This window comes from Nannobrachium achirus, assembly GCF_963921795.1.
Source record: "Nannobrachium achirus genome assembly, chromosome: 10".
NCBI classification, from domain to species: Eukaryota; Metazoa; Chordata; class Actinopteri; order Myctophiformes; family Myctophidae; genus Nannobrachium; species Nannobrachium achirus.
The window spans coordinates 3,947,698-4,019,786 of record NC_137819.1 but is presented as its reverse complement, the minus strand read 5'-3'; the positions used below and the strand labels follow the sequence as shown (position 1 = coordinate 4,019,786).

Here is a 72,089-nt window from a genome sequence, read left to right as displayed (position 1 = left end):
AAGACAAGTTTGTGTCAGAATAGATGCTGCTCAACCAGAATAACATGCTGCTACCGTATTGTTTAATAAAAAGCATTTTTATCCGATCATTGTCTGTTTCCCCCATGTATTTCCGTACCGGTTTTTGCGAGGCCACACCCACATCTCAGTGTCCATTGATAGATGGGGTTTGTGTGTGTGGGGAAAACCAGGAAATAAAATAAAACACAACAAAATGCTTTGTATTAACAATACGGTAGCGGCATGTAATTCTGGTCGAACGGCATCTAATCTGACACATAATAGCCTTGGTTAAGCTCTTTATCTTTGAAATCTGAACGTTTGTTTAGCCTGCCAGCCTCTTTATTTACCTCGCTAGAAGCATGGTTGAGGTGGAAACATGACGGTCATATGGCCGTCATGTTGTGCCACTTGGCAGAGCCAGCAAGCCACATTCCCTTTCTCTTCAAGATGAGCGCTATGCGAAGTTGAGCCCGTTTGGCAGGACTGTTGTGTCTTGGCTTTAGCAGCTACTAACTATGGACATAAACAATATTATCTACTGGACTGGTCCGTACACACGCTTCAAACCGTAGACTATCTCTATAGAAACATTAAAAGACGTCAGCACAGATCATCTCAACTTGAAAGAGCAGAATGAAAGTGGGAAGAGACTCGTGTTGTTGTCAGTTAGATGACTTCTCTTTTTGTTTTGAACTGGGCTGTGAATATGTTTAACACAGCTTTAACGTGGTTGTTCTAACACCATAACTTGCCGTTTTATAATCATATAGGCTATAGGCTATATACAATCAATTAAGCTGTTTAACCTACTTTGTTTCCAGCGCAGTGTGTGCATGGAGCAGCATACATGTATTCTAGAGATGGGACGTTCGTGAACGAATCGAGTCTTTTGAACGGCTGTTTGAAATGAACGATGGGATTCGGTTCGCAGTAGGGAGCCGTTCCTTTTGTAAATGAACAGTGGTGGACCGTGGGAAAAGTCCTCAAATTCTTTACTTCAGTAAAAGTATCAATACTGCAATGTAGAAATACTCTGCCGCAAGTAAAAGTTCGGCATTAAAAGTACAAAAGTATTGGTATCAAAATGTACTTTAAGTACCAAGTAGAAAGTATTCATTATGCAGAATGTCGCATTTCACAGGTTTTCGGATTTTATTCATTGGAAAACCGTTTTCCAATGAATAAAATGTAAAAAAAAATCATTTGAAAATAGCAGAAATGTATATAGGGTTGAAGTGATTTGTAATTATAATCAAAATCTAGACTAAAGCTGCATTCACACTACAGATATATAGTTGAACGTTTTGCTTGGTAATTCAATCAATCTCAATGGAAACCAGCTTTAAAGGCTGGGCGTGTCGGCTGTCCTTGGAATCCAGCCTTTAAAGCTGGTTTCCATTGAGATTACATTGAATTACCAAGCAAAACGTTCAACTATATATCTGTAGTGTGAATGAGGCATTAGAGAGTAACTAATAACTAAAATGAAGCCAGTCTTTTGAACGGCTCTTTGAAAGGAACGGATCTCAGAGATCCGGCTCACTTCAAAGAGCCATAAATCCCATCTCTGTCACGGTGTTTAGCCTACTTGTTGACTCAGGTGCAGGTTAGACATTAACCTTACTGACTGACTGCAGGTGTGTTCAAGATCACCAGTCCAGACCTTCACCAGTAGGTAGGTAGGTAGGTAGTAGAGGTGGGAAATACTCGAGTAAAAGTACTCAATCAAGTATTTACTCAAGAGTAGTTTTTTTAAGGATCTGTATTTTTTAAGTAATTTTTAAATGCTCTACTCTTACTTTACTTTTGAGTAATTTAAAAAGTAAATACTTGTACTCGTTACTTTTCATTTGGACAATGAGTAAGAGTAGTTTAAATTCAGTATAGGCTAAGTAAAGTAAATTCTGTTTTTTGACATACTGTGAAAGCAATATGGAGGGTGGCAGTAGTGCACTTTTAAATAATAGATGCCAAAATTGTGAAAATAGCAGATAGGCCTATACATGCTCACAACGCCTCTGTGGCATTGTGAGCATCTGCTATTTTCACAATGGAACAGATGTAGTCAAACTAATGTAATGCCAACTCCTACAATGTCAAGTGCTTGTCAGGGTGGGGGTCTGCAGACACCAGGGCAGGAATTTCATAGAGACCATGAAGGCCATGGCCGCCGTTGCCCCTCAGTTTGGCCTTGTGCCCCTCAAAACAATGGCATGACCTGAGGCCACAGTGGCCTTAATGCCCCAGCTGACAGTCTGTACCACTTTCTCCTCTGTCTCTTTCTTGTCAGACACCGGTCTCTCTTTCTTGTCATGTACAAGGTGTCTTTTGTTGAAATTCTGAAATCTTAACTCCCCCGAATCACCATTTTTAAACCAATGCTGTGACTTTGATTGGTGCAGGGCCTAGCATGGATTCATCAGATTGTAAATACCATCATTTATCTATTTCACTGCAGATTAGGTTATCATCCCTAAGCACCCTTAGATTCAACAAATTATTTCAATGGACTAAAATCTTGTTTTATTTTATGGCCTTCCTGCCCTGGCATTTGGCCTTTGTGCCCTCAAAAAATGGACAACACAAAAGGCCAAGTGGCCTTGCCCCTAAAAGGACAAAACTCCAGGCCTGGCAGTCACTATTATTTTGGGGGTCGCAGCCTAAAAAGGTTGAGAACCACTGACCTAAGATATGTCATTTGTTTCCAACATTCCAACATTTGTTGCACTTGATTTGTGTGTATTGTTTACATACAGTTTACATATTTATATTTTCTTAAAAATGTTAATACAGTGTTTTTCTCTTCCTGGTTAATTACATCACATTGGGACAGCTTACAGTAGGTAACCGGTAACGTGTAACATGTAATTAATGTAAAAAAAAAAGAGAAGTACTTTTACTTTTACTCTTACTCTTACTAAAAAAGTAACAGTACTCTTACTTTGAGTAGGATCTTTCAGTACTCTTTCCACCTCTAGTAGGTAGGCTACTTCAAGTGTAGGCTCTAGTCTAAAGTGCAACTTTTCAGTTACTAATATCCTAACCCAGTTTGCATTTTTGTTCAATAAAGAATGTAAACAACCAGGCCAAATGTGAATGTCATGGAGAGAAAAATATATTATGATTGAGCCAGTTTGAATGATTTAAAACTCATTCAAGTGATTGTTTTGCTCAGTAAACCAGAGGTCTCCCTGTCTCCCCAACAGAAGAAGATACATTTTCAGGGAGGTTGCCAATTTCATCCAATAATTTCTACATCTTCAGTTTTAGTTTATATTGTTCCAGTTACTTTTAGCTGGAACAATATTATATATAGTTCGATACTTTAAATGTCACTTGTTGTATCATGTAGGTCATAGATGAAATTGGCATCCCGACCTGAAAATGTATGGTATGTAGGCCTATGTATAAGGACAGTCACAGTGATGCCTGCATCAATAAACCTAGACCCTTCTATTGTAAAGTAGGCGTGGGCGATATGGAAAAATACAATATCACAATATTTTCCCAAGCTGTATCACGATACACGATTTTATCACGATTCTTTTTCACGTTGGTTTTGATGGTTATTTTTCAAGTTACTTGACAAAAACTAGACTCTCTGGGTTCCTTTTGGGAGGTCTAAATTGAACTTTACAAGTATGTAACTCTGACAGTATACAAATGAAACCAAATGGACCCTTACAGGTCCATTTGTATACTGTTGTTAGATTGTTAGATATACATGATAATCATATGTTTAGTGTATTGTCAGCTGACAGGGCTCGGTGCCTCAAGGGGCTACGTTTATTTTTGAACTTTGAGCTCCTATACTCCTACACCTGATGGTGATTAAACTTATTATTGTACTTTATATGAATATAGAATAAACTTTTAAACTTTGAAATGTGTTATGAAAATAAAATGGCTTTGCCTTTCATAGGGTCCGTAGCGGGGGGTCGACTCCCGAGGAGGCGTTGACTCCCCAACCCCAGGGCTACTAGGGCGAGGCAGGGTAGAAGATGGGACTTCATCTGGCGACGCAGGGTAGGTGGACGGGGGATCTGGGACCGGAACAGAGGGTCTAGGAGGGGGTGGTGGGGGCGATTCAGGAACAAAAACAGTGACTAGATGGCGGAAGCTCAGCTCCCCTGAACACCTTGGCTGCGGACCCTCCAGTCGAGCAAGGACCCGTGGAGGTTGTGGCGATGGCCCCCGTGGACTACATGACCCCTGGCAGGGACATGGTGTCTCAGGTCTCTGTGGCTCCCACTCCTGCTCATCACCAGGTCCTCTCCAACCCTCGGTACGCTGGCCGCTTTGATGGCACCAACCAGGTCCTCGTGGAACCTGCATGAAGGCTCCCGGCCCCGGCCCTCTCTGAGTCGTCGCCATAGGCCGGTAGTCAGGAGGACCCACAGCAGGATGGTAGCCCCACACCCCGAACCCTGGAAACCGGACAGTAGGGACTCCAGGGGCTGTAGGTGAAGCCCTGATACCTGACCATGTCCCTCATCGAGGTCCCCCTCGTCCAGCTGGACTGTGAGGAAGCTGCTCCATGTCTCTTGTGCTTTTCCATACACAAAACAACAGAAATGATGAGAGAAAAAAAGAAAATCCCAAGAAAATAAAAGAAAGTTCCCCCCTGCATGCAAGAACCCCAAAATTAACAAAGCACTGGCTCGTGACACAAGCAGTTATCATTCAAAACATTACACTAACTCATTCGTGTGCACTGTGCATGTATTTGTACACCCAGCTAATTTTCATCCCCATCATTTATAAACGTAATTGTATACGCATATACATTTTATCCATAAATCCTTTATTTCTCTACGTGCGTGTGTGCGTGCATGTGTGTGAGAGTGTGTCTGCTTACAACAAAAAACTAAAAATTCCAAGGCTGACAAAACACAAGGCAGTACTTGGGCGCCACTGTGTGGCTGAACAATGCAATCACAGTAAGAGCACATGCGCTTGCCATGCAGGATTCTGAGGTGAAAATGTATTGCATTTATTGTTGTATGGTCAGGGGCGTCACACCAAATTCTGGGCCCTGGGTACAAGGATTCACTGCGGGCCCCCCATGAATGTTAACTATTGAAAAATAGCAGATATACAAGCTCACAGCGCGGCACCGAGTGCCGCGCTGCGAGCTTGTAGATCTGCTATTTTTGAAAAATCGTGAAAATGTGTGCCAAGAAACCTATGTTTCCATGTCAGTGATGCTCAAACTTTTTCATGTGAAGGATCCCCCCATCTCAAAATATTTAGTTCCAGCTAGGGACCCCCCAGAATCTAAATTTGAGTTACAAATGTTCACTTAGAAAATACATATATTCAAAGATTTGCGCACATTCTCACGACTTTTCAAAAATAGCAGATCTACAAGCTCGCAGCGCGGCACTCGGTGCCGCGCTGTGAGCTTGTATATCTGCTATTTTTCAATAGCTAAAGTTACTAGGGCCCCTCCACCTTGGGCCCTGGTAACTCAGTCTCACTTTCCTACCCCTGGTGACGCCCCTGTGTATGGTTATACCCCTTTTGTACACTCTAATCTACACCTGATATGTCTCAAATAATGCAAGTTGTATGTTCTATGAAAGCAGTTATGATGTTTGCAGTTTTTGATTTTGGAGGCCTACAGGCAGGCCTGGAATGTTGTCATTTTAGGGGCAAGGCCACTTGGCCTTTGGTGTTGTCCATTTTTGAGGCAACAAAGGCCAAATGCCAGGGCAGGAAGGCTGTCAAATAAAACAGTCCATTGACAGAATGTGTTGAATTTAAGGGTTAGGGATGATAACCTCATCTGCAGTGAAATAGTTACATGATGGTATTTACAATCTGATCCATGCTCAGCCCTACACCAAACTTAAAGTCACTGGATTGGTTTAAAGATGGGGACTCGGGAGTTAAGATTTCAGAATCTCAACAAAAGACACTGGTATCTACATGACAAGGAAGAGACACCGGTGTCTACTGTCTACATAGTGACAAGAAAGAGAGGAGAACATAGTACAATCAGCAGGGGCATTAAGGCCACTGTGGCCTCAGAGCATGCCATTTCTTTGAGGGGCACAAGGCCAAACTGAGGGGCAACGGCGGCCATGGTCTCTGTGAAATTCCTACCCTGCCTATATAGCCTATGTCTAATTCACAGTGCATCGTAGGCCGATACATCGACGCAAAGTTCTACATTTACCAACAATAAACACATCAGTGGTCTCAATCATCAACTATAAATCTACAATGGCGGGCTTAACAACCTCATTATTCCATGGCTGCGTTACTTGTGTACATGCTTGCAGTGCACTTGGCACACAACAGACAGAAGCAAGGTTAAGTGAGAAACATCTAACACAATGAATCCATACGTGCAGCTGTGGCTGTAAGCAGGGGCGTCACAAGGGGGGGGGGGGAGAGGTTACCAGGGCCTGAGTTACCAGGGCCCAAAGGTGGAGGAGCCTTCATTATTTTATAATTTAGCTATTGAAAAATAGCAGATATACAAGCTCACAGTGTGGATCTGGTATTTTTGAAAAGTTGTGAAAATGTGTGCAAATCTGCACTATAGGTGGTCAAGAGCAAATACTCAGGGTAGTCCACGGGCTAGACAAGATGTCGGTACCATCAAAAGGGACAAAACATATGTGGTATTATTTTGTTCGTATGACATCCAGGAGTGAGAAAATGTATGATAGCAGTTTCAGAAGGCCAGCTGAATACCATTTTAGGAGCTATAATCGGAATGTATCCCATCGACATTCTATACAGGAGGAACATACCCAGAAAAAAATCTGCTTTAAGTAGGATGTGAGGGATCTAACTAAGGGTTTGTCATGATTCTGAATCCATTGCAAAATGCAAGCATTTGTTTTGCACAAGAAACTTTGGCTGGCTGCTCCTTTCATGTCCAACTTGTTGTTTACACGCTTCATAATGTGGTCTCATTTGTAAATATATGTAATAATGTATTCATTCATTCATTTTCATATTCATTAAAACTATACTTTTGTGTGACTAACAGTGTTTGTTATTTTATATGTAAGCCATTTACCATGAGTGGGTTGTTGGCTGATTTTCACGACCTTCGAATGGTAAATTGCTTTTCTACCACTTCTACCATATAAATGAAAGAAAACACAGTTGTAACTTGAAATGTTACAACTGCAACACAACAGTGGGCAGGGTCCATGAGCCAACTCAAGGTTGTTGACTGATTTACCACTGTTTTAAGCCAGGGACATGCTGGCCATTGGGAAAAGCGGGACAACTCCCGAACGGCCGGTTCATTCCCAGGCCGGTCCAGGCCGGCCATTAGGAAAAAATGTAAAATAAAATGTCGGCATTCGTTCCATTTTGGGGACTGTGCGGCCAACAAAGTAAATCGTCACTGTCGGGCAGAAACCTTGTATCTCCAAGTTTCAAATGTATACATTTTTTCACAAAGCAAAGCCCTGCTTTATCATACAAGGCCATTGCACAAGTTTAAATCATTTATAAAATGATAAATACAAAACAAACGGTTTTGGACATACAAGGTTTCCACCCGACAACGACGAAATATAACTCATGTACAGTAATTGGCCCATTGGCTTGTCACTTGTCATGATCTGAAATGGCAAATCTTTGAGTAGAGAGATCTCTCTCTATAGTGCGCAATGAGGACCTCTCCAACTCTTTTTGGAGAGGGCTGAATCAGGGGCCCAGCACGTCCCTGCCTGTGACCACAAAAAGTGTTAGAATCAGCCTTATAGTTTCTGTGGAATAAGAGCTGTAGCAGGTCTGACACTACTAAATGGCATGACTTATTTTTAAGGGTATTGAAACTTAAAAGCACCTCCTGTAGTCTTGTTTGGCGCTCTGCATTTGTACTGGCCGGGATTAGCCTGTTGTATTAGTTCTTAGCAGGTATACATTTAAAAGAAGTCTCTGTAAACTGGCAGTAGCCTATAGCAGTGTTTCTCAACCTTTTTTCTGCATGGGCAGACTTTTCATGCCCCAAGAATCCATGGGCACAACAACATAATACGGGGGTGTAAATATCATCACTGTTGGGAAGAAACCTTGTATCTCCAAGTTTCAAATGTGTACGTTTCTTCTCAAAGTTAAGCCCTGCTTCATCATACAAGGCTGTTGCACAACAGTAGTGAAAACAGCAGATCTACAAGCACACAACGCTTCGCACCGCGAGGCGTTGTGTGCTTGTAGATCTGCTGTTTTCACTAGTTTAAATCATTTTTAAATGATAAATACAATACTGGCTTTCAAGCAGTTTCAAGGGGCACACTTGATCCTTCTCAGGGGCACACCAAAGGTCCCCAGGCACAGTGGTTGAGAAACACTGGCCTATAGTAACAGTGGTATTAACATTTATGAATATAAGTAGGCCTATAGTAAAAGTGGAAGAAAAACAGAACAAGGCTATTGGCCTAAATAAACAATCTATCCCCAGCAATGCCGGTTAATATTATGAAAGGTCATTCCACAGTGAAATTCACTATAGCTATTACCCAGTATGTGTTAAGATAGATAGGCAGGCAGACAGATAGCAAGCACTTTATTAGTGCTGTGAGAAAAGTGAGTGAGTGAGTGATAAATATTTTGGGAATGATCTATTTCAAAGAGATTCAAGTTTGTGCATACATCATCAGCCTAATGTTACTAGCTGACATCATTGGAGGGATCATTGTATGGCACTGCAGTAGCTTTATTTTGCCAGGCGATGGTGCAGTTTACCATCAAACCAGGGTGCATACTTACTTTTGTGTTCCATTCACCTATTTCTGGCCCTCTCTATAGCTGTGTCTCAAGTCCTTAAATCAATCATATTTTCTATTTCCTTGCTTGTATGTTAGTCCCTCCCATTGAGGAAATAGAGAAGAGGAGACGTCCCATTGGCCATTTCTGATGACAACATCACAGGTGATAGGCCAACTCCCAGTGGGCGGAACTAACAGACAAGGAAATAGGAAACAAGTGAAGGAAATAGGAATAATTAAACTTGAGACGCGGCTATAAGGCTGCCATTGCCTTTTACAGAGAGCGCTGGAGAGTTTTTCTCTGTGTGCTGCTTCAAAAACATCTTTTCACTTCCTCCCAAGTAAGGAAGTGACAGGGAATTGTCTGTTGCCAGATTTTGAAAAGGAAATAAGCCCAACAGAAGCAACTAGGCTCAGTTTTACTACTTTACATTTACATTAATAGCAGATCAGCAAGCTCACAATGTGTTACATTGCGACACATTGTGAGCTTGTATATTTGCTATTTAAAACATGTTGGGGGATTATATTTTTTTTAAATATTTTTGAAACATTTTAACAACATAAATCTGTGTGGAGGTCCCTGGCACCACATATTTTCAGGTGGGGGTCTGCGACTGTGGACAAATATGTTAATCTGGGGTCCTTGAAATGTTTTGGGAACCACTGGTTTAGAAAATATTAGAAGGTAAGCTAGCCCAATAAGCAACTAGGCCTACACTATTTTTTTAAGACATTGCTTATTATAAGCAGACATGGCAACACAGGTTAATTCAGAGCCCAGAATGCCAACTACCTGTCCTGTTGTCCTAATGCAAGGACAACAGGACAGGGTTGCATCAGTTTGAGGAAGGATGCATCAGGCCCTCAGAGTCTGAGGGATGTCTGAGGCCCAGACATTGCTAAAGCACAGATAATTGCGACCGTAGGTCGCATTTACTACCAAAACCTCCACAGGCTGTCTGTGAGTGAGTCAGTCAGTCAGTCAGTCAGTCACACTTTTGCCCTGCTCATATCTCCACAACCGTTGCCCCCATCCATGCCAAATTTTGCACACACACTCCTTGACTGCCAAACTACAACCTCCAAGGACCCCCGGAGCCCCAGGGACCCCCAGGTCCCTGGGGGACCCCCAGATGTAAAAAACGACCAAATGTGCTCACACGTCACTCGTCACACTTTTTCCCTGCTTATATCTCCGCACCCGTTGACCCCATCCATGCCAGATTTTACACACACACTCCTTGTCTGCCAAACTACAACCTCCAAGGACCCCCGGAGCCCCAGGGACCCCCAGGTCCCCCCCGGATGCAAAAGTGGTGGCGCCCCCAGTGGAGGACCCCCTGCCACTGCAGCGCACATAAAATGCCGTAACTCGGGCTAGGAGCATCCGGGAGAGCCGGGGCCGGTACCTATTCGTCCGCCAAGGCAACGCGGAGACCCCACCCCTCATTTCTCACATGGCCCTATTCTAGCGCCACCTTCAGGCCGATTTTTAAAACACATTTTTGGACACTGCTCCTACAGTTTTTGCCCTAAAATCACGAATATCACTACACAGCATGTCTACACTCATGTCATCAACATGGATCAGGAAGATTTTGGAAAAACAAATTTTAGCCCTATTTGTGGAGATAAGCCACCTACGGTCGCTTATCTCCCGATTAGGGAGTCTTACTGGTGGGTAAAGCCACTCGAGATGAGGTTAAAGGACATAAGCATTATGTTTGAAGAATTTAATTCAGATAATAATTCATCAGTAGCCTATACAGTATCTTAGTTATACAGTATATTTAGTTTTGACAAGAAAAGGTTTGAGGGGGTCTGGAAGCCCAGGGAGCCCTGGGCTGTCCTATATCTCCCCTCCACTACAGATTTCATCTTGAGATCTCAAGTAGGCCATATATGGCTGTGAGTGCACAAGGCACAAATTGGCACCTCGACAGAGTGCAGTCTAGTTTACATCAATGATTCTATTTGCAAAAACATTCCTTGGGCTATAAATGGACAAAACGATGGTTTTGTGGGCGTTTTCTGGGGCCATTTATAGCCCAAGGAATGTTTTATGTGCAAAAAAAATGCTTGCAATGGATTCAGCATCATGACAAACCTCTAGTTAGACCCCTCACATCCTACTTAAAGCAGATCTTTTTCTGGGTATTTTCCTCCTGTATAGAAAGTCGATGGGAACCCAACTTCGTTTGGCCGCTGTGGCGACCCCGAAGGTCGGCGTCTCGGGCGCCCTAGCTAAATCATTAGAGCATGCCCTGGGCTACATCTGTGCAAAATCGCTTTTAGACTGATTAACGCGAAATATCCCTAACGCCCCCAACTACAAGACATGTTTAATAAACTCATACTCCCTTATGAGTTGTATAAATGGGCAAGTAGTGGGTAGAGTGGCCGTTCGATCCAGAGTTGGTGTCAAAGTGTCCTTGAACAAAACGCTAAACCTTAATTGTTCCCGATGTGCAGGTGCATGGTTCCCTCTGCCATCGGTGTATGAATGTGTGTGTGAATGAAAGGGTGAATGTAATGCACAATCTATGTAAAGCTTTTTGGATAAAAAGCGCCACATGAACTATTTACCATTTATAAATACGATTTGTATGTTTGCGTGCAAACTTACCTGTGAAATGTGCTCTGGCCTCAAATCGGATCACTTCATCACAGCTAGATGTCTTTGTCGGTTCCATATATGGAGCTGCGTCTCCATATATGGGGAAATATCTTGTCGGGGTCCAAATATGGAGCTTGTAAGGTCAGACTTAGTGATCTGCGTCGGGAGTCTCATTCAAAGTAACTATGGTAACCGATCAACTGCCTGTATGACATGAGAGCCTTCGTTACATCCCCCACCCCAATGAGCACGAACAGTTGAGGCATTACATTTTGTACAACCTGGTTCTATTGTGAAAAAAGCAGATCTACATGAGCATGTAGATCAGCTATTTTCAGAATTTCTGCCTAATATTTGACAATTTGGCCAATGTTTAATTTGTCATTATTAAAAAGTCATTAAAGGGGAAGACCACCCATTTTCAATATTGAACTGTGTCATTAATATACCTTAGAGGAGTTGTGTGGAAATAGAAAAAAGTTTGTATTGTAAAGGACAACTTGATGACATCACACATTGTACTTTACAATACAAACCCCAAAATCAATCCTCCGGTTCTAGGCAACACAGAAGGGGGGGAACTTTTTTTCTATTTCCACACAACACCTCTAAGGTATAGTAATGACATATTTCAATATTGAAAATGGGTGGTCTTCCCCTTTAAATTGTCACTTTAGAAATGTGCAGATACCCTCTATCAACGTATGTTATGTAACTTAATGTTGTGAGAGAACACAATGTTGCACGTCCCCCCCCCCCCCCCCAAATAAATAAGTGTAATAATAAATAAATAATAAATAAATAAAAACTAAACTAAAAAAAACAAAAACAAAGTGGGGTCCCCACCTGGGGGTCCTTCCCCACAGGTTGAGAACCACTGACTTAGATCATGTCAGTTGCTTATCCAGGTGTTGATGGAACTGTAAGTGAACCTCTTGGCCCTGACTGCATATACAGTATCTGTATATTGTTGCTGTATATTTTAAATAAACCGATCTATAAGCTCACAATTAGGGATGGAGCTCGTTAAGTTTTATTGATAATGAGCACCTTATCATTCCTGCTTATTGAGCCAGGCTTTTATCAAGCCCACTATTGAGTGTTTTCTAATATTTTGTGGGACGAAGATGTGAGATGACAAATTCTGAACAGAACTGGTATCTTTTTTTTGTTGGCCAGTTGTTGTGACTGTGAGTTTGTCTATGAAGATGACAATTGACAATCATTTAATATCATTAAAACAATCATTCATTAGTGTCCAATAAGTGTTAAATGGCTTTATATCATACTGTAATAATTCCTTGATCGCCTCTTGTTTTGAATATTTAAACATGACATCATGGACCCCTATGCTCAATAACAAGCTTGATAAGCCCAAAGCGTATTGATACCGGGTACTCAATAAATGTGTTATCGAGTTTGTAGCAGGTCCTTGTTTCGAGCTCTATTCCTACTCACAACATGTTGCATCGCTGCATGTTGTGAGTGTAGATGGGTTTATTTTTGTATCCCTTTTCATAAAAAAAAGAAACAAATACAAGGTTTCTGCCAGACGGCAACAATCAGGCTGTGTTGCAGCCACATCACAGTGGTACGGTCTTTTGCATTAACCCTTTGAGACCTGAGGCCAATTGCAGACATATCTTCTGATAATGGTATGTTGCTATTTCAGTGGTGCTCAAAACCTTTCATGTCAAAGACCCCCAAAATTAGATGTATTTGGCCACGGACCCCATCTCAAAATGACAAAATATTTTGTTCCATGGACCCCCAGAAGCAGAGATTTAAGTTAAAAATGTTTGCTTCCAAAAATATATATACAGTATATTCAAAAAACATTTTTCAAAAATTGTAGATCTTCAAGTTCATAGCGTGGCACAAATTGACACTGTAGATCTGTTGTTTTTGAACAGCCCAAAGTATAAAATATGGGTAAAGTGGATACACAGATTCTTTCACGGTTTTGTGTAGGCCTACTTTGTGAAAAGGCCACTGCGTGCATATAGGGAGTGATTGCAGACACAGCCATAGTGGCTTTTATTTATGTTGCAGCTTATTTTATCTGAGGATTGGCTCTTTTCTTTTGCATTATTTTTTGTTTTGTTTTGTTATTACATGTTATATTACACTGCACCAGACTTCATCTTTTTCTCAAATGTGAAGGCAATACTTTCTTAAATAAATGCATTTCGCTTTCTAACTAATCATTGATTGTAGTATTATCTTTACATATTGCTGGTCTGGTTTAAAACAAGTCCAGGTAACATTATTCATGAGTCTTTCTGTGTGGGTGTGTGGTAGTTTAAAGTCCCAGTTCACCTCTGGGACAACCAGATCTTATTTTATTGTTGTTTGGGACAACAACACGATCCATATGATGCATTTTGCATCATATGATGCAGCATGATGCATCACATGGTGCAAAATGCAATACTAAAATATCTCAAAACACAGATTGAACACAAAAAAATTATCTTTGCCTTTAACTCGCAGCTTGTGAGGGAAAAGCTGTATTGAAATATATTCATGTTTAATCGTTCTGGTTTTACTTCTAGGCAGGGAGAAAACATATTTGAATAAAACCTCTAAATAAGTGATGCCGTTGGTAGAATCAGAATCATTTATTAACACAGCATTATCCATCTGAACATTACATATTTACATGAGGTAAGTGTCAAGTACAACCACATAGTCCACACAAGGTTGTTTTACAGGTATAATCCACAGGTAGGTCCATAAGGAAAACTAAAGTCAAGGCATTTGTCATGCCTTGTTCAGCAATCTGATGGTAGCCGGGTGCACAGCTGTGCAGAAAACAAGTAATCTTGCCCTTGATGCTACAGTAGGCATCTGTGCCTGCCTGCAGTCATAATAGGGGAATGGGGGCACGGTGGCGCAGTGGTTAGCGCTTCGCCTCACAGCTAGAAGGTCCTGGGTTCGATTCCTGCTAGGGGACGCTGTGGGCACTGAGGGTGTGTTTCTCCCTCCGCGTCATCAGCGCCCACACCCTAGGTGTAACGTGTGCCTTCCACGCGCTACGTCCATCCCGGGGAAATGTTGTTCTAAAGTTTTTGCCAATTCATTTATATATATATTAAAGAGAGTTGGACTCAGGCTGCATCCCTGTCTAACTCCCCGGCTTTGGGGGAAGAAGTCTGTGCGTTTTTCTCCTATTTTAACTGCGCATTCGTTGTTTGTGTACATTGATTTTATGATGTCATAGGTTTTTCCCCCGATACCGCTTTCCAACAGTTTGTACATCAGACCTTTGTGCCAGATTGAATCAAATGCTTTTTTGAAGTCAACAAAGCAGGAGAATAGTTTGCTTTTGTTTTTGTTTATTTGGTTGTCGATAAGGGTGTTGAGGGTGTAAATGTGGTCTGTTGTACGATAGCTTGGTAGGAAGCCAATTTGTGATTTGCTCAGGACGTTGCTTTCTGTGAGGAAATGTAGAATTCTGTGATTGATGATCATGCAGAGAATTTTACCGAGGTTGCTGTTTACACAGATCCCACGGTAGTTATTTGGGTCATATTTGTCACCACTCTTATGGAGTGGTGTTATCAGCCCTTGGTTCCATAAGTTGGGGAAAATCCCAGAGCTGAGCACGATATTAAGGAGTTTTAATATGGCCAGTTGAAATTTGAGGTCAGTGAATTTTATCATTTCATTAAGAATGCCATCAACACCACAGGCCTTCTTACTTTTTATTGTTTTTATTTTGTCTTGGAGTTCTTTTAGGGTGATTTGGGAATCTAATGGGTTCTGATAGTCTTTTATGGCTGACTCTAGGTTTTGCAATTTATCTTGTATCTCTTTTTGCTCTTTGTTTTTCTCTATTGGGCCAAAGAGGCTGGAAAAGTGGTTCACCCATGTGTCTCCGTTTTGGATGGGCAGTTCGTCCTGTTTTAGTTTGTTAAGTTTATTCCAGTTTTCCCAGAAACTGTTTGTTTGTATGGAGTCCTCGATATCTTGTAGTTGGTTTCTGGTGTGTTGATCTCTCTTCTCTCTTACTGTATTCTTGTATTGTTTCAGTGTTTCTCCATATTGGATACGTGTGTTCTGGTTGTCTGGGTCTCTGTGTTTTTGGTTTGATAGTTTCCTTAATTTACTCCTGAGATTCTTACAGTCGTTATCGTACCATTTATCGTTCTCGTGTTTTTTCCTGGCTCTCCTATTTGATACCTTTAGGCTTGCTAATGAAGCTGTAAGGTCAAATATATTATTTAGGTCGTCTACTGCCCTGTTTACACTTTCGTTGTTTTCTTGATAGGTTTTTCCTAGGAACTGATCTAGACGTGATTGGACTTGTTTTTGCCTAATAGCATTTTGGAATGCTTCTAAACTATTTTCCTTCCATTTGTAGAGTTTTCTTACATTGTGTAGTTTGTTTGGTTTTTGTTCTTCGTGGCTGTGTGTTGATCTGTTTAGGTAGGCTGTGGTTCTGTTGTGGTCTGACAGGGGAGTTTGTGGGCTGACTGTGAAAGCTCTGAGAGATGTCAGGTTTATGTCAGTGATAAAGTAATCTACGGTGCTGTTTCCCAGGGATGAGCTGTATGTATATCTGCCGAAGGAGTCCCCTCTGAGCCTACCATTAACTATGTACAGACCCAGTGAGCGACAGAGCTGCAGCAGCTGTGACCCATGTTTGTTTGTTACTTTATCGTGATTGTTTCTCGGGGGACATGTTGGGGAGCTGATATTTTCCCCCCCTGGTAAGTGTTTGTTTCCCTGTGTGCTGAGGGTGTCAGGCTCTTGTCCTGTTCTGGCGTTAAAGTCTCCACAAACTATAATGTGACCTTGCGCCTGAAAATAGTTAATTTCCTCTTCTAGAGTGGAGAACATGTCTTCCTTAAAATAAAGGGATTCTATTGGGGGAATGTAGGTAGCACACAGAAATACATTTTTTTCAGTTGTGGTTAGTTCTTTGTTTATTTCTAGCCATATAGAAAAAGCTCCAGTTTTGACTAGCTTAATTGAGTGGGTTAGTTTTGATTTGTACCATACTAGCATACCTCCAGAGTCTCTTCCCTGGGTGACCCCTGCTAGCTTTGTAGATGGTATTACAAGTTCTCTGTAGCCAATAGGACAGCCCGTGGGGCAGTCACCTCTGTGCCATGTCTCTTGTAGAACAATGATGTCCATGTTTGCAATTTCTTTGGAAAAGTCTGGGGTTCTGCTCTTGATGCCAAGGGCGCTCGACCTCAGTCCTTGTATATTCCAGGATGATATAGTGAGTGATTTGTACTCCATAGTTCACATTGTTAGATTCCCTGGGTGCTCTGCCAGTATGCGCAGAAGTCCTTCATCATCATCTGGTAGATGTGTGCGGTGGGGGTGGGGAACTCTCTGGTCACTGCCTGTGAGAATAAGTGTGGGAGAGTGGGTGCATGAGTGAGTGGGAGGTCCATCAGTGGTGTGAATGGTGCATGAGTGGGGAGGGCCATCCGGGGTGTGGGTGGTGGATGAGTGTGAATGGCCATCAGGGGTGTGGGGGGGGGCATCCGGGGTGTGGGTGGGCTACCCTGGTGTGTGGCACGAGGTTGTTTGGGTGAAGCAGGAGAGAATCCGGAGGGTTTCCTGTGTTTGGGTCCAGTGGGTTGTCTGGGGCTACGGTTGAATACTGTATCCTTCAGGCTCTTTGCGAAGGCTGGGACTTCATGCTCGTAGATGTGTACCGTGTCTTTTAGGCTTTTCCCAGTCAGCCTTGGGTGTTTCGCAAAGTTAACATTCTGCTTCGTTGCACAAATGTTGGAAATTCGTGTGTTGATTTCATTGATGTAGTCAGGTTCGACATCTTTTCTGGGTAGCAGTGCAGAGATGACTACTTTTGCGTCTGGGAATGTTGAGGTGGCCTTCTCCATCATTCTCTTGGCCGACGCAACCATCTGGTAGTTTTCCTGCTTCCATATGTCATTTGTACCCGTGTGTATTATTATGTGACTGGGAGAACCCAGACAGTCCTTTGTCAGCTGCTCCATTGCCTTTCTGGTGTTGCTGCATCTGATCTGTTTGACTCTGTGCTTCGGGAAGAGCTTTTTTTCATCCACGTGTTTCCCATTTGAGTCTATCAGAAGTATGATTTCCGGGCTTTCAGGCTGGCTGTGTTCTGGAGCTCTGGTAGAGGGGGAGGGTTGGGGTGAGGCCTCTTCAGGTTGGGAGGTTTCTAGGGAAGGTCCTTGACTTATAGGTCCTTCTGGCTGGATGAGGTTTTCTGGGATGTTTTCTGTTGGCTCTACTCTTTCCTGTTGAGCGCTGGTTGGAAAACTTGTCTCAGCCTTGAGTTTTTCTATCTCTCTCCAGAGATGTGTTATATCCTTTTCTGACCTTATGTTTAGCTGTTCTCTGTCTTTTCTCATACTTTCTCTCATCTCATCTATCTCCTTTTCCTTTGTTTCTTTTTGCTTTCTTAGCTCCTTCTCCATGCTTTCTCTTAGTTGTCCTAACTCCATCCCCATGGTTATCTTTAGCTGTGCTATCTCCTGCCTCAGCTTCGCCTCACTGTTTTGGAGCTGTTTCACAGTTCCTTTAAGGGCAATCTGCTCACGCTCTTCCTCTGCACTGGGACTGGGGGTCTGTTCTTGCCTATGTTCTAAGAGTGTTTGCTCCATCTGAACTTGCTTTATTTCCATTTTATGGAATTTTTCTAGCAACATGTTAAGCATGTCTGGATCTGTGTTTGGGGTGTATTTCATGAATGTGTGTTCTTTTGTGACCCTGTTTGGTGGGGGTGGGCTACCCGGTACTATTCCTGTGTGGGTGTCCTCTCTCAGTAGACTCAGCTTTGTGTGTGCTATCTCCCTGATTTGGGTGAAGTCCCTCTGTAGAGGGGCCCAGTTTCCCTGGATCATTACTTTTCCACTATGGAAAATGTATATGGTGGTTTCATCATCGTCTAGTCCCATTTTTAAGCAAGCTCCATCTTTCCCCCCCACGTTTCTTATCTCTGGGTAGTGTTCTTCAGTGGCCTCATGCCATGCCTTAGGACTATGTGTGAAGAAAATGAGGTTTGTTATTTCCTTATTTTTGTTGCAGTCAGCATACAGTGTCTCTATATTCTTTTTCAGGAGATCCAATTTGTATTTGTCTTTGTCTGACTTGAGCTTTGTTGAGCTTGGATATTCAATTAGAGTAGGTGTTGTGGGTGCATGTGCTAATGCTAATGGCCCTGTTGCAATGGCTGCCATTGTTCAGGATCACACCTAGCTCCCTGGCCCTATTGCACCTCCCCCTATCAAGCTTCTCCTTCTCCTCCTATTGTCCTCTGCAGGTCTGTTTGTTCCTACAAGCTTCTAGTCTGTTTAAAATAGCTACAAGTTCTGTGACTACTAACTACACTTTTTTAAATAACTACACTTTAAATATACTTATTTCTGTGGTAGGCTACTTACACGGTTTTGCTAGTCCCAGTCCCAGGTTAAAGCAAACAAAGTGAAGAGAACTGTTGGTTAGAATCCTTGTGTGAAAAGTCCTTTGCTGAGAAGTCCTTGGCTTTCCGGTATAAAAAGGTATATACTCCAAATTACTCCAATTCTGTTGAAAAGTTGTTAAATATGTTGTAATCCTTTGTGGTCCCTTTAGAAAGTATCCAAGTTTGTTCCCCTCAAGTGTACTTTCTTGAGTCTTAGTTTAAAAGAGAAAAATTTGGGTAGGCTTCAGGTAGGCTTCAGGAGCTAGAAGAAACACAACCTCTCTCTTCGACTGCCAGACACGTGACACACACACACAGCCATAACCCATCTTAAATAATAATAACCATGCAGTCATTACTTAAATCAATATCTCTGTATGACTGCATGCACACACACTGCCCCCACCCCTAAAGCGGGGGTCTGGGGTCCTCCCCCAGAAAAAAAAAGTAACATAGATGTAATTTCCAGTGTTCTGGTGATTTTGGGGAGTTTGACACCAAATCCAGGAGAAATGACAATTCAGGAGCACCGCAGGAGATGGGGTCGCTCACTCTCTGGATGCAAACGAGCTACCCCCGTGCGGCCGCATACAAAACAGCATCCCGATTCCAACAATGGAAGCTTGTGATTGGCTGAACCGGAGGTAGGGAGCCGTGAGCTCAGGTTATAGGTAATATAATAGGCCTATAGATGTTTCATAACATAGGCCTATAACACCAATCATAAACATTCCATATTTATAAGGTCAAGTATCAAACTTAATAATTGGGACTTACAAGAAGTTAAGAACCATTATCATAGTTTAGGCTTACATTTACAGTAGTTTAGGCATTTTGGTTTGATGTGGGCAGAACAATTTGTCCTTGTTTGTTATTTGACTATTTTTTTACTAATTAAAGACACTTCATAGTGAATTAGTGATTATAATAAATAGCCTATGTCATGATTGTGTTTATAATATAACGCCGGCGCGCTTCCGTCATCTCCACGAAAACAAGCGCTCCCCCTTGTTCCATTGTTGGAACGTAGGTTGGAACCGGGATGCTGTTTTGATTCACGCCGTGCGGCCCCTCCCCCCTCCCCCCTCCCTCCGTTCTGTTTCTGCTGTGCTGCGCTCAGTGCGCTCACTGCGCTGGACGGCAGACAGAGTAGAGACAGCAAGAGAGAGAGAGGTGTTGGAGTGATGTGAAATGGCTTCAACAGGTATTATACTACACTCGGCGTTTTGGCTCAGAAGAATCCAAAGACGTGTGATGGATATGCTGGGAGCCATATGGAGAATCCCTCATGTGAGTTACTCAGATGCTTTGATCGCTTTTCCATGTCTTTTCTCTGTCTGTTTCTCTATCTCTTTCTATGTGTGTGTGTGTGTGTGTGTGTGTGTGTGTGTGTGTGTGTGTGTGTGTCCACCTTCTGTCTTCTCTTCTCTGTAGTGTCCATGCACCTGTTTCATTTGGAGCCTTATCGATATCTCGCATGCGTCCCTCCTCCCTGCCCTCATATAGCGGAGTTTCTCAAACTTTTCAATTTCAAGGGCTCCCCTTAAATTTGACAGTGTACACATGGACGGGTCCATTTGGTTCCATTTGTAGGCCTACGCTGTACACCCTACTAAAGGAAGCCACAGAACCCCTGGAATCCACTTTGAGATTGATTGATTGAAGAATTTATTAGAAGTTTGCAATAGAAAAAAGTACGGTTTCATGACAAATTGGTACAAGGTCAACTAAAAGGAGATCCTAGAACCACACTTTAAGTATCTCATATAACACTGCTGCTGCTGCATGCTGCTGCTGCTGCTGTCATGTGACGCTTGTTTAGAAAACGTGTGTGTGGGGTGTGTGTGTGTGTGTGTGTGTGTGTGTGTGTGTGTGTGTGTGTGTGTGTGTGTGTGTGTGTGTGTGTGTGTGTGTGTGTACGTTACGTTAAGTATGACAAACTCAAGGACTTGGTATAAATATAACAATGGTCATTACCGCGGTAACTATTGGGGGGATTGGGGTGAAAATAAAACAAATTGCATCAGTGGCATTATAGGGGCTATCTGGCTACTTTCAATTTCAAAATAAACATGTGTTGAATGATCGATCGTATAGGTGGGGGGAAAAAAAGCAAGAGCGGTATGTATGCAGCTCGCAGCCCCCTATAGCCCTATTTCATACCTAGGCTGTTTGAAAATAGCAGATCTACAAGCTCGCGACGCGTTGTGAGCTTGTAGATCTGCTATTTTCAGAGATTTTGTACTTTTACTTTTGGTACTTTAAGTACATTTTGATGCCAATACTTTCATAATTAAAAACAAAAAGTACATTTTTAATTCTTGACATTTACTTGTAACAGACTACATCTACAGTGCAGTGTTGATACTTTTACTTAAAGGGGAAGACCACCCATTTTCAATAGACCACTGTTTCCAAACACTGAGGTCGGGACCCGTGCGTGGGTCGCGTCGCGGACACATTCTGAAAATAGCAGATCTCGACTCGTATGTGAGCTTGTTGTAGATCTGCTATTTTCACTACTACTAGGGTCCCCAAACGTTTAATTTCTCTTGGTTCACGTGGCCAAACAGTTTGGGAACCACCATGCTTGCTGTAGACAGTGATGTACAGTAAAGCAGGGGTCCTCCCCCAGAAAAAAATAAATAAAAGAGTAGGGGAAAGAGGGATATTGATTGATTGATTGATTGATTGATTGATTGATTGATTGATTGAAGACTTTAATAGAAGTTTGCATAGGAAAAGGTACAGTTTCATGACTGTACGGTTCACTGGTACAAGGTCTACTAAAAGGAGATCCATGAAAAGACTAAGCTTATTTCCACAGGAAACCATTAAAGTGTCTCATATAACATTGAATGACAGACGAATAGAACACAGTACTATGCAGTAGATATGCAAATAAAATAAAATGAGAGAACAAAAAAAAGAGAACAGTAAGTCTAAACAAACAGTAAGTATATACATAGAAGGGGCAGGTGAGGGTAGGGTTGGGCTAGGTTATTTTTTTTTTACCATTTGCGAATGGCTGCTGCCTGTAAGTGGCTTTTCAGGGCAATTTTAAAGGATGCTAGTGATCCACACTCCTTTATGGCCTTCGGTAAGGCTTTCCACATTTTGGTGGTATAGCAGAAAAAAGAGTTTGACCCTTTGTTGGTTTTGACTCTGGGTTGAAAGTGATCTGTGGCGCTGCCTCTGGTGTTGTAATTATGGACATCCTTAATGTTTCTTAGTGTATCTTAGTGTATCTTGTACACCAGGCCCATTGCATAAACTGAGACACCCCCTGTATCTATAGGCAATGTAACACATTTGTGGTCATGTGACCATTATATTTTCAAGCCCCTTGAATTCCCCCCTTGCCATGAATGAGAGGACCTGATAGTGCTGTGGAAAACATGCTTTTTTCCACAAAAAAATGTTTTTTGCATGTAAAAGTAAAATGTCTTGCTGTCAACATAATCAGCTGTTGTGTCAAAGCAAATTGATGCAGGGAGAACATTTTATATCATACATGTTGATGAACTACCAACTTATAAATCCATGTGATAGATGCTAGCTGAAGATTACCCTGAATTGATGAAAGATATCCCTTTTCCCAAAATGTGGCTGTTGGGTAAAGTGAGACAATTGCTTCGGGGTAAAGTGAGACACTATCTCACATTATCCCAACATGATAGACAGGGAGAAAGCTGTAAAAACCCGATTAAAGGGTGTGCCAAACTTTTCTCAGTTGATTCTTATGTATTCTTCCCTGTAGAATTCATTTCTGATATATATTTTTTGTATTGTGCATAATGAATTAGATAATTTGCATATTTGACTAAATTTGACTAAATACGCTAATGATCTCATTTGTTATGCACAATACAACAATATACTTGCAGAAATGCATTCTACAGGAACAATTACATAAGGATCAACTGAGGAAAGTTTGGTAAACCCTTCTATCAATTTATATTTTTATAGGGTTTTTTGTTTTTTCTTTCTGCCCATGTGTCACATTATTTGACACATGGGTGGAAATGACAGGACAAACCCTATTAAAAGAATGTCTGCTATGTACATTTTTGTATTGTGCATATTTAACCTGGTAACCGTGTTTTTGTGTTTTTATGCTAGTGAAAAGTGAGTGGATCACTTTACCCCGTTGATTTCTTTTATGGTTAGATGTCACAGTTATTGTCCACGACATTCAGTTATTGTCCACAACATTGCAAGCGGCGCGAAGGCCAGCGGACCTTGGTCCTGCTCTTCGCGCCCGAGCGCCGCAGGCGCGAGTGCCTGCGAAGAGCGGGCCAGGGCGGCCGCGCGAGTTATGAAGCCGTGGTGAATGCAATCGTTATATCGTTGCGTTTATCGTGCAAGCGCACGATAAACGCAATGATAATTGGGTTTTGGTGCACCTCGCGCGGTCCAAGTGACTACAACGGAGCGCTCCCTACGTCCGGTTCAGCCAATCACAGGGGGCTCGGCGGGGACAGGAACTTGTACAAGCTTGGGTATCCGCAAGACGCGTTTGGTACTTTTATCAGGCTTTACTTTCTGCTTTCTATTGTTTTAGCACTTTTAGTATTTTGATTTCAGTGGTTGGGGGCATGCGTACAAGTGGCTAAATATGTCTTTTTAGACACAATAAGCCGGCAATTTCTTTTTTACTATTTACACCAGCCCCCACGAGTCACATCTGCCCATGAAAAATTGCGGTGCATCTTGGAAATGGGCTTATTGTGTCTAAAAATAAATATTTAGCCACTTGCGTGCATGCCCCCAACCTGGGGGCATGTGTGCAAATCTATTCATTAAAATCACTAAAACGATAGAAAGAAGTAAATGAAAATACTTTAACATTCATCTTTTGTTTTTTATCTAAAATATGATCCCTTTAAAAAAAAAACAAAGTTGTCCTTTAAGTGTTTCTGCATACTATTGATGATGATAATGAGTGGCACAGAGATGAATTGAGCATAGTTGTCTTTTTGTTATATTCTGTTTCCATGCCCCATCGTCTGCATCCTAGGAAAACTCATATGAGTATGACCTGTGTTCTGTTTTAATGAGTGGATGACCGACCATGCTTTTACTGTCCTGACATTCTCTCTCTCTCTCTCTCTCTCTCTCTCTCTCTCTCTCTCTCTCTCTCTCTCTATGTCTCTCTCTCTAGGAGTTGTATTACCTGAGAATGCAAAGGACCAGGGAAAAGATGGAGAGGGGGATGCTGGAGGAGCAGCATCAGGTGTGTGTGTGTGTGTGTGTGTGTGTGTGTGTGTGTGTGTGTGTGTGTGTGTGTGTGTGTGTGTGTGTGTGTGTGTGTGTGTGTGCGTGCGTGCGTGCGTGCGTGCGTGCGTGCGTGCGTGCGTGCGTGCGTGATATCACTGGCTTGAGTGCCGTCTGACAATCTGACCACCAAGGAGCATCTGTGTGAACTGTAAGAGTAAAAAGAACACTGTGTAGTTAATAGAGTTGGTGTTTAGATTAGATTGATTTAGATTGAGTTATGTGTCAATATGAACATTAGACATTTGATAGAGTGAAAGGCTCTCACAGGCGTGTGTGTGTGTGTGTGTGTGTGTGTGTGTGTGTGTGTGTGTGTGTGTGTGTGTGTGTGTGTGTGTGTGTGTGTGTGTGTGTGTGTGTGTGTGTGTGTGTGTGTGTGTGTGTGACCCGTACCCCTCCTCTGCAGGTGGTGCCCATGATGAAGAGGAAGCTGCGGGTGTGCGTGGCGACCTGTAACCGGGCAGACTACTCCAAGCTGGCCCCCATCATGGTTGGCATAAAGGCCCAGCCGGACGACTTTGAGCTGGAGGTGGTTGTGCTGGGCTCGCATCTCATCGACGACTACGGGTACGTTCACTTCCACAGCCCTTCCATCCAGCCGTTTGGACCAGTTGGTTCTCAACCACTGTGCCTGGGGACCTTTGGTGTGCGCCCCTGAGAAGGGTCAAGTGTGCCCCTTGAAACTGCTCGAAAGCCAGTATTGCACTTCCGGTTCCCACGGTCATGAAATTCCTGGAAATATTTTGAAATTAGAAAAGTATTTTTTCCAGTACTGGAAAAGTTTTGGAATTCCTGGAAGGTCCTGGAAAAAAAAATCTATGCATTGTCTTTGGTTATTGATTTTGTTAATACCTCTGAAATGACAAATTAAACATGGGCCAAATTGTCAAATATATAGAGGCAGAAATTGCGTTGCGAGGCGTTGTGAGCATGTAGATCGGCTATTTTCACAATAGAACCGTGTTATACAAAATTCCTTAGTGCTCGTCAGGTTGGGGGGTCCCCAGTTAAAACACGAACTGAAAAGGTTGAGAACCACTGGCATACACTACCTGTCTTTGGGCATTGCGCATAGGAGTAAGCAACCTGTTATTGAGCTGAATCATTGTTATATAGTCCTGGAAATTGGGTTAAATATTCTGGAAAAGTTTTGGAAAAGTTTTGGAAATTAATTGGTAAAAATATGTGGGAACCCTGTAAAAATGATTTAAACTAGTGAAAACAGCCGATCTACAAGCACACAACGCCAGATCTGCTGTTTTCTCTACTGTTGTGTGACAGCCTTGTATGATGAAGCAGGGCTTTACTTTGCGAAGAAACTTACAAATTTGAAACTTGGAGATACGATATTTACACCCCCGTATTATGTTGGTGTGCCCATGGATTCTTGGGACATAAAAGTGTGCCCATGCAGAGAAAAAGGTTGAGAAACACTGGTTTAGACCAAGGGTCATCATCATGGGGTCCTCAGAATTACTACAGGGGGTCCTCCAAATCTTCTTTCTGCTCTTTTATATTAACCACTTGAATCCTATAGCGTCCATATTCTGAGAACCCTAGCCAAAAATAGCAGATCCACCTTTGGCAAAAGAGCAGACACACAGAGTGAAATGCCAAAAGGGCAAGTTCACCTCTGGGACAACCAAATCTTATTTTATTGTTGTTTGGGACAAGATCAACACAATCCTGAGTTATTTTTTGGGTTCAATCTGTGTTTTGAGATATTTTAGTATTTCAGCATGAATGATGATGCATTTTGCATCATATGACGCAGCATGATACAGTATATAATTGTGCATTGTGTTGATCTCGTCCAAAACAACAATGAAATAAGATCTGGTTGTCCCAGTGGTGAACTTGCCCTTTAAGTATTGACGGTTCAAGTGGTTAAATACCTATCTGAAAACACAAATTGCAATGAATCCACAATACAATGATGATTGTGCTGTCAAACAATTAAACTATATGGAATCTACCACTGGAATACATTATTTTGAGATGTGAGTCTGTGGTCAAATGCATATCATTCTTGGGGTCCTTGACATTAAAAGGTTTGAGCACTACTGATATATAGACATACCTTTCACAGAAAACTATTAGGATTTAGAGGACATTTTCAGAATCTGCCTCTTAATGGGTTAAGCCAGGGGTCTTCAATGTTTTCAGGCCAAGGACCCCTCAGTTGAGAGAGAGATGAAGCAGGGACCCCCACAACCTTTTCATAGATTCCATATAGTTTCATCGTTTGACAGCACGATCATCAGTGTATTTTGGATTCATGTCAATTTGTGTTTTTAGATATTAAACCACTTGAGCCGTCAGTACTTAATACACTTAACTTTCACTCTGTACTTAGTCTGCTCCTTTTCCCCTCTGCACCAAAGATCTATGCCGGAAATAGCCGATCTACAAGCTCACAACGCCTCGCAGCGCGAGGCGTTGTGAGCTTGTAGATCGGCTATTTTTGGCTACAGTTCTCAGAATATGGACACTAGGGTTCAAGTTGTTAATATAAAAAGTGCTGGAAGATTTGGAGGACCCCCTGTAGTAACTCTCAGGACCCCCTAGGGGTCCCAGACCCCCTGTTGAAGACCCCTGGGTTAAGCGTTCCTCTGAGCGCCCGAGAGACTTCACTTTGCTACTGTTTTGCACTGTGGTGGCTATCATGTACACACACACACACACACACACACACACACACACACACACACACACACACACACACACACACACACACACACACACACACACACACACACACACACACACACACACCCCTCCCTCCTCTGGCACAAGTACCAACAACAGGGCTAGTTTAAGCTTGCATTACAGCGCTAGTGTTTCGCATTACGTTAGTTAATCGTTTTCTCTCTTCCCTCTGAAGCGACGCTTGTAGATCTGCTATTTTTTTGAAAAATCGTGATACATTTTTTGTAAGTCTTTGAATATAATCTTTTTAGCGAACATTTGTAACTCAAATATTTGCTTCTGGGGGGTCCCTGGAACAGTATATTTTGAGATGCTGGTCCGCGGCCAAACACATGTCATTTTGGGGGTCCTTGACATGAGAACATTTGGGATCCACTGATTTAGAAGGAGGATTTAGAAGACATTTATAGAATCGGGTCAAAGACTTGCACAAATGTTGCACAGATCTACAAGCTGGTACACAGAGGTCCCAAACAGGATGTGTAACATTGTATTCTCCTATGTCCAGTTTTGATTTCATGGTGTTGATGTCATTCTCACTCCCATTCCTCTCTCGCTGCCATTCCTTGAAAGATCTCCTTGTTGAGTGTGTGGTGTGGAAAAAAGAATGTTGCATTATATGCTTGCATGCTCATTCAAGGACACTTCAGTGGCGTCAGTTCAGAAAAATTTAAGGTATGGCAACATGACTGGTGTCTTGCATGCAAGACACCAGTCATGTTGCCATACCTAAGCAACAGGCATGATACATTTATTTTAAGAAGTACATTCTATTTTTCCTCCCTTTTCTACGGTTTCTTGGGCTGGATATGGCAGCCTGGAACGGTTGTTCAAGTGCAGCTAAACTTGGCATGTTAGTAAACGTGCCACAATTAACAATAATGCATTGCACCTGTGCAGCTAACCTACGGAACCTGAGAATATGCCATTCTGTCAAGATGGGGAGAATACAAGTGTGAAGAATATAATTATAATACCTTGTTAAAGTGACCATTTTGTTACATTTTGCATTTGTAGTTATTTTACTGTAATTTAACAAAAACCCGAACAGAAACAAATAGACAAAGAGACATTCATGTATTTATATTTAAAAGTAACTTTTATTTCCCCCCTTGGACCCAGGGTATGGCAGCTGCATACCCCTGCCATACCCAATTGACGCCCCTGGGACACTTGGAGCCGGGGGTCCGACTGGGAAGCTTCCGAGCTCTAATGAAATGATATTAATGCACAATGAGATAACGATCTGTTATTCTTCTATATCGGGATACCTCAGAGAGCGTCATCCCTCATAATACGACGACTGCTTACCAAACAAAAAGAAATGAGAAGCTGTTTATTCATATCTTATAAAATATTATTATAAAAACAGGTAAACACCTTCTAGTGTGTGTGTGTGTGTGTGTGTGTGTGTGTGTGTGTGTGTGTGTGTGTGTGTGTGTGTGTGTGTGTGTGTGTGTGTGTGTGTGTGTACGTGCGGGCAGCAACCAGGAGCCAGTGGAGGGAGCGGAGAAGGGGGGAGACGTGTGAGAATTTAGGCTGGTTGAAAGGAGTTACTTACGTTCCCCTTTCCTCAGCATCCTCACGTGCCACGGTGTGGTGGCTTGTGTGCTTTTAACATTTTAGCCACTTGGGGGCGCTAGTGTCAAGCATGATGTCTTGTTGGGTGGACACTTCATGTTTCCAAAACTGTTACTGTACTTTTCAGGATTCAAGCTGCAAAGTATAGCAAAAGTAGCAGATCCACAAGCTCAAAACGCGTCGCTTTGCTTTGCACAGCTTGTGGATCTGCTATTTGTGATGCTGTAGTGATCAAGTGGATGGATGGATGAATTTTATTTTGTCATTGAATACAAGTGTACAACGAAATGTAATTGATGGCATCAATCCAATGCAAAAGTAGCAGCATACTCTAGGTACAAATAGAGAACAGTGTATGTAGGCCAGGGGTTTTCAAAGTGGGTGACGGGGCACCCTGGGGTGCCGTGACAGCAGTCCAGGGGTGCTGCGAGATCGTTTGATAATATTTGCGATGCGACGCGTAGTGAGCTTGTAGATCTGCTATTTCCACTATTTTTTCAGGTGCGGAAACGATTATGACGATTATGAAAAATAATCACGATTATGTCAAATAACTGCGATTAGACGATTATGTAATAATTGTGACAGCCCTATCGGTTGAGGTCTTTAGACATCTGGAGCCCTTTCAACTTTACTCTAGTGCTGTCCTACAAACCCTAAAACGAGTGCACCTGGTAGAATTGCATACAAATCCTGTCATGCCCTTGGTCTACTCCTCCTGTTACTCCCTTCTGTTTTGACTCTCAAGTCTACTTTAGGGCATTCACCGAATATTTGAATATTCGAATAACAAAGTCACTATTCGATGTTGTTCACAGAAGTCGAATATTCGCTTATTTTTATTTGTATTTTTCTCTTTAATAAAAATATAGTTTATAAAGCTTGGCTAAATAGGAAGTCATAAGAATGAGTTGTCAATGCCCCTGGTTGATGAATTTGTTAATGCTCTATACCAGGGGTTCTCAAACGTTTTTAGGCCGTGACCCCCAAAATAAACATATTTGAACTGGGGACCCCTTGCCTGACTGCGAGTGCCAGACATCTCACACCACTACGTGGGGGGAGAGTCTGAGATTCCGGGCAGACATTCTATTTCGGCGGGGGGGGGGGGCTAAAGCCTATTGACGTCACACACACACACACACATACACACACACACACACACACGCGCGACGGCGACGTGGCGTGACATTGCAAAAATATGTTATTTCTCATAACATATGATATGTCTGCATGTTTACGTTAGTGCAAAATGGTATTAAAACGTGAAGAAACGGCACTATTTCATAGTTTATTAAAATAATATGAGTCGAGTCTGACTCCGCCATGACAGTTTTCACAGACCAATCAGAGTCCACTAGACTCTCACGTGGGCAGAGGACACCAATCAGAGTCCACGAGCGAGTCTCACGTGAGCTCAAGAGCTCTGTTTGGAGGGGGCTGGGACCGGAGCAGCCTACCTCGTGCCCCAAGCATACAACCCTGATTGGCCCATTCAAAGCGCCCGCTCTTCAGGCGCGCAGGAAATAAAATAAAATATGTGCAGCTTCAGTCCACACTACACACCACCCACCAGCAGGGGGTGGTGATGTGCGGACTGAAGTGTCAGGCTAGGGGACCCCCACCCTGACAAGCACTTGGAATTGTAGGTATTACATTTAATGTGACTCGGTCGAGGCGTTGTGAGCATGTAGATCTGCTATTTTCACAATGTTTGCCTCTTGCTTACTTAACCCTCTAAGGCCCACGGTTGTAATATTACAACGTTTGTATTTTATCCAAAAAAAGGTTTAAATCATTTTATTTTAGCTCCCCCTACCACCTAAACACCACCATTGGATTATATTGTTTAGTATTACAATGCCATTGGCCACAATATTTGCATATAAATACCCCCCACAGGGGCTGACATTCACACCCGCCACACCCGCTGAAATTCCAGAGTTTTGACGAACAACATCTCACTTTTTCATGGAAGCTATACCTCACAAAAACATAAGTAAAATGCCTGTACTATTTTTTTTGGTGATCATTAGAATGTCTAGAACATGTACATATGTTATTATTGTGAAAAATATCCCCCATATGTAAATTAGAGCATGATTTATGATTTTTGATTTATGGCTATAAAATCTTACAAAAACATTTTTTTTTAAAAACATTACATTTTCCTCTTAATAGGACTCCTACAACACCATCTGATTTTTTTCAATTTTTTATTTCAAGTATTTCTTAATGCGGGCCTTAGAGGGTTAATATTTGACAGTTTAGCCAGTCCTGTCGAATATTCGACGATTAGAATACTTTGAGGTCGAATAATTCGAATACTAAAAATTGCTATTCGTGAATGCCCTAGTCTAATTAAAATGTTTCTATTGTTCCATTGCCGTAACTTTCATCACACCTACGCACGGTCTGACACTTTCTCATTAACATTGAATGCCTCTTCCTTAATGGAAACCACAACTATTGAAGTTGTCTTGACAAACAGAAAACTAGTCTAGCTGGTAAGAACTAGATCTCCTTCAGTAACACAGGGTTCCCACGGTCATGAAATTCCTGGAAATATTTTGAAATTAGAAAAATATTTTTCCAGTACTGGAAAAGTTTTGGAATTTATCAAGGGTCCTGGAAGGTCCTGGAAAAATAGCTATGCATTGTCTTTGGTTATTGGTTTTGTTAGTACCTCTGAAATGACACATTAAACATTGGCCAAATTGTCAAATATTAGAGGCAGAAATTGTGAAAATAGCCGATTTACATGCTCGCAACGCGAGGCGCTGTGAGTAGATCAGCTATTTTCACAATGGAACCGTGTTATACAAAATTCCTCTACTCTTAGTGCTCGTCAGGGTGGGGGGTCCCCAGTTAAAACATGATTATTTCGGGGGTCACGGCCTGAAAAGGTTGAGAATCACTGGCATACACTACCTGTCTTTGGGCATTGCACATAGGAGTAAGCAACCTGCTATTGAGCTGAATTATTGTTATATAGTCCTAGAAATCGGGTTAAATATTCTGGAAGTTTTGGAAAAGATTTGGAAATGAATTGGTAAAAATGACATGACAACATGATTGTTAATGCATTGAGAGCTTGTACATCAGCTTTTTTTTTCTAAATAATTTAGGTGTTTTGTAAGTGTCTCGTTGGTTACGCATAAATACTTTAAAAGATGTATAGTGAATATGGGTTGATAGGCCTATATGTTGCCTGGTAATATTGACTGTCTTTGGCAAAAATAAAATATTGGTGGATATATGTCCATAAGCTGGCATGGTCATGACGCCTGATTTAGATTATTATTATAAACTATACATAAACCAATTAAGGCAACATTGTATGCATAGGATATTCAAAAAAAATAGATGATCCACAAGCTCCCAAGATCTTCTAATTTTCTAAAAGGTATTGGAAATAGTACTTTTACTTTGGGTACTTTTATGTTGATTCCAATACTTTCTCTTAAGTCAAATGACTCGCAACACAGTGTTTCTACATTGTGGTATCGCTACTTTTACTATTAAGTATAAGTACTTCTTCCAGCACTGGCGGTATAGTTTCCCCAGGTCTCTGGATAATGACAGACTAGGGCCTAGGCACTGTAACATCTGTTAGATCAGTGGTTCTCAAACTGTGGGTTGAGACCTCCAGGGGGGTCCCCACATTATTTTGGGGGGGTCCCCAGATGATTAAGTTAATGTGCAACATTGTTTTCTCACTCAACAGTAAACAAACCAACATTAAGTGTATACGTAGGTTATATGCATGTAGATCTTGTAAAAGGGCTGTCACGATTATGACATTTTACATGATGATTAAGTGTCACTCAAATAATTGTCGTTGACAATTACATTTCTGTTTGGCTTTTAGGTTTTGAAGTTGCACATTGTAGATATGACACATAACCTAAATATACAAAGAAATGACATATTTTACAACTTTATACTTAAAAAAAGCATTGATAGTGGAAATAGCCGATCTACAAGCTCACAACGCGTCACATCTAGATCGGCTATTTCCAATATTTTTTACTTAAATATATTAAAATGTTTCAACATGGAAACGATTATGACGATTATGAAAAATAATCACGATTATGTCAAATAATTGCGATTAGACGACTATGTAATAATTGTGACAGCCCTATCTTGTAATGGCTCAACTCTTAGTGCTCGTCAGGGTGGGGGGGTCCCCAGTTCAAATATAATTATTTGGGGTCCGGGCCACAGCCTGAAAAGGTTGAGAACCACTGCGTTAGATGGGCCCACCAACACACAACAACATGAGACAAAGATGTCTCTTTTTCATGTTTAGTGACAACACCTTCTCATGTGATGGTAACAACAGAGTGCAGAGGTTTCTTGTTGAACAATGCTGATTATTACTGCACAAAAGGATTTTTCTGAATGTGGATCTCTCTCTTGGCCGGGCAAGTCATGAAAGTAAGATGACGGTAATCTCCCGACATTAATCTGTTTTTCTGGGACCTCCCCCTCCTGAAATGGAGGGGAATTATGAACCAGAACCAGAACTCTTCTCTCTCTCTCTCTCTCTCTCTCTCTCTCTCTCTCTCTCTCTCTCTCTCTCTCTCTCTCTCTCTCTCTCTCTCTCTCTCTCTCTCTCTCTCTTCCTCATCAACTCCTCCCAGAAATACCTTCCATAGTATTTAGGTTGACCTGGACATTGGCTCCAAAGGATAGAATCAGAATCAGTCTTTGTCACATTTGAGAAGATAAAGGTAGAGTGAGAGCAGGAGAGTAAAGAAAACCTAGGATAGAAACAGACAAAACATCAAAATGATATACTATATGCATACAGATAGTGTATGTACTGTAGTAGCAGGTGCTGTATATACATGATGTTTAGAATATTGGCATCATATCGTTGCTGTCGGGCAGAAACCCTTATCTCCATATAGTTTTACATTTTGTTTTCTTTTTACGTAAATCAATGCCCTTCTCGATCATACTCCATGCATCAAAAATAGCAGATCCACAAGATCAATATAGCGCTATGTTTCTAGCTTGTCAATCTGCTATTTATGCAGGTGCATATGTGTGTCTCTCTCTCTCTCTCTCTCTCTCTCTCTCTCTCTCTCTCTCTCACACACAAACACACACACACAAAGCCACTCTCAGATCCTCTCACTCATTGACTCACTCATGCACACACAATCCACAGGAGCAGCTCACACAGGGACCAAGAGGGTTATGCCTACCTACAGTACACACATTAACATGCCTGAAGACCCCCAGGGTCTTAACAATCGTGATAAAAAAAAAAAAAAACACTCACGATAATCGTATCATGGAGATGTAATCGTGTTATTGTGATATCGTCCTCCGTCATGCACTGGGATCAATTCACCTTTTATTTGCCGAGCTGCATATCCTGTACCACTTAAACCCTCTCTAATTGGTAAAAGGTACTTATAATATACATACTTGATACAGTCTTTTTTCACTCTCTATCAATTTTCTTTGCCAAAAAATAGCAGATCTACAAGCTCACAACGCTTTGCGATGCAAATAAAAGGTGAATTGATCCCAGTGCAATGTTCCACCCCAGGATAATGGATTTTGATTATCGCGATAATATCGTAAATCGCGTAATTTCTTTTTCTTTTTCTCTAATTTCTTTTATCACGATAATCATGATATGAAATTGTCATATCGTCCCATCCCTAGAATCGACCAGTTCGTGAAACAAGGACCAGTAAAACGAACAAACACTTACTGTATTTCACATAATAGGCTAGGAAGATAGTCCTCTCATGGAACTTTTTTCCACTCCGTTCATCTTCTCCTTCCTGTCTGTCCTCCCCTCTTCGCCCCTCCTCCCTCCCTCCCTCCCTGCCACCAGTGGCGTCAGTTCAGAAAAAGCTAAAGTATGGCAACAAGACTGGTGTCTTGCTTCGCGCGCGCGCAAGACACCAGTCTTACATTTTATTTTATCCCCCCGTTTCTATGGTTTCTTGGGCTGGATATGGCAGCCTGGAACGGTTGTTCAAGTGCAGCTAAACTTGGCATGTTAGTAAATGTGCCACAATTAACAATAATGAATTGCACCTGTGCAGCTGACCTGCTGAAACTGGGAATATACCATTTTGTCAAAATGGGGAGAATACAAGTGTGGAGAATATAATTATAATACGTTGTTAAAGTGACCATTTTGTTAAATTTTGCATTTGTAGTTATTTTACTGTAATTTAACTACATAATAACCAGCACAGATAGACAAAGAGACACTCATGGATTTATATTTAAAAGTAACTTTTATTTTCCCCCCTGGACCCAGGGTATGGCAGCTGCATTCCCCCGGCCATACCCAATTGACGCCCCTGCCTGCCACCCTCACAGGAACACGTTCCACTTGATCGAGCAGGACGGCTTCCACATCGGCTCCAAGCTGCACACCATCGTGCGCGGCGAGGACGAGGCGGCCATGGCAGAGAGCGTGGGCCTGGCGCTGGTCAAGCTGCCCGATGTGCTGCAGAGGCTGCGCCCAGACGTCCTGGTGGTCCACGGGGACCGCTTCGACGCGCTGGCGCTGGCCACCGCCGCCGCCCTCATGAACATCAGGATACTGCACCTGGAGGGAGGAGAGGTGGGTGGAACCATACGAACATGAACATATGAACTTACATGCCCTGCCACGCTGAAAATCCACCTCCCCACTAGGGCATTAACGACTGGTGATTTTTGCAAGTGGACTCGACTCAGTAAAAAGTTGAGTTGAAGTCGACTTTGTCGTTTGATGACGTCATCACATCACACGACCCCACGATTATTTTGTGGGGTGGGGTCCCCAGATGATTAATTTAATGTGCAACTTTGTTTTCTCACTCAACAGTAAACAAACCAACATAAAGTTTAAGTGTATAGATGGTATCTGCACATTTCTAAAGTGACAATTTAAGGACTTTTTAATACCTCTAAAATGACAAATTAAACATTGGCCAAATTGTCAAATATATGACGCAGAAATTGTGAAAATAGCAGATCTACATGCATGTAGATCTGCTATTTTCACAATAGAACCATGTTATACCAAATGTAACGTAGCACTGTAATATTGGATCATTCCGTTCTTGAAATTAAGCAATCCTACTGTTTGAATGCTGTACAGACGCACACATGGAGCAAAAATAATGATAGAAAAAAATACGAAGGATTTATTTCTTCAACTTCGACTTTCTCTGGTGGGAGTCGAGTTGCGTAATGAGGTCGACTCAGTCGGCTTGTCGACTATTTCTTTAATGCCCTACTACCCAGTTCACTGCCACCATTTTTTTTACCTTTTAACGTGCACCATGGTGCACGGGTCATGCACGGACCATGCACCACGCGTGCGCACGCCGTTCACAGCTTTCAAAAAAAAAAAAAAAAAAAAAAAAAATACACTTGGAAATCCCTTCAGGCATTCATGAGATAGAGTATGTTTGTTACTTTAGATTTGAGCCACTTTAACCATTATTTTATGCTTTAACTATTCAAAACTCTTGAACATTTTGTGCAAGTCTTTGAATATTTTTGACTCCTTCTTCTAAATCAGTGGTTCTCAAACCTTTTCATGTCAAGGACCCCCAAAACTACATGTATTTTACGGGGACCCCCATCTCAAAATATGTTGTTCCAGGCACCGCCCAGAAGCAAATATTTGAGTTAAAAATGTTTGCTTTTAAGAAGATATATTCAAAGACTTGCAAAAAAAAAAAAGATCTGCAAGCTCACAGCGCCGCACTCGGTGTTGCGCTGTGAGCTTGTATATCTGCTATTTTTCAATAGTTAAAGGGGGCCTGTCACCTAAAGGGTTACTGTCACTTTAAGAATCATCTTAAAAAACAAGTTATGTTAATTTTTATGATGTCATTGTGGGGATGCGCAATTACAAGCCAATGCAATTAATTGTCTGTATAGCCTGACTGTATGACTACTACTTACTGTACTGGTCAGCTGTTGTTGGGGGGCGAGGGGCAGATCACACTGACATGAGCTTCAGACTGTTTCAGACCGTTTTCAGAGAAGCTCATGTCACAGTGTAATCTGCCCCTCAACCCCTTTAGGAGACAGTACCCCTTTAAATAAATAAATAATTCCAGGCCGAAACGGGTTAAACCACGGCTTCTAATCCAAAAGGCCTCCCTCTCCCAGGTGAGTGGCACCATTGACGATTCCATCCGCCACGCCATCAGTAAGCTGGCCCACTACCACGCCGTGTGCACGCCCAGCGCCCAGCAGCACCTCATCCACATGTGCGAGGACCACTCGCGCATCCTGATGGCCGGCTGCCCCACCTACGACAAGCTGCTGTCTGCGCCTGCATGCCGACCCGACTACAAACGCTGGCTGGGTAAGACTGTGTGTGTCTGTCGCTGTGTGTGTGTGTGTGTGTGTGTGTGTGTGTGTGTGTGTGTGTGTGTGTGTGTGTGTGTGTGTGTGTGTATGTGTGTGGTTTGCACTCTGCAGAGCCCTGCTGTCTTTATGTTATCAAGAGAAAAGGTGGGCATATCATTGTAGTGGGGCAGAAATCTCCACATTGAACCTTTTTGTGTTTTTTTTTTCTTTCGTAAATTCACACCCCATACTTGATCATCAAAGTAGCAGATCCACAAGCTCAAAACCCGGTGGGAGGCATTGCATTTTGAGCTTTTAGATCGGCTACTTTTGCTGTTTTGTTTTTATTTGAATCCTGAAAAGTAACAGTAAATGGTAAATGGTGCATTTATATAGCGCTTTTATCCAAGGTGCTTTACATAGATTGTGCATTACATTCACCCCTTCACTCACACATTCATACACCGGTGGCGGAGGAAACCATGCAAGGCACCAACCTGCTCACCAGGAGCAACTAGGGGTTCAGGGGTTGCTCAAGGACTCTTCGACACTAACTCAGGGGGAGCCCGGATTCAAACTGGGAACCCTTTGGTTTCTCTACCCCTGAGCGATGCCACCCAGTTGTGTGAGGTTTCCCCCGGACATGTAGTGGTGGAAGAAAGAGGTAAACGTATCAATACCACAATGGTCCATTTGCTTTCACAATCATATTGCTTGTTATTAGTAACCACATTGCTGAGCTTATCACCTTAAAGGAGTAGTTCACCCCCAAAATGACTTTTTTCCCATTGATTAGTCACACCATGGAGACTAGAGTTCAACGATATTTTGGGTTTTTGTCACATTCCTAAGACGAAAATTTGATTCGAGTAAATTTACCCCCATTGATTCCGGATGGGGACCTGAAACGGGTCCCCATCCGGAACGAATGGGGGTAAATTTATTGTTATCACATTTTTGTCTTAGGAATGCGACAAAAACCTACAAATATTATTGAACTCTAGTCTCCATGGTGTGACTAATCAATGGAAAAAAGTCATTTTGGGGGTGAACTACTCCTTTAATGTAACATAATCTATGAAAATAATATAATTTATGATGAGATGCAGTGGAATAGAATATCCAAAATGGAAATATCTGAGAGCCCGTTCACACTGCGTTTTTGCAACTAGAATTCCCGCAAAAGGAAAAGTCAGATGTGCTTTCCGTTCAGATGACAACGGCATTTTTTGGGTGTTAAAAACGGAAGGATCTGACTCCGGAGATTTGGGTGTAAAAGCTGACTCTCCCCTCCCCTCGCGTCACCGCGTGAACAACAGAAACGCAAGAAGCGACAACACGTGGCTCGCATACAGCCTACTGCAGCCACGTTACCATGGTGAATGGTCAACAATGAAATAGAATCCTCTATCCGTGCTTCACCGCCACCTAGTGAAAACACATGGACACTACACAATTTCAAGCCTTAATCTGGCTTCATATGAGCTGGCTAGAAAGGAAAACGCAACTGCGATGTCCCGGGACCTTGCCGTTTTCTCTACAGAGCGTTGCAGTCTAAACAAGGCCCAAGTCCTCCTCTCTCTCTCTCTCTCTCTCTCTCTCTCTCTTTCTCTCTCTCTCTCTCTCTCTCTCTCTCTCTCTCTCTCTCTCTCTCTCTCTCTCTCTCTCTCTCTCTCACTCTGTCTCTCACTCTGTCTCTCTCTGTCTTTGTCTCTCTCTCAGGTGATGCAGCGGTCCAGGATCATGACTACATCGTGGCCGTTCAGCATCCTGTCACCACAGACATTCTGAACTCCATAAGGATCTATGGTCTGATGCTGGACGCTCTGCTGGCCTTCGACAAGAAGACTCTCATCCTGTACCCCAACGTAGACGCTGGTTAGTCCCCTCCCCCCTGTTTACAGTAACATCGGTTAGTCCCCTCCCCCCTGTTTAACATCGGTTAGTCCCCTCCCCCCTGTTTAACATCGGTTAGTCCCCTCCCCCCTGTTTAACATCGGGTCATCTTAAAATCTTGGTCCAAAAATAAACATAAACTGTCCCGGCGATATTCTCGGTGAGGTGGCTCTGTGTCATTTAGTCACTCATGTTTGATAGATCGCAATGTGAAAAGATTCTTTGGGAATTCAGGGAAGAATTACACCTGAAGTGAGCAGTGCTCAGTATCAATACTGACATACTGTGACGTCATGTAATGTCTAATTATTTCATTTCATTTTATTTTGTTTCGCACATGGTAGTATACAATACAATCCATTTCACAATGCTTAAATTAGATAGTCAAAATCTAATTATAACCCCATGGCATAACACAAAGCCATGTATTGAAGCGGTACCGCGCAGAACGGGACAAGGTCGGATGTGTAAATGACATCAGACTTCGTTGCTCTATTACTGTGGTTCTCAACCTTTTCAGGCCGCAACCCCCAAAATAATCATATTTTAACTGGGGACCCTCCATCCTGACGAGCACTAAGAGTTGAGGCATTATATTTTGTATAATACGGTTCTAGTGTGAAAATAGCAGATCTACATGCTCACAACGCCTTGTGAGCATGTAGATCTGCTATTTTCACAATGTCTGACACTGATATTTGACAATTTGGCCAACTTTTAATTTGTCATTTTAAAGGTATTAAAAAGTCCTTATATTGTCACTTTAGAAATGTACAGATACTCTCTATACACTTAAACTTTACGTTGGTTTGTTTACTGTTGAGTGAGAAAACAATGCTGCACATTAAGTTAATTCATCTGGGCCCCCCCCCCCCCCCCCCCCCCCCCCCAAATAATTTGGGGACCCCCCACGGCAGCTCCCGAACAGTGAATATCGAAGAAGTAGCCAGTGCTGCACTGAACTGTAGTTCCACTGGAAACATAACAGAAGCACACTCGCACAGACAGTGTCATTCGAGCGGCATATTGTTGTTATGGGTGTATAGTTTAAGAAAACATTTGAAAACATCATGGAAGTAACACCAACAACACCAGAGAAAGACGAAATAACATCCCAATAAATATTGAAAGGAGACATAACACTTCCAGTAGGACTTGTTATTGCTGCTGCACCAAGGGAGATGTTGCGTCATATCCGCTCTATCTCGCACTCATGGTTTCTACTTCCGTGCCCCAGACTGTATGCTGGGAGCATTTGCCATGCGAGACTAGTGCACAGGGGACTGACACAACAAACTTCTCCTATTTTTTTTATTTGTATTCATTCATTTTGTTTGTACATCCTGTACATCCTTGCACTACAGGAAGCAAGGAGATGGTGCGTCTGATCAGGGAGAAGGGCATCGAGACGCACCCCAACTTCAAGGCGGTGAAGAACGTGCCGTTCGAGGAGTTCATCCAGCTGGTGTCCCACGCCGGCTGCATGATCGGAAACAGCAGCTGTGGCGTGAGAGAGGCCGGCGCCTTCGGAACGCCCGTCATCAACCTGGGCACCAGGCAGACGGGCAGGGAGACAGGTATATGGTACACCGACTGCAGAGACACATATACACAATGTATAAAATACACAGAAACACACATCCCCCGTAGTGCGGGGCGTTAATGACAGACTAGGCCCCAGAAGGCATTTGTAGAATCGTCCTCGGGTCTTAATGGATTAAATGTCATCGCTCCCTTTCTGTGTGTTTTTCCAGGTGAGAATGTTCTCCATGTGAGAGACGCTGACACCCATCTAGACATCTTCCGTGCCCTGGAACAGCAGTTTGGAGTGAAATACCCCTGGTGAGACGATCTCTTCTCTTCTTTCCTATCTGCTGGTTTCATGTTGGCACCGCTGTAAAGTAACTAAGTAGCCTACATTTACTCAAGTACTGTACTTAACACTTATGGTGCCAACCCCGAGTTTCCCGAGTTTGGGCCGTTTTTGAAGAAACTTTTTTTTTTTTTTTTCATTTTTTTTTTCAAAAATGTTTTTTGGAATTTACTAGGCATGATCGCGATCGCGAAATTGCATGTTTAACCCCCATACCAACCCATTCTTTCAAACATGGCAGCCATGTTTGTTTACATCTGAAGAAAACATAATGGCTGCTAGCTCATGAATGCCTGACCGGATTTCCAAGCAGATTTTTTTGTTTGAAAACTGTGAACAGCGTGCACACACGTGGTGCATGATTAGGCATGGGCGTGCACGATCCGTGCACTATGAATTACATGGAAGTCTATGAGACCATGGCATCTTGGACTTTCAAAGACATTTAATTGATGGCACCAAGCAGGTTAAGTACCCCACTGTGGATTTTTCGGGCTATTAGACGTCTAAAATATGTTTTCAGTCATTTTATTTTTCTTCCACCCAGAACAGAAAAATGACAACAGCTGCCAGCCGTGCTTTTGTTATGGTCGGTAGAGAAGGGCTTGTTTTAAACAAGAATGTGATCTGGAGTTAGATTACGAGATAACCGGATTTCCTGATTGAGTTATGGGAATTTGAGTTTTTTCTTCAGTCAAGGGTGTTGAAAGTGAATGACAGCATGTTATGTTTTTGAGCAACATTTTGGACTACCTCCAAACCTCAGGCCTCACACATGTGATCTTTGGCGCCCCCCAAAGGGGAGCCTGCACCCCAGGTTGAGAGACTACTGGTCTAGTTGTTTTTCTAAGGCAGTGGTTCTTAAATTGGGGTTCGGAGGGGTTCCAGGGGGTCCCCAGCACAAATTGTTTATACAGCATCACAATCATTTCAATCACTTTATCCATATTTTATATCTAAAATATTCTAGGATAGTCTAAAATAGCATCTATGCAAGCTCACAGCGCATCATTTTGTGCCGACATTTTTGGAAAACCTTTTCTTGACACAAATCTTCTCTTCTGGGGGTCCCTGGCACAAAACATTTCAGATGGGGGTCCGCGGCCAAATGCATAACAATTTGGGGGTCCTTACTCTTATCATGAAAAGGTTTAAGGGACTGAGATAAATGTTTACTCAGTGAACCATTAACTCAAAGCTAACAGGCACAGCAAGCATGACATCTCACGTCCGCTCTCTTCTGTCAGCTCTAAGATCTACGGCACCGGCAGGGCGGTGCCCCTCATCCTGGAGTTCCTGCGGAACATAGACCTGACCGAGCCCCTGCAGAAGTCCTTCTGCTTCCCCCAAGCCCCCAGAACCCTGGGGGCGCCGTGAAACCAAATGGACATGTTGGCCGTTTTGAGGTACTGCAGTTGGGTCTAATCTCATGAACGCGCATTTTGGCTCCACCCCCTCCACTCCAGACAGCTGAATCCTCTGTTCCTCTCCGGAGCGGAGAGCACCGCACCGCAGACCGCATTAAACCAGGAAATAACCATAGCGACTTCTTCTTATTACTTCTTATTCTGTGTTTATTAAATATAGATACCTTCCCGAATCTCTTAGTTACAACAATATTGTTCTTATAAAACTGTTGGTTTACTCATTAGTATTAGTTATTACGATTTTCGCGTTTTGTCATCTTGACAGAGGCTGTCTGCCATTGACTTTGCATTGGGTTCTGAAAAGTCCGATCTTTTTTTTAAATAGAAGCTTTACGTGAAATGTTGATGAAGATTACTATCAAAATGGAATTTAAATGCGATACATACATGGTTTGATAATCTCTCGAGACAGCCTCAGAGAACGCTAAGAGAGACAGACCGATAGGTGTCGCCCTTTCTTCTTTGACGATGGGTTCCCAGATTGATGGTTTGATAACCCACAAGTAGGCGAAAGCCATTTCTGAGTAGGCCTGTCTGTCTCATAGAGTTATAAGTGGGTCTGTCTCATGGCCTGTCTCCATCACTCTGTCTGTGACACTTTGTGCGTAATTAAATGTATTCATTTTGGACAAAGTGCATCTAATGCATAGAGTATATATATATAATATCTAATGTGGATTTCAAAGAATGTCTCTATATGTCAACACACTGTCATCTAATAAAAATACTCTATTTCAGACTGTAGCTACTATATGAATTATATTTAAACTTGTTTCTGGAACAGAACACAACTCTAGGCTTGTCTAGAACAGACCAGTAACTTTAACTATGACTCGTTTCACCCAAGGAATCCATGCAAAATGCTAAGATTACCACACTGAATGACAACACAGGTTGATATTGTAAATCAGGGGTCTTCAACGTTTTCAGGCAACGGACCCAGATGAGATAGAGATGAAGCAGGGACCCCCACAACCCTTTCATAGATTCCATATAGTTTAATCGCCTGACCGCACAATCATCAGTGTATTTTGGATTCATGTCAATTTGTGTTTTCAGATATTTAACCACTTGAACCGTCAATACTTAATAAGCTTCACTTTCACTCTGTAATTAGTCTGCTCTTTTTCCCCTCTACACCAAAGCCCTTTGCCAACAATAGCAGATCTACAAGCTCACAGTGAGCTTGTAGATCGGCTATTTTTGTCTAAAGTTCTCAGAATAAGGACACTAGGGTTCAAGTGGAATAGAAAAAAGTTTCTATCACACAAAGATTTGGAGGACCCCCTATAGTAACTCTGAGGACCCCCTAGGGGTCCCGGACCCCCTGTTGAAGACCCCTGTTGTAAATAATGGGAGAGTCCAAAATACCACTTCTATCCAAAGCAAGAACTTATGTCATGATAGTTGATAAACAAGTGAGCATGCAACATTGGAACTGGAGCACTCACTGTACACTCAATCAGTGTACAGTGATAAAATTGTCAACCCACCTAAAATCATTTTCAGTTTATACAGCTGGAGATACAGACACCTGTTGCTGTACACATACTCTTATGGTAATGATTGCTATCAGAATATAGAGCTTTATTATAATTATACATTGTTCATACCATGTTGAAAATACATTTCTGAAACAACAGAATACATTCCCAGCCAGCCAGATCATCTTTTTGATAATATTCCATCACATTATTTTAACACCTGTGCAGTCAAATATCTGTACCTGAAAGATGATGAAACTACAACTACAGCTTGTAGTAGGCAGTAGGCAGCTTGTACTCAGAGCTGAGAGGATGAGAGCTGTCCATACCAATGGACTTGGCTTTCTTAAGCACCTGCCTTTGGTAGACTTGATCCAGGCTACTGAAGTCTACTCCAGCTATCTTTGAAGCCGTTCTCACAATTCTCCTAAGGTGATTTTTGTCCTTTACGTTCAGGTTTCCATATACCAACAAAACAATAGAGGTGTTGCTGACCTTTCTTGCAAATGTTTCACAGTTCACATCGAATTTAAGCTTACTATCAAACATAGTGCCTAGATATTTGTAGGTGTTCACCAGGTCAAGGGTGGGGGGGGGGGGTTTCCTAAATGTGTGACCTCTAGTATTGGATCATAATCATTATAATATCTACATTTATAAAGTATTCATAAACGTATCTGTGGTCTCTGAACCAGGTTTGGTTTGGTTAATTGGTTTAGTTAATACTCTAGTTAGGCTATAAGGTTTGGACTATAGCCAGGATGGCCACAGGCCAGGACCATATGACACAAAATAACACACTTTTTTGAATGAATTTCACATGTAAAAACGTTAGACCATTGTCAATGGTGTGTATAAACCATAACAGTTAATTTCATAGAGGTATACATTAACTAATTTACCTCAGAAACTTCAAGCAATGGACTTGGTTATTAATATGGATTCCACTTTGGTAATCTATTCCAGTGTTTCTCAAACTTTCACATTTTCAAGGTCTCCCCTTAACTCTTTACAGCATACAAATGGAACCAAATTAACCAAATGTTGGTTCCATTTGTACACTGTCAGTATACACTTGTATAGACCCCACAGAGTCCCTGGAATCCACTTTGAGAACCACTGATCTATTTGAAATGCATTCTGTTTGTTTGTTTACAGTGGTCTTCAACGTTTTCAGGCCAGGGACCCCCAAACTGATGGGGAGATGGAGCAGGGACCCCCTACCTTGGGGGTCCCTGCTCCATCCAACATGCATGTACAAGTGCATGGCTGTACCACTTCCATTTATAAACATACCTTAATAACTGAGAACCAATGTCAATACTATCAATCTATCACTAACAATCTGTCAATTGCACAATAATCATGTATACAAGCTATTCAAAAGAGACAGAATCATGTCTTTTTGTTATATTTAAAGACAAATTATTATTTTTCTTTCTTTTTTTAAATAAAAATAAAAAATATAACGTTTTTTTTTTTTTCAACAATTTCGCGGACCCCCTGCAGTGTCCCCGCGGACCCCCTAGGTTAAACCATGAAATACACAATGGTTAATTAATTCAACGTGGAGTTACACTTCCAGGCGATGCCTCAGTCCAGCGGGACGTATCGTAAGATCGAATCCGAGCAGAGTGCTTCTCAACCGGGGAGAGGAGCTGTACTGGGCGGCGTTTCCCTTTCATCCCCACTAGAGAGCGTTTCTCAACCGTCTAAACCAACAGAGCTCGTACTCGCGGCGCTCGTTCATGACTTGAGCCCCAGCGCGTTCACAGTGGCAGTGCTCGTTCATGACTTTGTGCCCAAGCGCGTCCATGAACAAATTCGATGACGCAAAATGCGTCACAGTAGACCCACTACGTCACGTTTTACTACCCGGATGGAGGGGTGAAAATGCCTCATGCGCTGGGTGAGCAACTCAATGCAAGTGGACGGGCGGGGATATATGTGTCCTCTCTATTAATATTATAACTCTATGGCTTCCCCCCCGTCATGGAGCCCTGCTCCCAGGTAAGGATGTCAACCATTAACCCATTTAGACCTAGAATTATTGAATGCTTTAACCAGTGAAAAATAGCAGATCTACAAGCTCACAGTGCGGCACCGAGTGTGCCGCGCTGCGAGCTTGTAGATCTGCTATTTTTGAAAAAGTCGTGAAAATGTGTGCAAATCTTTGAATATATGTATTTTCAAAGCAAACGTTTGTAACTCAAATTTTGCTTCTGGGTGGTCCCTGGAACTAGATATTTTGAAATGGGGGTCCGTGGCCAAATAAATATCAGTTTGGGGGTCCTTCACATGAAAAGGTTTGAGCACCACTGACATAGTAGTCTCTCAAGAACAGACTAACTGAGCTCCAGTTAAGTGAAAAGGACCTTTTCTTTGACGATGGCTGGCCAGATTGCTCATATAGAAACATAGGTTTTTTTCCCAAAATCTTAGAAGGATTCAAAAGACACTTATAGAATCGGGTCAAAATTCGAATTCTCACGATTTTTCAAAAATAGCAGATCTACAAGCTCGCAGCGCGGCATATCTGTCATCTTGATATGCTACCTACTGTACTTTATCAGTGAGTCAAAAGTGCTAGCATTGGAAATCTTAAATTTAAGTGGTCGTATGGTACACACGTCATGGACACATCCCTTGAGGTTTTCAATACCCAGATACGCTTGTCTCTCATGTATAATTAGGCTATTTACTTTTGGAAAATTATCACATCTCGCTTCTTCCAAACGGAGTCTTACATGTTATTTTTGGATTAATACTAACCTAGAGAATTCACTCTGTAGTTGAAAAAGTCAGGATCTTCAAAGTGGGCGCTCATAAATGCACAGCAGTAAAGACAGTGATGTCACTGAAAAGCGACAGGTTCTCTGTCTGCCGTTTCCCCTCTGCTCTGTTAACATTATGGATAACCCATTCAAGTGGCAAATTAAATGTGACATACATCATGTATTTAGAAAACAAGAAGATATGTTGGCAGAGTCAGTCCATACATTTGGAAACATATTTTATTTAAATCAATATAGTCTTCAGTTCGTGTAGGATTATTTTTATATATAACCACAGTTGAATTGCAATGACTTTCTATGGGCTGGCTGGGGCCGCTGTCTCAATTGTGGGCGTGAATTTGTAGGCGCACATGTGTCTCTATTGATTGTTTGGTGAACACCAATCTGACTAGCCATCGTCAAAGAAAAGGGGAAAACAGCGCCCTCTCTGTTTGCATCAGAGAATCTGTTCTTGAGAGATTAGGTGAACAGTACACTGACACACTAAAAAAGAGCTTGATAAAGGTCCATTTTTGACATCCATAGTCCCAGGACGTGGACCCCATCCTGGAGACACAGAGCGCCCTGGCCGTGGACCTGGGAGGAACTAACCTCCGGGTGGCCATTGTCTGCATGACGGTACGTTTGAGGAGGGACGCAGGCAGAGTCAAATTGGCTGTTTGTCCAAAATGTTAAAGCAGTGGTTCTCAACCTGTGGGTCGGGAACCTCAAAGGGGTCCCCAAATTATTTTGCGGGGTCCCCAGTTGATTAGCTTAATGTGAAACATTGTTTTCTCACTCAACAATAAACGAACCAACATAAAGTTTAAGTGTATAGAGGGTATATAAACATATCTAAAGTGACAATTTAAGGACTTTTTAATACCTCTAAAATGACAAATTAAACATTGGCCAAATTGTCAAATATTAGAGGCAGAAATTGTGAAAATAACGCGAGGCGTTGTGAGCATGTAGATCTGCTATTTTCACAATAGAACCGTGTTATACAAAATGTAATTCCTCCACTCTTAGTGGCGTCAGTGGGGGTCCCAAGTAAAGATATGATTAGTTTGGGGGTCGCGGCCTGAAAAGGTTGAGAACCACTGTGTTAAAAGATCAAATGTTTGAGTGTTAACTAAGTAATGAAGTAAAGTATACATTAGGGCATTAACGAAAAAGTCGACAAGTCGACTCAGTCAACTTCATTACACAAGTCGACTCCCACCAGAGAAAGTCGAAAGTCGAAAAAATAAAAAAATAAAAAATACTTTCTATTGTGAAAATAGCACATCTGCGAGGCGTTGCGAGCATGTAGACCGGCTATTTTCCAAATTTCTGCCTCTATATATTTGACAATTTGGACAACGTTTAATTTGTCATTTTAGAGGTATTAAAAAGTCCTTAAATTGGCACTTTAGAAATGTGAAGATACCCTCTATACCAGGGGTCTTCAACGTTTTCAGGCCAAGGACCCCTTAGTTGAGAGAGAGATGAAGCAGGGACCCCCACAAATCTTTCATAGATTCCATATCGTTTCATTGTTTGACAGCACAATCATTAGGGTATTTTGGATTCATGTCAATTTGTGTTTTCAGATATTTAACCACTTGAACCGTCAATACTTAATAAACTTGACCTTTCACTCTGTACTTTTTCCCCCTCTACACCAAACCTCTTTGCCAAAAAATAGCCGATCTACAAGCTCACAACGCCTCGAGGCGTTGTGAGCTTGTAGATCTGCTATTTTTGGCTAAACTTCACAGAATATGGACGCTTGGGTTCAAGTGGTTAATAGTTTCTATCACACAAAGACTTGAGAGTTGAGTGAGAAAACAATATTTCACATTGAGTTAATCATCTGGGGACCCCCGAAAATAATTGGGGGGTCGTGTGTGATGTGATGACATCATCAAACGATAAAGTCGACTTCAACTCAACTTTTTACTGATTTTTATCCCACGATTTTGTAACCCATTTTTTGGTTGTTCATTCTTCACTTTTTTCTAAATAATTATTTTTAAAGGTTTTGGACAAAATAGCCAATTTTATATAACCTCTTCATTGAAAGATGTACACACAGACATGTGATCAAGTGGTGTGGGTCACCCCAAGTACAAAGATACGTTCTCTGCTATCCGTCCATTCAGATAGTTTTGGTGTGAGTTGCCCAGATTTGGAGATCAGTGGTTGAGATGCTCAATACAATGGACGATACAATTTGAAAATAGCCCTTCTCAAAAACAATTTGTAGAAAATAGTTCTCAGGGAAAATGTGTGGATTAGCCTGTGTAACCGGGTCACACCCAAAATACAGAACATTACAGCAGGAATCAACTGTGGTAAAAAGCAACCATAGAAATCCCTCTAAAATTAGGCAACTCACAACAAAACCAAAACATGGATGAATAAATAGTAATCACAACAAGAAAGATAAGATGAGGTTGTTTCGTGTTTGCTGCTCCTAGGATCTGCTAAAGGTACATTTTAGTAGCCATGATGTTACTCCTATCTGCACTGCCTCAAAATGTTGCCAATTTATCATGGCCTGAACCGTGATTTTAAAATGATACCGCATAATGAGTCAAATCAAGCCGGGTAAACAATCAAACAACTCCCTATATAACCATGAACCAGGGCGTGGTGGCTATGGATGGTCTCCATTCTATGACCATATTAATGTGCATGACCTCAATTACCACCAGCCTTTTCACACTGGCACAGGTCATTCTCTGCATGGGACGGTTGTTTCATTTGAATATTCTGTTGTGTTGTTTGACAAAATGGTAAGCTTTCTGTCCAGGTATAGTAAATGTCCTCGCAGATCAATTTCAAGCTCAGATAATGAAATAAACCAATTAAAACTGGGAAAGCATCTGTGTCATTTTCGATGTTAGCTATACAGCACATTAGTTGACTATTCATCCAGTAAGACTCCCTAATCGGGAGATAAGCGACCGTTGGTCGCTTATCTCCACAAATATCACAACCTCCACCTCTCACGTCATACGGGTAGCCATAGTTACACCTGGAATGTTGAATCTCCATATATGGAGATAACCTACGCATCACACAAAGTCTGACCTCACCAGCCCATACTTGGGCATGGACGACTTATATCTCCATATACGGAGATGGCCATATATGGAGATACGATGACATCACAGAGTCCACAGCTGATGATGTGGCGTGATGTCATACAATACACAAACAAGCCCTATATAAAGGGGCAATTCTCACCAGGGAAGAGAGCATTGCCTGGAATGTTGAATCTCCATATATGGAGATAACCTACGCATCACACAAAGTCTGACCTCACCAGCCCATACTTGGGCATGGACGACTTATATCTCCATATACGGAGATGGCCATATATGGAGATACGATGACATCACAGAGTCCACAGCTGATGATGTGGCGTGATGTCATACAATAAACAAACAAGCCCTATATACTGATGCGATACGATGACATCACAGAGTCCACAGCTGATGATGTGGCGTGATGTCATACAATAAACAAACAAGCCCTATATACTGATGCGGAGATATGAGCAGGGCAAAGGTGTGACGTGTGACGTGTGACCGACCGACGGACGGACGGACGGCCGGTGGAGGTTTTCATAGTAAACTGCTCCCTGACGGTCGCAATCATGAAAATTATTTGATTTTGATGATTTTTTCAAAGTGGGCCACATTAGAAAATATTATACAACAGGTAGTCGGACACTCAATGGAAAACAGGCTCACCAACCGTGCATGTAATCAGCACTACTGCACTGTCTCATCAAATAAAGAAATCAGCTGCGTTGGTCACGAAAGAGAGCAAGCGCTCCTTGCTCCCCACACTATGCTAGGCAGCTAGGCTAGCAGTTTTCATGTAAAGTTCAGGGACATAGTAGCTAAATGTGGCATTAAAAAGTACAAATATCGCATATCTTAAATACAATGAAATTAACAATTTTGCTGCCATTTTAAACATAGCTGTAGTAAGCAGCTGCCAAATTGTCCTTACCTTTTAACGTGGGCACGCGCACGCATCGTGCACAATCTGTGCGCGACTCATCTAGTAGACGTGTAGACTCGTGTGACAGCTTTCGAATAAAAAAAACCCCATTGAAATAGACATATCCGTTGCCACGCTGTATCCCTGCTTATCCGCCAGTGTTTACATGAAAAAACATTGAAAAAAGCCAGCTGTGCGCTATGGTAACACGTGGACACGTTCGCGCACATAGCAGACGATATGTGCGCGGATCATATGCCAGGCGGGCACAAGAATCGAAAAGCTATCAAATAAATAAAAAAAGGGTGAAAAAAGACGTGAAATGAACGTGCTGCTCCTTCCTCTGTTTACAATGTAAACAGATGGGACGGAAGCTACGATGGGGCCTTGGACAGGATACGGAAACCTAGATCCGGTCAGAGCCGGAAATACGGCAGGATACAGTTAGGGGGCGGGCCTAAGACTCCGAAACGGCCATTTACAGCGATCATACTTTTAATTGTTTCATAATGATTAAAGCTAATTAAATTTCCGGGAACGACGGGCAAATCAACGGTTTCGACGGGGATCGCAGAGTATGAGTTAAGTTGACGTGTTTTTTTTTTCTTTTTTCTTTTTTCTTTTTTAGGGCAACAGTTGTATAATAGCAATATTACACGCGGCAACGCAGTCCGTACAATAATTACCATACATGCACACCCTCGAGTGTAATATTGCTTAATTAAAACACCAAAGGGACAACTATGTCTCTTGACATAACGTACTTTCATTCAGACTATAACCAGTAAGACTCCCTAATCGGGAGATAAGCGACCGTTGGTCGCTTATCTCCACAAATAGGCCAAAAGTTTGTTTTACCAATTATTACACTCTATGTGAACATTTACATCAACAAATCCCAAGTACTATGCAGAACGACCCATTTCAAGTTTTTAATGTACAACAATATTTAGAAAATAGGTCTACAAGCTCACAATGCTACGCATTGTCCTCGTCCCTTATATTACCATAGGTTATATGGAGATCTCAGTGTTTGTCAGTCCTTGTTCATTTATGCCCATATATGGACATCTCTATATCTACTGTAACAGTCCTTGTCCCTTTATGCCCAGAGATCTCTTAAAGGGACTACACCATGAATTTTCATTTTTCCAATTTTTATGTATTTTCTTGGTGTCCCACCAGCAACTTCTATCCTCACAAAGTCCTATTTCTGACCATTGTGTCTTTCTCAGTTTATGGGCAGATCTATGTTAGCATGTCTCAGAACGGTCCTGATTGTGAAATGTCAGATTTGTGATGTCACAAGGCCTGAGAAGGAGGCAGGAGGAGCTGGGAGAGGGTTGGGGAGGGGTGGGCAGGCCTGAGAAGGAGGCAGGAGGAGCTGGGAGAGGGTTGGGGAGGGGTGGGCAGGCCTGCTGAGCAGGAGGTGGGGAGGAGTGTGGGGCCAAAACTGGCTCAATAGCGCAGTCCTCCCACTCAGGACAAGGTGGTACTGCAGCTGAAAATGCTCTGAAAGCCAGGCAGAAATGACAGGGGCTCTGTATTCAGGAGTGGTAATTTAGCCTCAAACCTTTACAAAACGTTTTTGGGACACAAACAGTGTTATATAAATAATTTTTAAATGCATGGTGTAGGACCTTTAACTGTAAGTCCTTGTCCCTTTTATGCCCATATATGGATATTCCTGATGTCATCAGTATATGAACATATATGGGCTTTCTGATATGCCCATATATGGAGATCTCTTAACTGTAAGCCCTTGTCCCTTTTATGCCCATATATGGATATCCCTGATGTCATCCGTATATGCCCATATATGGGCTTTCTAATATGCCCATATATGGAGATCTCTGTATCTCCATATATGGGTATAAAAGGATACTTCAGGTCTGACATCAGGTTTGTTTATATTGGGTTGCTAGGTTTGACATCACAAACTCCATGGGCCATCTGACCTAGAAATCTATATTTGGGCATAGATGACTCATCGTGACCTCATCATGATTTCAATCGCTATAAAAGGACTCTCAGTGACATACACTCTCCACAGATAAAGCAGTCAACCAGCCTACCAGTCAACCCATTCTTTGATTACTTTGTACAACTAGATTAACTTTTCAATGGCATCCCCACTGGAATTGACCGAAATGTACGACAGACAATGCCGGTCTTATACCAGGAAAGAAGCATTTCTTCGACTCAGACCTTATCGCCAGGGTTGGCTTATAGCAGCTGTCGGTAGATAATGCCGGTCTTATATAAGGGTCATTTGTGTACGGTGTGATTTGCCATGGTTACTCATTGAAGTTGAATCTCCATATATGGAGATAACCTACGCATCACACTAAGTCTGACCTCACCAGCCCATATTTGGGCATGAGCAACTTATGTCTCCATATATGGAGATATGATGACATCACACAGTCCTCAGCCGATGATGTGGCGTGATGTCATACAATACACAAACGAGCCCAGATATGAGCAGGGCAAAGGTGTGACGTGTGACGTGTGACGTGTGACCGACCGACCGACCGACCGACCGACCGACGGCCGGTGGAGGTTTTGATACTAAACTGCGACCTTACGGTCGCAACAAAGTCACATACATATGCATCGCATTTAAAAGATTTAAAATCAGTTGTCTTTTGTCAGGTGTGTGCTCTGAACAAAACACCAGACGCGCAAGGTAAAAAAGAAAGAAAAATACAATACAAATAGCCTTTCTTTGACCCCTTCAGAATGAGACAACGGGGAACACGGAATCCTGACAAATTATTGTCTGGGAAAATATTCTTGTTGGACGACGCGGTGCTGGTGGGCCGTCTATAATGCAATGTAGGAATGAAGCTATGGGCCGTATAAGATTTGTCCTCGGGCCATATTTGGCCTCCGGGCCGAACTTTGGACCAGTGTTGTTTTTGACAGCAACATAGTCTTTTAAATAAAATGTAATTTAGTTTTAGTCATAATTTAGTCAACTGAAAAGTCTTAGTTTTAGTCTAATTTAATCGACTAAATATCATAAGATTTTAGTTGACTAAATCTACAGTCAACTAAAATGTATTTTTGCAGGCCTTGATGGCATCGTAATGACTGATTTTTCACGTGGTTGCATGCTGAAAATAGCCGATCTACAAGCTCACAGCGTGTCGCAGCGCAAAACCTGAGAGCAACCAAATTACTTTCTCCTCCACTAGTCCCTCCCTAATGTTTTAGTCTAGTTTTTATTTTGCTGACGAAATTGTCAGTATATTTAGTCTTAGTATTAGTCATCACAGCTTAGTTTTTATGTAGTTATTATTTAGTTTTCGTCAGTGAAAAAAACGCAGTCGACAAACATTTTCCGTCATAGCTTTAGTCGACGGAATCAACACTGCCTTGGACACCCCTGTCTTAATGGGTTGAATAAAGTTCTTCCCTCACTGACTTGCTGTGTCCTCTTCTCCACAACTCTCCTCCTCCATATTGTCCAGGGTAAGATAGTGAAGAAGTACACAACGCCCAACCCTAACACCAAAGAGGAGAGGATGCAGCTCATCCTGCAGAGGTGTACAGAAGCCTTACTGGTGGCCGAGGATCTCAACTACAAGATACTAGGAGTTGGTATGTTATGTTTACACATTGCCATGGCATTGGTCCGACATCTCATTGTTCCTACATCCCATTAGTCAGAATCTGGTGAAACATACTATGCCTAAACCTGAACCTAACCCTAACCCTAACCTCAGTAAAACTACAGTATGTCTAAACCTAACCCTAACCTCAATAAAACTATGCCTAAACCTAACCCAAACCCTAACCTCAATAAAACTATGCCTAAACCTAACCCAAACCTCAGTAAAACTATGCCTAAACCTAACCCTAACCAAAGTAGGACTAATGACATGTAGGACTAATGAGATGTAGGACTTATGGGCAGTCCCCGTTTATACTGCACGCACGCACGCACGCACGCACACACACACACACACACACACACACACACACACACTGGTTTGATGGAAAGATCATATTTTTCATTCATTCACTGATCAGTAAAGAGTTTTTCATGGACTTGGCCTTCAGTTGATTGAAAACTATTCCAAATTTTGGAAAAATATAAAAAAAACTCAAGGGTTACAGACTTGAAACAAACAAGAAAACAAAAGTCATGTTTCAGCCATGTTTACATGAAAGGTTTTTTGGACTTTTTCTTTTCTTGAGCTTAACACATTAACACTGGGAAAGAATCTGCGTCACTTTTGATTTTAGCAGTATTCTACACTTCATACTGTAGCTAGAACGCTATTGTCGAACGCATTCATTCTGACGTCCATGAACGGCGCTCGTCGGCTAGTTTGCTCGTTCGGTCCGCGGTCTTCTGTCCTCATGTCTTTCTTTTCATTCACATTTCACATTATACTCCAATAACACCCAGCTGCAGGCTTGAAGCCTCGCGAAAGTTGATATGTGAGCGGACTGAGACTGAGAGCCTCGGTGCGCTCACTGCGCTGGGTCTGGGTGCTTCTCTTCCTCGTTACGTCTCGCAACGCAAGTAAAGCCTGACTACTTCGCCGTATGACGTGTGTTGCATGCCGAAAATAGCTGATCTGCAAGCTCACAACGCGTCGCATCCACAAGACAATGTGAGCTTGTAGAGCAGCTATTTTAACCAACGCTTAAACATGCAGATGGGCGCGACGTTTAGAAACCTCTGACTTCACAATAAGCCCCTTTTCGACTGCGGCTTTAGCACCACACCACACCACACCAGACTCCACACAACACCACACCACACTGCACCACATCAAAATATCGACATTTTCCATTACACAAACTTAGCCCTATTGGTAAGAAACAAATTGACCCTTAAATGTGATTATAATTGCGACCGTCAGGTCGCACTTACTATCAAAACCTCCACAAACTGTGAGTCAGTCCGTCCGTCAGTCTGTCTGTCACACCTCACACGTCACACTATTGCCCTGCTCATATCTCCGCAACCGTTGCCCCGATCCATGCCAAATTTTGCACACACACTCCTTGCCTGCCAAACTACAACCTCCAAGGACCCCCGGAGCTCCAGGGACCCCCAGGTCCCTGGGGGACCCCCAGATGTAATGACCAAATGTGCAAAAATGACCAAATGACCACCCCAACAGGGCTGCTCACGGGGAATTCCCGGGGACCACCGACTCCTGGTGCTCCAGAACGGATGCAAAAGTGGTGGCGCCCCCAGTGGAGGACCCCCTCCACTGCAGCTCACATAAAATGCTGTAACTCGGGCTAGGAGCGTCTGGGAGAGCCGGGGCCGGTACCTATTCATCCGCCAAGGCAACGCGGAGACCCCACCCCTCATTTCTCACATGGCCCTCTTCTAGCGCCACCATGAGGCCGATTCTTGCAAAACACATTTTTGGACACTGCTCCTACAGATTTTGCCCTAAAATCACACAAATCGGTACACACTATGTCTACACTCATGTCATCAACATGGATCTGTCCCATATAGCGCCACCATCAGGCCGATTTTTTCAAACACATTTTTGGACACTGCTCCTACAGATTTTGCCCTAAAATCACGCAAATCGGTACACAGTATGTCTACACTCATCTCATCAATATGGATGTCCCATATAGCGCCACCATCAGGCCGATTTTTTGAACCACATTTTTGGACACTGCTCCTACACATTTTGCCCTAAAATCACGCAGCGACCTGACGGTCGCTTATCTCCCGATTAGGGAGTCTTACTGGTACAATATAAATTTGTATTACAACTATCCTAATAAATTATAATATACTATAATGGATTATAACTGTGATTATAATACACTATAAAGTATTAATGTATTACTATGATTATAATACACTATGATAGATTATGATAGTGGTTATAACACAATAGAATATATTATCATGTATTACATCTATATCCTGGTGGTCTAAATGAAAAGTCAGTGAGTGTTCAGTCCTTATGAGGGTGCAGGAAGACTGGGCACTAGTGGTGGGCACCTAAATATTGTGGGCACTTCAATGTTAAGTTGGATCTCTCTAGGTCATCCTCAGGATGAAATACGCAAATTGCTGTGTGTGGTTCTATTTGGGCTGTGTCAATAATTTTGACAAATAATAGCTTGCAGCAACGTAAAAAAAAGAAGACATTTTGAATAGCCAAAAGTATACAAATATTATGGTTAAGAAAAGGACTAAAAAGAACTAAGTTAGTTCATTTTGGGGAACCATGAACTTTAGTTCAAAATGTAGAATTATGAACTAGAAAATGAACTAGTTCATTTTAGAAGTTTTGAACTTGAACTTGAACTAGTTTGTTTTGAAAGTGAACTTTCCCAACACTGAAGGTTTGAGCACCACTGAAACATTAGTTTTTTGGGATAGTGGGATTAATGAGTAAGCTCCTCCTCTAACGTCAGTCTCCATTTCCATTGGCCAGGCGTGTCTACGGGGGGGCGGGTCGACCCCCAGAAGGGCGTGGTCCTCCACTCCACCGCGCTGATCCAGGATTGGTCGTCGGTGGACCTGCGGACGCCGATCTCGAAGGCCCTGCACCTGCCCGTCTGGGTGGAAAACGATGGAAACTGCGCCGCGCTGGCCGAGAGGAAGTTTGGCCACGGCAAGGGGGAGGAGAACTTTGCCGCCATCATCACCGGAACCGGTGAGGAAGGAAAAACGGGATGTCATTTTCAGGGTTATAATATCTTGAATTTATATAGCGCTTTTTTGAAGTACCCAAAGACGCTTTACACGGGGGGAAAGAGAAAACTAAGAATAAACCACTTAATTAGAGCAGTGTTTCTCAACCACTGTGCCTGGGGACTTTTGGTGTGCCCCTGAGAAGGGTCAAGTGTGCCCCTTGAAACTGCCTGAAAGCCAGTATTGTATTTATCATTTTAAAAATGATTTAAACGCCTCGCACTGCAAGGCGTTGTGTGCTTGTAGATCTGCTGTTTTCACTACTGTTGTGCGACAGCCTTGTATGATGAAGCAGAGCTTCACTTTGCGAAGAAACATACACATTTGAAACTTGGAAATACAAGGTTTCTTCCCGACAGTGACAATATTTACACCCTCGTATTATGTTGATGTGCCCATGGATTCTTGGGACATGAAAAGTGTGCCCATGCAGAAAAAAGGTTGAGAACCACTGCATTAGAGCACTTGTGCTTAATTTCTGCTCTGCAAAGTGCTTTTAGTTGCATGGCATGTCATGAAAGCTGCTATACAAATAAAGTTTTTTATTATTAGAGAAAGAAACTGTGTGACCAGGGCTCCCATGGTCATACAAATATTAGAAAAGAAAAAAAAAAAGATCCAGGCCCGGAAAAGGTTTGGAATTAATCAAACGTTTTGGAAAATAGCAAAAATAGCAAGAGTAGCATATCTACAAGCTCAAAAGGCTCAAAGTGTTTGGAGCTTGTGGATCTGCTACTTTTGATGCTTTTGTGTGACGACGCTGTAGTTTGATCAAGTAGGACGTTAATCAGTGTCATACATATATATATATTTTTGTCATTCAAGTATTTTTATTACTTTTACAACACACAAAACAAACAACAAATCCTGACAAGACAGACCCACAAGAAAGAAAAAACAGAAAACAAAAGAAAAACAAAGGCAGTCGACCTAACACCCCTACCCTTCTCAGATAATTATATCCGTAGTGACTATATGATTTGCAATGCACATGTTTACTGCAAGAACCCCTTAACTCTCAAATACCTGGAACGCGCCCGAGTCGCGTTAGATTTGAACCACTTTAACCATTTGTTTATGCTTTAACTATTGAAAAATAGCAGATATACAAGCTCACAGCGCGGCACCGAGTGCCGTGCTGCGAGCTTGTAGATCTGCTATTTTTGAAAAATCGTGAAAATGACACGAATTGACACGATCTTTTACCCGACTTCTAAACCCTTCCTCTAAATCAGCTGTTTTCAAACTTTTTCATGTCAAGGACCCCCAAAATCAATTTTCTTCGGCCGCAGACCCTTATCTCAAAATATGTTGTTCCAGGGACCCCCCAAGAAGCAGAGATTTGAGTTACAAAAGTCTGCTTTGAAAAATATAATTGAAACATTTGCACACATTTTCACGATTTTTCAAAAATAGCAGATCTACAAGCTCGCAGCGCGGCACTCGGTGCCGCACTGTGAGTCCCACATTAAAGTCCCACATTAAATGGAACTTTCCTTTACCATTGTTCCTCCTGGCAATCATATATTCATATGATGCAGTCTCATGTCATAAGTTGAGTCCAGTCTGCGAGCCCCAGTGTGGCAGAGCTCTTCCAGTTTCTCAATATTATCCTTGCTGCTGTAATAAGTCCTGCCGTGATGAGTGCATGTTGCCCCTCGGTGACTCCTTGTGGCAAATGCGTGCTATCTCCTAAGAGACAGAACCTTGGAGATTCTGGCAGAGTCAACCCCAACCAGTCACCCAGTTTCCCAAGTTCCAGAAGGGCAATACCACTGGACAATCCCAAAAAGCATGCATAAATGTTCCATTATCTCCTTTACATTTCCAACATCTTTTATCTTCAATTTAACCCATCCTAAAAAGCTTTAGAGGGGTATAGTAGTATCTATGTATAATTTTGTAATGAGTGCATTTACTCCTAATATCCCTTGTGGCCCACCCTACATTGGATGTTATGTCTCGCCATTTCTCTTCACTTATTTCACAGTTTAGATCTGCTTGCCAAATTAGTCTAAGATTGTCAGTCTTCACACTTTGTAATTCCATTAAACTTTGGTAGAATGTGGAGGCCCTATGCATTATAGGCGGCAACTCAAAATCTCTTTCTATCATGTTAGATTCCTCTATACCCCAATACATATTCTGAAGAAAACCTGGGGACTTGATGTTCAGTAATTGGGTCTTATGATCAAAATAAGGACATTATAATGGTGGGTAAAACTACAGAAAATCTAAAATGTGCCACAGACAAGGCCAAGTCTTGAGAAAGAACGGTTCCGTCATTTTGGGCCAACCACAGAAGAAGCTACTTCGCCCCTTTTGGTTTCAAGCTGGTTGGATTGAGAATCTACATGCTGAGGGGTTGTGAGCATGTAGATCTGCTATTGTCACAATTTCTGCCTCTATATATTTGACAATTTGGACAATGTTTAATTTGTCATTTTAGAGGTATTAAAAAGTCCTTAAATTGTCACTTAAGAAATGTGCAGATACCCTCTATACACTTAAACTTTATGTTGGTTTGTTTACAGTTGAGTGAGAAAACAATGTTGCACATTAAGTTAATCATCTGGGGACCCCCCCAAACTAATTGGGGGGTCGTGTGTGATGTGATGACGTCATCAAACGATAAAGTGGTTTGTGTGGCTGTGTGCAGGCATCGGAGGAGGCCTCGTGCAGCACAACGAGCTGGTGCACGGCAGCACGCTCTGCGCCGCGGAGCTGGGCCACATCAAGGTGTCCCTGGACGGACCCGAGTGCACGTGCGGCAGCCGAGGATGCATCGAGGCCTACGCCTCTGGGATGGCCCTGCAGAGAGAGGCCAAGAGGCTGCACGACGGTAGGGGCGGGCGTGTGTTTGCGTGCGTGCGTGCGTGCGTGCGTGTGTGTGTATTATGCAAACTACGAGTGTTTGGCAGTTTACACTTTTATCAACTCATTTACTAACACGATTAACCCATTTAGGGCCTAGAATTATTGAATGCTTTAACCAGTGAAAAATAGCAGATATACAAGCTCACAGCGCGGCACCGAGTGCCGCGCTGCGAGCTTGTAGATCTGCTATTTTTGAAAAAGTCGTAAAAATGTGTGCAAATCTTTGAATATGTGTATTTTCAAAGCGAACGTTTGAAACTCAAATTTTGCTTCTGGGGGGTCCCTGGAACAAAATATTTTGAGATGGGGGTCCGTGGCCAAATAAGGGTTAGGGTTAGAGTTAGGGTTTTTGGGGGTCCTTCACACGAAAAGGTTTGAGAACCACTGACATAGTAGTCTCTCAAGAAAGAACTAACTGAGCTCCAGTTAAGTGAAAATGACCTTTCCTTGACGATGGCTGGCCAGATTGCTGACATAGAAACATACGTTTTTCAAAAAACCTTTAGAGGATTCAAAAGACACTTATAGAATCGGGTCAAAATTCTAATTTTCTAATTTAAAAAAAAAATAGCAGATCTACGTTCTCCAGTTAGCCTCAGCACTGTTTACAATGTAAGCAAACAGAAAGAAACGTATCACAGAGAAACGGCTTCTTCCGGCCCAAAAATGCGTTTCCGGTTCCGGGTGACCGGCCTAACCCGGAAGAATAACAAACTGGGCACTTCTGGGCGTTGTCAAAGAGGCAGTCTTCTGCGATTTGTTCACCGTCTGACCAACACAACAAAGCAGATGACGTAGTGTTGTTATGTGGCTGGCTCTTGTGGCTAGCATGTTGCTTGCTAGTGCTACTTGCTAACCAAAGAAACAGGCAGAATAGGAGCACCACGAACTAGGAATCAAACACAACATAACATGCCTGCTACTGGTGTTTCATAGCGAGATCGATACGATCGCATATTACTGCGATGGGCGACGCGATGTGCGGTACTGTCCGGCAGGGGCTTGTTAACTTGGAAACGCACATGAGTTCTGGGAAAACCCCACCCACGCTGATCACATGGCGCTGATTCACAACGCTGATTCGCCGTACGGATTTTCGAATGAGGAAAGCCTCTTCAATGAGAGCACTTCTAGAGCCCTGAATCGCCAAAACAAAATCTTCGTTCCAGACCCTGGCTAGCGATTCAGGGTCTGGAACTAGGCTTGGGTTGGGGCACTAAATGAGTTAATATACAGAGATGCTGAAAACTGTGTGTGTGTGTGTGTGTGTGTGTGTGTGTGTGTGTGTGTGTGTGTGTGTGTGTGTGTGTGTGTGTGTGTGTGTTCTCAGAGGAGCAGTTGAAAGTGGACGGGAAGGATGACAAACTGGTTGAGCCGATCACTGCTGTTCACCTCATCAAAGCTGCCCAACAGGGTAACTCCAAAGCTGAAGCTGTCCTCAACATAGGTTAGAACACACACACACACGCACGCGCGCGCGCGCACACACACACACACACACACCGCTGACTCGATGCACTGATCATATCAGCAGTAGGCAACGTTGCCATCGCGTTCAAATCCACTCGTATCACAGCTGTAATTTGTACAACATGTCACAAAATGACATTCATCAATGAAAGGCACCGACCTCTGAAAGCAGATGTAGCCTTCCTACTTAAAGGTTGAACAAGAAACTAATTCTGTCTAGTTTAAAGCGCACCAAAAAGAGACACCTCGCAACGCTGTGTAAGTCATTCTACTTGTTCTTTGTTGGTAAGCGACACCGTTGCACGACTATAAAACATGCTTTACAAAACTAATATAGGGTTAACACAGAAACATTTAATGATGGTGGCACATTCGTCCACTAAATTTGAATCTTATCAGCCATGTCTGCCAGCCCCAAAAAATCCCTAGTGCAGGGGTCTTTAACGTTTTCAGGCCAAGGACCCCTTAGTTGAGAGAGAGAGGAAGCAGGGACCCCCACAACCTGTTTATAGATTCCATATAGTTTCATTGTTTGACTGCGCAATCATCAGTGTATGTTGTGGATTCATGTCAATTTATGTTTTCAGATATTTAACCACTTGAACCGTCAATACTTAATAAACTTGAGCTTTAACTCTGTACTTAGTCTGCTCTTTTTCCCCTCTACACCAAACCTCTTTGCCAAAAATAGCCGATCTACTAGCTCACAACGCCTCGTGCTGCGAGGCGTTGAGAGCTTGTAGATCTGCTATTTTTTGCTAAAGTTCTCAGAATATGGACACTAGGGTTCAAGTGGTTAATTAAGAAAAGAAAGTTTCTATCACTCAAAGATTTGGATGACCCCCTGTAGTAACTCTGAGGACCCCCTAGGGGTCCCGGACCCCCTGTTGAAGACCCCTGCCCTAGTGGAAGCCCTAACACACATGCACGCACGCACGCACGCACGAGACCTTGTCTTAATTGTGTGAGATGATCCATAGGTGAATAAATGTACAATTGTCTCTCTTTCTCGTCGTCGTTGTTTTTCTCCTGTCAGCCTCCACAGCGCTGGGCGTGGGCATCGTCAACATCCTGCACATGGTCAACCCGTCCGTGGTGATCCTGTCGGGCGTGCTGGCCTCCTACTACCAGGAGCCTGTGCAGCGCGTCATCAAGGAGAGGGCGCTCTCCTCCACCCAGAGCATCCAGGTGCTCACCTCCAACCTGGAGGAGCCTGCCTTACTGGGAGCTGCCAGCATGGTGTTAGATGGATCTACTAGAGCTGCTTCCTAAAGCTTTGTGTAACTTCAGGGTAGGGCATTAACGAAAAAGTCGACAAGCCGACTGAGTCGACTTCATCACACAAGTCGACTCCCACCAGAGAAAGTCGAAGTTGAAAAAAAAGAAATCCTTCGTATTTTTTCTGTCATTATTTTTGCTCCATGTGTGCATCTGCACAGCATTCAAACATTGCTTATTGTCAAGAACGGAATGATCCAATATTACAGTGCCTACATTACATTTGATATAACATGGTTCTATTGTGAAAATAGCCGATCTACATGCTCACAACGCCTCGCATCATTCTGCCTCTATATATTTGACAATTTGGACAATGTTTAATTCGTCATTTTAGAGGTATTTAAATTGGCACTTTAGAAATGTGAAGATACCCTCTAGTCTATATACTTAAACTTAATGTTGGTTTGTTTACACTTGAGTGAGAAAACAATGTTGCACATTAAGTTAATCATTTGGAGACCCCCCAAAATAATTGGGGGTCGTGTGTGATGTGATGACGTCATTAAACGATTAAAGTCGAGTTGAAAATCACAAGTCGTTAATGCCCTACTTCAAGGACCCCTACAGTTTGGTATATTCTGATCTGATCGCTTGCAAATAACTGGACAATCGGTCCTCAATATCAGATTTGATAAACAAATGGAATTTTCCCACAGTCAGAACGCAGTTTGTTTGTACCGCAGGAGCACGTGGTTGTAGCTTTAAATGAATCTGCTTCATTCTTTTTGTCCTATTAAGACTTTATATTTGTTACTAATGTGCCTTAATGACTTTGCCTTGGTTCACATGTGATTTACTCTGTCTGCCAAATATCAATTTGAACATGTATCTCGATTCTTATCTGCTACTGTTACATTCCCGGTTCCTTATTTTATAGGTAATTTTTATAGTTCTTTCGGTAAAAGTTGTTCAAATGGCCTGAGGATTTGTAGTAGATCTACGTGTTCTCATATAGTTTATTGTTAAAGGACAACTTTAGTTTTTTTACAATAAGGGTTAATATTTTACATTTTAATTAAAGAATATAAAAGATGAGTGTTAAAATTATTTCATTTACTTCTTTCTATTGTTTTAGAGATTCTTATTTCAGTGGTTGGGGGCATGCGTACAAGTGGCAAAATGTGTCATTTTACACATTATAAGCCCATTCCCAAGATACAGCGCAACCTTTCATGGTTGGATGTGACTTATGGGGGCTAGAAGTGTTACTATAAATAGCAATAAAGAAACTGCTGGCTTACTGTGTCTAAAAATACATATTTAGCAACTTGTACACATGCCCCCATGCGTATGCATGCCCCACATTTTAGCACGGTAAACGTGATAAAACAATAGAACGAAGCAAATGAAAACATTTTAACACTCACTTTTTCTTTTCTCTAATTACAATCTAAAATATGAACCCTTGTTGTAAAAAACAAAGTTATCCTTTAAGACTTTATATTTGTTACTAATGTGCCTTAATGACTTTGCCTTGGTTCACAAGTGATTTACTCTGTCTGCCAAATAGTAATTTGAATGTGTATCTCGATTCTTATCTGCCACTGTAACTACATTCCTGGTTCCTTATTTTATATTTTTATAGTTCCTTCAGTTAAATGTTGTTCAAATGGCCTGGGGATTTGTAGTAGGTCTACATATTATAATATAGTTTATTGTTAAGGCCATCTTCTGTACTATTTAGGAGGTTGTGGAGTACCATGGCATTGGTTTAAGGAGGTGGGCAAAACTCTAATGTCACATTTTAAACCACATTTTGCCTCAACATCGAAGTTGTGATTAAAAGATCTTATTGTGGCGTTAATATTGTGCTGTGACAATAATGCCAAATAGTTTTCCCCCAAAGCATTGTCAAAAATAACAAATGCATCTACAAGCCTACCGTTCTATTGCATTCTATTTAAGCCTTCAATATTAAAACAATAAATTTGTAAATGGCCACTGTCCTTCTGTTCCATGTGTGTGTGTGTGTGTGTGTGTGTGTGTGTGTGTGTGTGTGTGTGTGTGTGTGTGTGTGTGTGTGTGTGTGTGTGTGATTGTGTACATGAGCATCAAGGGTGCCCATATAGAAATGTAGCCTAGTAAACTGACTCCTCCCATCTTCTGTTCGCGAATGAAGGCAGGAAGAGAGACTGGTTTACGAGGCTAATAGAAATGTATTTAATTTTCTCTTGTAAAAGAAACAGGGCAATACCTCGCCACAAGGGGTAGCTCTATGGTTGAGAGATGAGGCATTAGCTCTACTGTACAACTGATTAAAGGAGAGAAGCAGCTCAAGGTTCAAGGTTGTACTTTATTGTTACTTCTTTTGTACAGGTACATAAGAGTAAAAGTTATTTTTGTTCGGCATCCTTACAGACAATGCAATGATATATATATAACATAAAGCAGAACAACAGAAAACAACACATCTGATAAAATAATAAGTAATAATGACTTAGGAAAGAAAGAGAGTGATATTATACATATTAAAAAAGGGACAGCTTTCAAGCATCAATTGCCAAAAAGAAAAAGATCTTGAATATGAAAACAATAAAGCGATTGAATTAAATAACTGTGGCATGGCTCCAACTTTTCTTAAAATAAACATATTAATCTCTCCACTCCCACATGGGTGATTGTTAATGAAGGTACAGAGGTGGATAAACCTACGTGCAAACACAGGCCATGTGCAAAGTGTTATGTACCGAATACACATTGAGGTTAGACAACACACTCCATCCGTGGAACAAAATATTTTGAGATGGGGGTTCACGGCCAAAAACACATTTTGGGGGTCCTTAACCACTGATAGGAACATTCTTTTATGTCTTCTAAATCATAATAATTTTCTGAAAAAGAAAACTTATGTTGCCATCAGTGTTTCTCAAACTTTGTCATGTGAAGGACCCCCAGATTGGCTAAGGACCCCCATCACAAAATATTTTGTTCCAGGGACCCCCAGAAGCAAATATTTGATTGTAGTCTATTCTGCATCTAGCTTAAGGCCACAGACCCGTTGGAAAACGAGTTTGGGGGCGACTTTGAAAGAGGGCGACTTATCTGGCTACCACCTGAACTTCCCCATGTGGATCAATTAAGGTTTATTATCTTATGAAGTCTCACCCTCAGCACCAGTAAATCCACGTGGACCATCATTTCCCGGGTCTCCTACAGCAGGGGCTCCCAAACTTTTTTGTCTCAGGGCACTCCATAAATATGTCTTTAATCCGAGGCACCCCTACATTATCATTTTCACTCCCAGCACCTTATATTTATAGCATATCGTCGTTGTCGGGTGGAAACCTTGTATGTCCGAAACCGTTCGTTTTGTATTTATCATCTATAAAATGTACTAAACTAGTGAACACAGCAGATCTACAAGCACACAAGTGCTTGTAGATCGGCTGTTTTCACTAGTTTTGTGCGACAGTCTTTTATGATGAAGCAGGGCTTTGCTTTACCAAAAGACGTACACATTTGAAACTTGGAGATACGAGGTTTCTGCCCGACAGTGACGATATTTTAGTGATAATGTTGCGAGGAAAATGCTGAAATAATAGCCATTTTGGTTAGAACTGACTGAAAATAACTTTGTACTTCAAGTTTCCAAATAAATTCCAAATATCATCAAATTATCTTGCGGCACCCCAGGGTGCCCTGTCACCCACTTTGAAAACCCCTGTCCTACAGAACCATCATAACCAGGGGGTCCTGGTGTCCCATTGAGGCCTTGAGAACCCACAGGACCCTTCAAACCTGACAAAGATAAACACACACGCAAAGACATGAGACAAAAACCCACGCTACTGTGAAAATGATAATAATACATTCTAATACATACTCAAAGTCAAGATAAGCACCAAGCGCGGCGTGCATAACTGTTACTTTTACGTAGTTTACTTTTTGTCATGCCTTTATTACATGTAATGCAATTTAAACCTATCATCCCTCATCCAGGCTGTGCATTCAGGGGAAATAGCACATCTACAAGCTGACAAAGCTTTGTTTATGTGTGTTTGTAGATTGGCTACTATCAGAGAAAACAACTGTGGTTCTCAAAGTGGGGTTTGAGGGGTTCAAGGGTGTCCCCAACACATTGAGAGAAGATATCAAAATGCAGCCATTTCAAAATAGATGTACAGGCTCACAGTGTGCCACAATACGACACATAATTGGAGATACATTTTCAGTAAAAAATGTAAGAAAATATTTTTGAAACAAATCTTGTATGAGGGGGTTCTTGCAAATGTTTGGGAGTGTGGCCAAATGGATGTCAATTTGGGGGTTCTCATGACATGACAACGTTTGAGAACCTCAGGTTGAGTGTCAAAAGCATTTTTTTTTTACTTTGTTCTGGTACTTAAATGTTATTACTTTTGTATAAAATTCTAATAAATGAAGATTTTCAATTGACAAATGAGTTTTTTAAATTGTATTTAAAATACAAATTTAAATTGTATTTGGTTAAATACAATTTTAAATTGTATTTAACCAAATATGCTTGTCAGTCTATACTATTAAGGAGACAATTATACTTCCAATATGAATCAAAACAGTGGTATTTGTCATCAAGAATCACCTTTATTTGTCATTTATGCAAAATGTTACGTCTGGACCAAAGAAAAATAATTATTAAGACGTAATTTAGCAGCACTTCCAATAATGTATTGAAATGCGTAGGCATAGGCATATCTGACAAAAGCAGCAGTGTTCAGTTTATCATGCATCAGACCCTCGCTGCCATTTTCCTCATCAACATAACCCATGAAATCAAGGTCTCGTTCCGAGAAGCTTTCCTCTGGGAAGCTGGGCTCAACCCTGTCAACATCACCAAAAACCTCACTGATGACAAAGAGTATCTGTATTGCATGGTGTGATCTATAGGGTTTAAGTGGTACCGGATATGCAGCTTGGCAAATAAAAGGTGAATTGATCCCAGCCAGTGCATGACGGAGGACGATATCGCGATATATTAAATCTCCGCGATACTTTTATCGTGAGTGTTTTTTATCGCGATAAGTATCGTCCCATCCCTAGTGTGATCTACTGGAATGTTTTCCATAATGTAATCATGGTCAAATATGTACTCATATTGTTCTACTACTGCCTTTATTGTCTCCACCAGCCAAAGGCAGGGGGAGAACACTCCTTGGATGCCAATTCAGAACCTCTGCCCCACATTTTTCAAATGGCCCTGTTCTAGCGCCACCAGATGTTTGCAAAACACATTTCTGTACACTACTCCTACAGATTTTGTCCAAAAATCACGCAAATCGGTAGACAGTATCTCTACAGTCATGTGATCGGCACGGATCTGTCTGCTTGTCCATATTCCATCCTGATTGGCTGATATTGGCTTTCAACAATTGGTCCATTTTGGACAAAATGCCTCAAATCACAAACGCAGTGTGCAATTAACATGAAATCGCGCACACATGTTCCCACTATGCCGAGGAAGAAATGCCACTTCAATTATTTTTTAATCAGCCTCATGGTGGCGCTATAACAGGCCGATTCGTGGTTTTACGGATAACTCCACCGATCAGTTTCAAACTTTGTAAGCGCACTCCCTGGATGCCAATTCAGAACCTCTGCCCCACATTTTTCACATGGGCCTGTTCTAGCGCCACCAGGAGGCCAATTTGTGCAAAACTACCTTTTGGCCAGTACTCCTACAGATTTTGTCCAAAAAACACGCAAATCGGTAGACAGTATCTCTACAGTCATGTGATCGACATGGATCTGTCTGATTGTCCATATTCCATCCTGATTGGCTGACATTGGCTTTCAAAGTTTGTAAGATTGGTCCGTTTTGGACAAAATGCCTCAATTAACATGAAATTGCGCACACACGTTCCCACTAGGCCGAGGAAGAAATGCCACTTTAAATCTTTGAAATCAGCCTCATGGTGGCGCTATAACAGGCCAATTTGTGGTTTTACCTATAACTCCACCGATCAGTTTCAAACTTTGTAAGCGCACTCCCAAAAGGCCAAGGAAAAACCCTTTCCTTGCATTTTTCACATCAGCCTTTTATAGCGCCACCAGGAGGCAGACTTATGTAAGACACATTTTTGGATATTACTCCCAGCAAGAGCCGCTGATACAAACGACCTACGGCCTGGTCGCGACTTAGGCCACGACTTGGAGGTCGTAGGTCCCGGTTCTGGAGGTTTTGCGCGATCTCGGTCGTAATTCAGCGACCTGGGAAGTCCGCGATCGAAACTCTACGCTTGCTAAGGGAAGGGACGCGAGTTTAGAAACTCTACGCTTGCTAAGGGAAGGAGCGCCGCGATCGAAACTCTACGCTTGCTAAGGGAAGGGACGCGAGTTTAGAAACTCTACGCTTGCTAAGGGAAGGAGCGCTCGTTTTCAACAGCGTCGGCAGGTTAGCTACTCAGTGTCGGCAGGTTAGGGTTAGGGTTAGGGTTAGGGTTAGGGTTAGGGTTAGGGTTAGAGTTGGGGTTAGGGTTAAGGTTAGGGTTAGAGTTAGAGTTGGGGTTAGGGTTAAGGATAGGTTTTGGTGCACCTCGCGCGGTCCAAGTGACTACAATGGAGCGCTTCCTACCTCCGGTTCAGCCAATCACAAGCTTCAAAAGGTTGAATAGCGCTGCTGCTCTAGAATATTCTGCAAAAAGACGGCCCGGGGACGACCGAGGTGGCGCAACCACGGCCGGGGGTCGCGAAACTAGACCGGCCGCGACCTAACAAGTATGTACCGCGAACTACGACCTCCAGAACCGGGACCTACGACCTCCAGGTCGTGGCCTAGGTCGCGACCAGGCCGTAGGTCGTTCGTATCAGCGGCTGTCTCTCATTACTCCTTCGGATTTTACCCACAATTAACACAAATCAGTACACAGTATCTCTACAGTCATATGATCAAAATGGATCTGTCCCATATTAAATATTCCATCCTCATTGGCTAAGATTGGCCTCCAAACTTTGCAGGATTGATCCATTTTGAACAAAATGCCTCAAATCAAACACAGCGTGCAATTGTAATGAAATTGTGCACGCACATTCGCAAAAGGCCAAGGAAGAAATTACCCTGCAAAATGTTCAAATCAGCCTCATGGTGGCGCCATGAAAGGTCTAAGATTGGTGAAGAACACATGCCACCCTTTTTACCTTTGCCTATTATACAGTAGCACCACCATGACGCGTGGCCAGGTGGAGACCTGTGCTCGGAAGAGCACTTCTTCTAGTTAGTTCTGTGCTGAACCCGGTGCATGCAGCCATGTCAGTGAACAGTTGAGCGGCGTCTGGAACTATATTTGCCATACTGTAGTTCTCCAGCATATCTTTGATCATGGCTCTGTCATCTGCTTCTACCGGCTTGGGAACAGCTTCCTGTAATGCCTCATATTTAAGAATCGGCTCAGCTAGGGCTGTCACAATTATTACATAATCGCTTAATCGCAATTATTTGACATAATCGCGACTATTTTTCACAATCGTCATAATCATTTCCATGTTGAAAACTGTTTATATATACAGTATATATATATATATATATATATATATATATATATATATATATATATATATATATATATATATATATATATTTAAATAGTGGAAATAGCAGCAACAAAAACACAATTCAATTGTTAAATCGCAATAATTTGAGTGACAATTACGGTAATCGTCATGTAAAATGTCATAATTGTGACAGCCCTAGGCTCAGCACAAATTACAATACAGATTTGTACATTTTGAATGGCAGTATGTACAACATAAATGTCCTGGCTCAATGTTGGCTGGATGGTTTAGCCATAAAGTGTTTTTCTGAAGTACATCTTGTCACCAAATTTGAAGATCTCTCTAACAGTTGTGTTAATAACATGTGTGTACTTAGTAGAGTGATAGAACTGCTTGTGCCGGAGATCCATTTCGACCAGCCCTGCCAATTTGCTGAACGATTGCCTCTGCATCCTCTGGTGCAGTGGTTCTCAACCTGTGGGTCGGGACCCCAGGAGGGGTCCCCAGATTATTCTGCGGGGTCCCCAGATGATTAACTTAATGTGCAACATTGTTTTCTCACTTAACAGTAAACAAACCAACATAAAGTTTAAGTGTATAGACCGGGTATCAGCACATTTCTAAAGAGACATTTTGAGGACTTTTTAATACCTCTACAATGACAAATTAAATATTGCTCAAATTGACAAATTGAGGCAGAAATTGTGAAAATAGCCGATCTACATGCTCACAACGGCGAGGTGTTGTGAGCATGTAGATCTTCTATTTTCACAATTTCTGCAAAAATGTAATGCCTCAACTCTTAGTGCTCGTAGGGTGGGGGGTCCCCAGTTAAAATGTGATTATGTTGGGGGTCGCGGCCTGAAAAGGTTGAGAACTACTGCCCTGGTGCACCATACATTGTGAGAAGGAAGTTGAGACCCATTCCAAGCGCAGAGGTAGCTACAACCACATGGCAGTTCCCATTCCCATTGAGAGAGGACACCACTCTGGTTGTTCTCAGCCAGTGTTCTGCTGTGGTACATCCCAATCAGTAGCTTCTCATGTGTCTGTTCCCCATTAACCCACATACATTTAATGTAGCCAAATACCCTTCCTTAGCCTGATTTCAGACTCTGCGCTGAACTTGAGTCTGACATTGTCCCTAGCCCTATTCACGGCCCGCCCACTCAGCAAATTTCTCAGCAACTTCCTGGTGCTGACATCAGTTTTGAAGGGGAAACTAACAGAAATCGCTGGACTTAAAGCCAACAAATCATTATTTCGAACGGTAAAATAAATTATAATGCTTTGTGCCTTTTACTATCTTGTGTTCTTGATCTTGCTAGCCGTATTTTATACTTTACTATTCGGAAATTGCATAAAATTTGCGATTTCTGTGTTAACTCTATGGGCTTTTAGTCGGGTTATACCCTTCAAAACGTGACTTCGGCACCAGGAAGTTGCTGAGTGGGCAGGCTGTGAGATTCAGAGATCTGGTGGGAGGGGTTGTGTTTGACTTGTGTGTACACAAAAACCTCCCCCCCCCCTCTATAACAGGCATCAAACAGGTCGTTGTCTTTGATGCTAACGAGGTAAGTACAACCCCCTTTGAAGTTCAAAGGGAGCAATTAAGAGCTTTGGCTGAGCTCCCCCTCCCTCCACTGTTTCTGTGAACGACATGTGCCTAAACCAGAGAAACTTTAGCGTCATAACACCAGACCAAGAGAACCAGTCCGCTCAGAGAGTGGGCGGGTCTATGGGCTGGAGCCAGGCAAACCCTTCCTACTACCTTTAGTGAGCGGCAGTAAATGAGGACAGGAGACATTGATTGGCCTTTATCTAAAACCTCCTGCACCACCCAATCAAAGCATTTCAAGTTGCTTGCTGGAACTTCTCTCAGTCCAAGTCTTATGTTGTGTCGATTTGGACTGACAGTCACTTGAGTTGCTCTCTCCATGTTCAGTATTCTCATCACACGGTCCTGGGACTCAAGATCTGCTGATGCTGTTAATGCCAGCAGGACAGGGGTACCTGAGAAACAACAAATTACGACAGGTGTCACCAGACGTAAAACCAACAACATTGGATTGAATGCAGCACCAATAGCTACTCTGATTCTGAATGTTTATTTTAATCTGTAAAATATGTCAGGACAAATATACTATGTTATAGGAAATGAA

The 72,089-nt window shown here is 42.2% G+C and overlaps 1 protein-coding gene across 1 annotated transcript; it reads left to right on the top strand.

Annotated features, from left to right (window-relative positions):
• Positions 1-23,978: 23,978 nt before the first annotated feature.
• LOC308293333 (bifunctional UDP-N-acetylglucosamine 2-epimerase/N-acetylmannosamine kinase-like) lies at positions 23,979-62,451 on the top strand (the record flags this gene model as incomplete). Its single annotated transcript, XM_080735799.1, has 14 exons — positions 23,979-24,011; positions 24,459-24,619; positions 34,703-34,949; positions 36,497-36,695; positions 38,402-38,557; positions 39,940-40,152; positions 40,330-40,417; positions 41,696-41,813; positions 46,680-46,772; positions 53,612-53,741; positions 56,573-56,794; positions 59,492-59,674; positions 61,040-61,156; positions 62,216-62,451. 14 exons carry the CDS (start codon positions 23,979-23,981, stop codon positions 62,449-62,451), a joined length of 2,196 nt encoding a protein of 731 aa, XP_080591925.1.
• Positions 62,452-72,089: the final 9,638 nt, after the last annotated feature.